This window comes from Ranitomeya imitator, chromosome 5 (genome assembly GCF_032444005.1).
Source record: "Ranitomeya imitator isolate aRanImi1 chromosome 5, aRanImi1.pri, whole genome shotgun sequence".
Classification (NCBI taxonomy): Eukaryota; Metazoa; Chordata; class Amphibia; order Anura; family Dendrobatidae; genus Ranitomeya; species Ranitomeya imitator.
This window is the reverse complement of record NC_091286.1, coordinates 662,526,463-662,598,551: the sequence shown is the minus strand read 5'-3', so window position 1 is coordinate 662,598,551 and position 72,089 is coordinate 662,526,463. Positions and strand designations below refer to the sequence as shown.

At 48.6% G+C, this 72,089-nt stretch overlaps 1 protein-coding gene across 1 annotated transcript; it reads left to right on the top strand.

The window, feature by feature from the left end:
* Positions 1–28,902: 28,902 nt before the first annotated feature.
* On the top strand, positions 28,903–57,158 carry LOC138638709 (cell division cycle 5-like protein). The gene is made up of 16 exons (XM_069728224.1): positions 28,903–29,157; positions 40,491–40,594; positions 40,676–40,837; positions 42,863–42,990; positions 43,438–43,537; positions 43,992–44,210; positions 44,501–44,648; positions 46,853–47,041; positions 47,357–47,505; positions 47,915–48,077; positions 49,997–50,161; positions 50,321–50,401; positions 50,809–51,054; positions 54,004–54,201; positions 54,721–54,933; positions 56,611–57,158. The coding sequence occupies exons 1-16, from the start codon at positions 29,113–29,115 to the stop codon at positions 56,713–56,715; spliced, it is 2,415 nt and encodes an 804-aa protein (XP_069584325.1). The 5' UTR covers positions 28,903–29,112; the 3' UTR covers positions 56,716–57,158.
* Positions 57,159–72,089: the final 14,931 nt, after the last annotated feature.

Below are 72,089 nucleotides of genomic sequence, written 5' to 3'. Positions count from 1 at the left end.
AGGGTCCTCGCCCATCTGTATCAGTCCATCATTGTTAGTTTGTTTACTGTAAGTGATATCTGTAACTTGTATGTAACCCCTTCTCATGTAAAGCACCATGGAATCAATGGTGCTATATAAATAAATAATAATAATAATAATAATAATAATGTGACTATGGGGTTAGTAATGGGGCGTCTTATTGCCTTTATGGCACATTGGCCCCACAGAAGCCTCTCCTCAGTCAAGATATATGAAAGCCTGCATAGAGTTTGCTAAAAAACACATGAAGAACTCCCAGACTATGAGAAATAAGATTCTCAGACGAAGATAGACCTTTTTTTTCAATGTTCTGCCTACCCAGGGTTTTTCTCTGCCACCTAAGTAAAAAAAAAATCCTATGTTTGGTATTGCCGTAATCGTAGTGAACTGAGGAATCATGTTCTCAGATTATTTTTACCATAGAGCGATGTTCAAACAAAATCCAAAGAACAATGGCAGTATTTTATTTTTCTTCACTCTTTTGCACTTGGAATTATTTTCCCTCTTTTCAGTATATTACATGTTAAAGTGATTGTTGTCATTCACGAATATACAGCTCTGACAAAAATTAAGAGACCACTACATCAATTCCCTGTCATGGGCAGCCCAATCTGCGGACCTGAACCCCATTGAAAACCTCTGGAATGTAATCAGGAGGATGATGGATAGTCACAAGCCATCAAACAAAGAAGAACTGCTTACATTTTTGCGCCCGAAGCAGTGTGAAAGACTGGTGGAAAGCATGCCAAGACGCATGAAAGCTGGGATTAAAAATCATGGTTATTCCACAAAATATTGATTTCTGAACTCTTCCTGAGTTAAAACATTAGTATTGTTGTTTCTCAATGATTATGAACTTGTCTTCTTTGCATTATTTAAGGTCAGAAAGCACTATTTTGTTTTTTGTTTTTAATTTTGACCATTTCTCCTTTTCAGAAAAAAAAAATACAAACTTTATTTCTTGGAAATTCGGAGACATCTTGTCAGAAGTTTATAGAATAAAAGAACAATTTACATTTTACTCAAAAATATACCTATAAAGAGAAAAATCAGACAAACTGAACAAGTTGCAGTGGTCTCTTAATTTTTGCCAGAGCTGCAAATCGTCCCAACAACAAACAAGCCTTCATACGGGTCTGTTGATGAAAAAATAAAAAAGTCATGATAGTTGGAAGAAAGGGAGAAAAATACGTAAGTGCAAAAATGAAAATCGGATGCAGCAGAAAAGGAGATAGTAGTAACGTGTTATATGAAAAAGGTAATAAAAATTATTGTCAGCAAAAAAGTAATGATGCCTTTGTGCCACGACACCTTTTATGCCATGGCAGCCACAAAAAAAATAAAGTTTATACTCACCTGACACAAGCGACTGAGTCCTATTCTCCCCCTGCATATCGGAGCGGACAGACAGGGGCAGCACAATGCAGTGACATTACTGCACAGTCGGAGAATGGCGGGAACTGATTCTCTACCATAAGATCTACTTGTATCAGAGACATGTTGTCGTCCATACAGTACAAAAAGGTGCATACCCACAGATCCAGATCTGTAACATTAGTAGCGCCAGTGCTATTTTTTTGGGGTGGGTGTGGCACCCCAGGAGCTCGGGTACCACAGCAGTGCTGCCTTCTTCTCGGGGAGGGTAGTGCTATGCCTGGAGACAAGTGAGATTCCCTTTGGAAGGTTATTACACACACAACACCTTCCAAATCCAGGCCAGGAGGGGGAGCTCAAAACCCTGTTTTAGGGCAGCTTCCCTGAATAAAGATCCTGGTTTGGAGCAGTCAGTTCAGTTTGTACAGACAGTCTGTGAGCGAGGATAGACAGGAGAGGAGCAGAGGAGAGATTCAGGGCTCAAGGAGGCTGAAAATAGGCCTCCGAGGAGTCAGTGCGCAGAGACCGGGTACCGGGAGCCCGAGGATAGAGTGGAACTACAGGACACTCAGCAGAACCGGAGGGCATAGGATCATACAGACATTGTCCCAGGGCAGGAAAAAGAACTGAATTTGGACCTTGTTTGGAACACTTCAGGCAGCAAGGGACTTTAACAAGTGCAGAGTGGAAGGCTCCTTACCTGACTTGCCAAGGGGATTCTGCTTGTTTCCGGGCTGCCTGGACTCCTATGTACCTGTTGCCAGTGTCCTGGACTGTGGCCTGCCAACTACTGTAAACCAGGTAAAGACTTACAACTTGTCTCCTTTACTGGCAACCGTCATCACCACCATACACCTTAGGACCCCTGGGGACCCCTCTTCACCTGTGGGAAGTGTGCCATCAGTGCTGCAATAACATCCCCCAGAGGACCCCTTTAACGCAGCGTCGGTCCCACTATTGACCAAACACCACAGGTGGCATCACAACAGCCTCATAAACACTTTTCCCTTAAAAAAACGTCCTCTTTATTGGGCGCCCAGGGCCGCGGACTGGATCGCAGCCACTGTGACTTCCCCTTTAATACCGGACCTGGTACCGAGTACCCCGCTGCCCTGGTGGGCGACTCATGGGCAAGGGTGGATTTTGCCCACTCCTCCCTCAGTAATGTGCCACCATGAATAGGGTACTAGTAACAAGAGCATCATCCTCTATAACTTTACACATGTACAAGACCGTCATTGTCCCTCATTGTCCCGATCGGCAACGTGACAGATGTAATAGAGAGCCTCAACCAGCATCTGCTACCCATCAAGGAAGCAGAGACATCTCCAAAATTACCAAATAAACGAGGAAGACTGCTAATTATTTTGTTTATTTGTCTTTATCATTATAGAAAGAAATCTTCCCGAGGAACATTGGAGAGCGGTAAATGACGAACGTTGAGCAGATGTGGATATGAGGGGTTTGTGCTGTTACTGCAGCAATTACCATAATTGGAATGATTAGTGAATATTTGTCCCCCGTCCACACACGGGGCTGCGTTATGATGGTAGTTTTACAGTCCGGGAGTGCTGATCCGACTATGTTATGTGCTATGGTAACATCATGGTGGAAGAATATCTGTCCGACATTGTGAATGGTACGTTCAGAGAATTTGCCGAACGACAATTGCCAAACTACCAAATACACAGATTGACGATCTCTTCATAGATATTCTCTGAAATCCATAAATAAGAGTGTCAGCTGATTCTGACGGTTAGTGCCCGCTCCCGGCACTTTAACTCCTGAAATGCTGCAATCGAATGAGATCGCAGCATTCCGGGAGCCGGCAGAGGGCTGACAGCCCCTCTGCCTTAGGATCGCAGACCCCACGATGTGACGCGGGGCCCCGATTGTTGCCATTGTGACCCGATGTCGTCATGATTCAGGTCACCAGACCTAGAAAACTTGCTGATCATGCCCAGTGCATGATGAGCAAATTTGTCTGTCAGTGCAGAGCTGACAGTTTCTACAGCATGGGGATGCTTCTGCATCCCCATGCTATAGAAGCAATCACCCTGCAAAAAATGATAGTCCCATAGTGGGACAAAGTAAAAAAATATAAAAAAGTGATTTTTTTTTTCCGATAATTGTAAAAATATTTTTTTTTAAAAATCAATAATAATAATAACACAAAAATCAAAAGATATTGTACCTCTAAATAAATATTTGAATGAAAAAAAATAAACAATAAAAGTACACATAATGACCTATAAAACTGTCCCACAAGTTAACCCCATTAGTGAACACCATAAAAAAATAAGGCAAAAAACAATGCTTTATCAACATACTGCCACACAAAAAGTGGAATAAAATGGAATAAAAAAGACGGATAAAAATAAATGTGGTACCTCTGAAAACGTCATCTTGTCCTGCAAGGAACAAGCCATCATACAGCTCCATCAATGGAAAAATAAAAAAGTTATAGCTCTCAGAATAAAGCAATGCAAAAATAATTATTTTTTCTATAGAATAGTTTTTATTGTATAGAAGCGCCAACACATAAGAAAACTATATAAATTAGGTGTCGCTGTAATCGTACCGACCCGAAGAAAAAAACTGCCCTATCAATTTTATCATACAGGGAACGGCATGAATTCCCCCCCCCCCAAAAAAAAAAGAAATTTGTTTTTTGTTCATTCTACCTCCTGAAAATCAAAATAGAAAGCGATTAAAAAATGTTATGTGCCCAAAAATGGTACCAATAAAAACTTCAAGTCGTCCCCCCCCAAAAAAAATAAGGTTTCACATGACATGGGCCAAAATATGGTGATGCAAAAACTAGTTTTTGCAATAAAAAGCATCTTTTAGTGTGTGACAGCTGCCAAACATAAAAACCCGATATAGATCTGATATCGCTGTAACCGCACCGACCAGAAGAATAAATTCACCTAATCACTTATACCACTTGAGGAACGGTGTAAAAAATAATTAAAACCAATTCTTCACATGCTGTTGATTTTTTCATTCTGCCTCCTAAAGATTGTCGTAAGGCTCGGCACACATTTATCCTGTGCTTTGCTCTGAGCGCTTACACTGGGGTTTCCGTGTAAATCTCTGAAATATGCCAATCAGACAGAACCCCGGCAGAAGATTCCCCATAATGAGGCAGATGGAGGCACTGTGGACGCTGTCTGACCTGTGATCCGACGGAGTCTTTTTAGGATTGCATAAAAGTGCCATCAGCCACAATTTTGGGCACTTCTGAAAAAAGGATACAGCTGAACAGAGGTCAGAGTCCAGAGTAACTCTGCTGCCTCGTTATAGTGAATGGATCCCTCAGGTGGTTCATCTGAATCACGTCACTCAGAGATTTAGATGGAAACCCCAAAGTAACTGCTCAACGTAGAGCGCCGGATAAATGTGATCCCAAATGTTATGTAAATGTTCCCAATAAAAGCTTCAACTCAATCCACAAAAAAAGCAAGCCCTCACTCAGGTCTGTCATCTGTTAATGGAAATAAAGGGGGCTTCCACTGGCTTTACTGGTAGCACAAAGGCTCTGAAAAAGCAAAATGGCTCCTCACCTGCCAAAAGAAATGCAGCGAACTCTGTGCTCCCAAATCCAAATGCCCCCTCCCTTCTGAGCCTCCCATTATACCTAAACCACATATTGCATCCACGTTTTGCATTCCTGAGGTAATGAGAGCCCGTTTAACTTACGGGTGCATGCCTCCAGAAGCATGGGTTGGGCATAACGTACTGGTGACTGCAACGTACTGGTCACTACAACGGCAATTTGCAATTTTCACTTGGCAACATTCATTGCTGCTTGTTTCTGGAACATACACATGGAGTCAAAATAGTCACTACACCTGTAGATAAATTCCCCAAGGGATATAGTTTCCAAAATGGGATCACTTGAAAGGGGATTCTGCTCTTCTAGCAATTAGGGGTTCTCTATATAGAGTCTGCAAACTGTTCTAGGAAAATCTGCACTCCAGGAGGCAAATAGAGCTTCATTCCTCCCGAGTCTCTCCTTATGGCTAAGCAGTACTATACAGCCACATGTGAGGTATTGCCACGTTCAGTAGAAAATGTGGGACAAATTTTGGTGCTATTTTTACCCACTTCTTGTGTGAAAATGTAAAATCTGGGACTAAAACAAAATTTGGGAGGTAAAAATATTTGTAATTTTGTCTTCATTGCGCAATGGTATAAAATTCTGTGACACACCCATGGTGTCAATATGATCACTGCACCCCTAGATGAATTCATTGAGAGGTGTAGTTTGCAAAATTGGGTCACTTATGGGGGTTCTGCTGTTCTGGCACCTCATGAGCTGTCGCAATGGGTCATAGCACCTGCAAACCGCAACAGTAAAATCTGGCGCTCCTTGACTTCTGAGCTTTGCGCTGTGCCTGAAAAAATTTCCCAATTATATGTAGAGTATTGGCGCACTCAGGAAACAATGGACCTCAGTTTGTTGAAAAAAGAATTCCTATTAGTCCTTAGAAAAATTAAAAACTTGGGGCTAAAACAACATTTTAGTGGTAAAAATGTAATTTATTCTTTCTTCAACGCTCAGTGATATAAAACTCTGTGAGTCACGTGTGGTGTCGATATGATCACTGCACCCCTAGACGAATTCATTGTGTAATTGTGTAGTTTGCAAAACTGGGTCACATATTTGGGGTTTATGTTGTTCTGTCACCTCAGGGGCTCTGCTAATGTGACATGGCACCCTCAAACCATTCCAGCAAAATCTGAACTCTAATATGGCGCCTCTTCCCTTCTGAGCTTTGCACTGAGACTCAAAAGTAGTATTCACCAACATATGGGGGATCAGTGCACTCAGGAGAAATTGCACAACAAATTGTATGGTGCAATTTATCCTGTTACGCTTATGAAAATGCAAACTTTGGGGCTAAAATAACATTGCAAAATGTTCTACATTTTTATTTTTTGTAAGTCAAGATGGGGTGCAGAGTGTACATTAATGTGAAAAAAACGAACTATTTTGAATTTACCAAGTGGCTGCAATGAAACAAAGAGTGAAAAATTTGAAAGGGTCTGAATACTTTCCATACCCACTGTACATTCAAAAAGTCAAATGACGCTCCTTCACTTCTGAGCTCTGCCGTGCACCCAAACAATAGTTTTCGCCCTCATATTGGGTATCGGTGTGCTCAGGAGAAATTGCCCAACAAATTGTATGGTGCAATTTATCCTGCTACTCTTATGAAAATGCAATATTTTGGGCTAAAAACATATTTGTGGGGAATTTTTTTTGTATTTTTTTTTTTTGCGGCTCAATGTTATAAACTTCTGTGAAGCACCTGAGGGTTAAATGTGCTCATCACACATCTAGATCAGATCCCTGAGGGTCTAGTTTCCAAAATGGTGTCATTTATAGGGTATTTTCACGGTTTAGGCACATCAGAGGCTCTCCAAATGTGACATTGTGTCCGCTAATTGTTCCAACAAATTGTGCATTCAAAAAGTCAAATGGCGCTCCTTCCCTTCCGAGCTCTGCCATGCGCCCAGTGATTTTCTCCTTCATATGGGATATCGGCATGCTCAGGAGAAATTACACAACAAATTCTGGAGTCCGTTTTTTCCCATTCCCCTGTCATGATAAAAAAAATTTGGATCTGAAGTGAAAAAAAAGTTAAATGTTCATTTTTTTCCACATTCCAAAAATTCATGTGAAGCACCTGAAGGATTAATTTCTTGAATGTGGTTTTAAGCACCTTGAGGGGTGCAGTTTTTAGAATGGTTTGTAGAGAATCTGGAAAGCTAGCACTCAATCAATATAGTTCACGGTGCCAGTGAACGGGACACTAAATCCCACAAGTCATAAAGTCAAAGTAATCACTGCACTCGTATAGTTTCAAGTTGCATATATCAAAAGTTTATTTGGCTTGGGTCAGTAGATAAATGCTTGGCGAATTTAACGTTTCGGCCAGCCCGTGGCCTTGCTCACAAAATCGCCTAATGGAAATCTGTTGTTTAAAGTAAGGATACCGTATGGCTGATGAGTCAGATAGGAGGACCCAAATGTGTAACCAAACTGATGTGGTATAAACGCTTGCCCGTGCACTACAGCTGTAATTCCAGCCGGAGGGTAAACAATTGCTGTCGTATATATACACTCAGGAGTACAGATCAGGCTGTGTAGATCATGTGCCTTCTGGACTATCCCAGGAAAAGCCGGGGAAGATAGTGCTGTCTCACATATGGAATCAGGGGCACAGATCAGGTGGTATAATCCCTGTATGGTTTGGTATGTCCCAGATGAAGTCAATGGTAATATCAATCTGTTCTCCTCGTTCCTGTGTGCAGAGCAAGCGTTGGTGGCCAGGTGGAGGGTGCCGACACAGACCTGTGTCAAGGCAGTGGGTTTTTTCGAATGGTGTCATGATGTAAAGTAGACATGTGGGGAATGTTATTTAATAAGTATTTTTGTGTGACATATCTCTGTGATTTAAGGACATGAAAATTAAAAGTTGGAAAATTGCGAAATTTTCTAAATTTTTGCCAAATTTCTGTTTTTATAAACGGAAGTCATATCAATGAAATTTTAACAATAACATGAAGTCCAATATGTCCTGAAAAACAGTCTCAGAATCATCAAGATCCGCTGAAGCATTCCAGCGTTATTACTTCATAAAGGGACAGTGGTTGGAATTGTAAAAATTGGCCTGGTCATTAATGTGCCAATCACCCTCGGGGGTAAAGGGGTTAATTTGCATTTTATTGCATGAAATATGTATTTGATATAATTGAAAAACAGAACTCCTCAGGCAAGCAATTCCAGATTCTCACTGCCCTAACAGTAAAGAATCCTCTTCTATGTTGTGAGAAAACCTTCTCTCTTCCAGACGCAGAGAATGCCCCCTTGTGCCCGTCACCTTCCCTGGTATAAACAGATCCTTGGAGAGATATTTGTATTGTCCCCTTATATACTTATACATGGTTATTAGATTGCCCCTCAGTCATCTTTTTTCTAGACTAAATAATCCTAATTTTGCTAATCTCTCTGGGTACTATAGTTCCCCCATCCCCTTTATTAATTTTGTTGCCCTCCTTTGTACTCGCTCTAGTTCCATTATATCCTCCCTGAGCAGCGGTGCCCAAAACTGGACACAGTACTCAATGTGCGGTCTAACTAGGGATTTGTACAGAGGCAGTATAATGCTCTCATCTTGTGTATCCAGACCTCTTTTAATGCACCCCATGATCATGTTTGCCTTGGCAGCTGCTGCCTGGCACAGGCTGCTCCAAAGTAAGTTTATCATTAACTAGGATCCCCAAGTCCTTCTCCCTGTCAGATTTACCCAGTGGTTTCCCATTCAGTGTGTAATGGTGATATTGATTCCTTTTTCCCATGTGTATAACCTTACATTTATCATTGTTAAACCTCATCTGCCACCTTTCAGCCCAAGTTTCCAACTTATCCAGATCCATCTGTAGCAGAAAACTATCTTCTCTTGTATTAACTGCTTTACATAGTTTTGTATCATCTGCAAATATCGATATTTTACTGTGTAAACCTTCTACCAGATCGTTAATAAATATGTTGAAGAGAAAAGGTCCCAACATCAACCCCTGTGGTACCCCACTGGTCACAATGACAAAGTTAGAGAATATCTATCTATATAATTGTCTAAAGGTAACTTCCGTCTGTTTGTCTGTCTGGCTGGCCGCGAATTGGCCCCTCCCTACTCCCCTCCAGTCAGTGCCAGTGTGTCGCCCCATCCCAGATCAACTTTTTTACTATTGATGCTGCCTATGCAGCATCAATATTAAAAAGATATAATGTTAAAAATAATAAAAAAATAAAAAATCATGCTATTCTCACCTTCCGTCGCCTCCGCAGCTTTCCCGCTCCTCGTGATGCGGCCGCCAGTTTCCGTTCCCAGAGATGCATTGCGAAATTACCCAGATGACTTAGTGGTCTCATGAGACCTCTACGTCATCTGGGTAATTTCGCAATGCATCTCTGGGAACAGAAACTGCCGGCCGCATAGCGAGGAGCGGGACAGCTTTGGTGGACGACGGAGGGTGAGTATATAACTACTTTTTATTTTAATTCTTTTTTTCACAGGGATATGGTGCCCACACTGCTGAATACTGTGTGTGCTGTGTTATATACTGCATGGGCTGTGTTATATACTGCGTGGGCTGTGCTATATATTATCTGGGCTGTGTTATATACTACATGGGCTGTGTTATATACTACGTGGGCTGTGTTATATACTGCCTGGCTGCTATATACTGCGTGGGCTGTGTTATAGACTACGTGGGCTGTGTTATATACTACGTGGCTGCGCTATATACTACGTGGGCTGTGTTATATACAACGTGGCTGCGATATACTACATCGCTGTGCTATATGCTACGTGGCTGTGCTATATACTACGTGACTACTATATACTACGTGGCTGTGTTATATACTACGTGGCTGCTACAGTATATATTACGTGGGCTGTGCTATGTACTATGTGGGCTGTGCTATATACTACGTGGCTGTGCTATATATTACATGGCTGCTATATACTACATGACTGCTATATACTACATGACTGCTATATAATACGTGGCTGTCTGTGTTGTGTGCTGCTATATATTACGCCGCTGTGTTATATACTACGTAGGCTGTGCTATAAACTACGTGGCTGTGCAATATAGTACGTGGCTGCTATACATTATGTGGCTGCTATATACTACGTGGCTGCTATATATTACGTAGCTGTGTTATATACTACATCGCTGTGTTATATACTACCTGCCTGTGCAATATACTACGTGCCTGTGCAAAATACTACGTGGCTGTGCAATATACTACGTGGCTGTGCTATCTACTACGCGGGCTGTGTTATATACTACATCGCTGTGTTATATACTACGTGGCTGTGCTATATACTATGCAGCCGGCTGCGACCAATCAGCGATATTGCCGCGGGATTTAAACACCGCTTCGGTGGTTAGTCGTGCCCGGCCAACCACGACCAGTCAGCGAAATGCGGTCTGGCCGCGAATTGGTGCGGAATTTCAACCACGCTTCGCTGATCAGTGATATTGGTGCAGATTGTAACCCCCACTCACAGCGCGACGTGCATACATATTCTAGAATACCCGATGCTTTAGAATCGGGCCACCATCTAGTGCCATTTATAACCACCCTCTGCTTTCTATCGCCAGTTACTTACCCATTTACACATTCTTATTTTGTGTACCAACCTCTTGTGTAGCACGATATGAGACGCTTTGGAAAAATCAAGATTTACCACGTCCAATGACTCACCGTGGTCCTGCCTATAGCTTACCTCTTCATAAAAACTGATTAGATTGGTTTGACAGGAGCGATTTCTCATAAACCCATGCTGATATGGAGTTAAACAGTTATTCTCATTGAAATAATCCAGAATAACATCCCTCAGAAACCCTTCAAATATTTTACCAACAATAGAGGTTAGACTTACTGGCCTATAATTTCCAGGTTCACTTTTAGAGCCCTTTTTGAATATTGGTACCGCATTTGCTATGCGCCAATCCTGCGGAACAGACCCTGTCGCTATAGAGTCCCTAAAAATAAGAAATAATGGTTTATCTATTACATTACTTAGTTCTCTTAGTACTCGTGGGTGTATGCCATCCGGACCCGGAGATTTATCTATTTTAATCTTATTTAGCCGGTTTCGCACCTCTTCTTGGGTTAGATTGGTGACCCTTAATATAGGGTTTTCATTGTTTCTTGGGATTTCACCTAGCATTTCATTTTCCACCGTGAATACCGTGGAGAAGAAGGTGTTTAATATGTTAGCTTTTTCCTCGTCATCTACAACCATTCTTTCCTCACTATTTTATAATGGGCCTACATTTTCAGTTTTTATTCTTTTACTATTGATATAGTTGAAGAACAGTTTGGGATTAGTTTTACTCTCCTTAGCAATGTGCTTCTCTGTTTCCTTTTTGGCAGCTTTAATTAGTTTTTTAGATAAAGTATTTTTCTCCCTATAGTTTTTTAGAGCTTCAATGGTGCCATCCTGCTTTAGTAGTGCAAATGCTTTCTTTTTACTATTAATTGCCTGTCTTACTTCTTTGTTTAGCCACATTGGGTTTTTCCTATTTCTAGTCCTTTTATTCCCACAAGGTATAAACTGCTTACACTGCCTATTTAGGATGTTCTTAAACATTTCCCATTTATTATCTGTATTCTTATTTCTGAGGATATTGTCCCAGTCTACCAGATTAAGGGCATCTCTAAGCTGGCCAAACTTTGCCTTCCTAAAGTTCAGTGTTTTTGTGACTCCCTGACAAGTCCCCCTAGTGAAAGACAGGTGAAACTGCACAATATTGTGGTCGCTATTTCCTAGATGCCCGACCACCTGCAGATTTGTTATTCTGTCAGGTCTATTAGATAGTATTAGGTCTAAAAGTGCTGCTCCTCTGGTTGGATTCTGCACCAATTGTGAAACATAATTTTTCTTTGTTATTACCTGTTGCCTTTATGGGTTTCACAGGTTTCTGTTTCCCAGTTAATATCCGGGTAGTTAAAGTCCCCCATAACCAGGACCTCATTATTATTATTATTATTATTATTTATTTATAATGCATTATGGGTTGCAGCTTCATCTATCTGCCTTAGTAGTAGACTTTTCATGATTTCTGTTATATTTGGGGGTTTGTAACAGACCCCAATGAGAATTTTGTTACTATTTTTCCCTCCATGAATTTTGACCCATATGGTCTCGACATCCTCATTCCCTTCGCTAATATCCTCCCTTAAAGTGGACTTTAGACAACATTTTACATAAAGACAAACCCCTTGTTAGGACTGGCGGAACGCACCGAGGTTCTCTCTTGGGGTCATTCGTCCAGAGTGGGTGGGCACTTTGGGACAAAGAGGACATCTGAGCTGCTGGTGAGAATATATTGGTGGCCACATATGGTCCGTGACGTCGGAGACTATATTCGGGCGTGTGTCTCCTGCGCCAAAAATAAGGCTTCTCGACAACGGCCAGCTGGGTTACTCTATCCTTTGCTGGTGGCAGACAGGCCCTGGGAGATGGTCGGGATGGACTTTGTGGTGGGTTTGCTTAAGTCTCGTGGCTGTACCATCATTTGGGTTATCACCGATCATTTCTCTTAAATGGTGCACTTGGTGCCGCTTCCACGGCTACATTCTGCATGGGCCTTGGCAGCGTTGTTTATAAAACACGTCTTCCGCTTACACGGTATGCCGGACAAAATTGTCAGTGACCGGGGTCCCCAGTTTGCGTCTCGGTTCTGGAGAGAACTTTGTCATCTTCTCAGCATTGAGTTAAATCTCTCTTCCGCATATCATCCCGAGACGAATGGGTTGGTAGAGAGGGCCAACCAGACCTTGGTCACATATCTGCGACATTTTGTCTCAGCCAGGCAGGATGACTGGGCATCTTTGCTATCGTGGGCGGAGTTTGCGCTGATCAACGCTGTAGCCGACTCCACTGGACAGACTCCATTCCTCCTTAACTATGGTCAGCATCCGCGGATTCCTGTGCCCATGCCTTCCGCTGACTCCAGGGTGGCAGACTGGGCTGTGAAGGCACGGGACATTTGGGACCGCACTCAGGATGCCATTCGGGCCTCCAAGGAGAAAATGAGGTCCTCCGCCGATGCTCATCGGTGCCCCGCTCCGACCTTTGCTCCTGGCGATTTAGTTTGGCTCTCTGCCCATAACATTAGGCTGCATGTTGAGTCCACTAAGTTTGCACCTCGCTACTTGGGTCCTTTCAAGGTCCTCAAACAGGTTAACCCTGTGGTCTACCGTTTAGCCCTTCCGCCACGCCTGGGTATCACCGACACCTTTCATGTGTCCCTCTTGAAACCTGTATACATGTCCCGGCTTTCCGAGTCATCTGCTGGGACATCGGGTTCGTCTACGGATGATTACGAGGTGAATGCTATTTTGGGGTGCAAGGTGGTACGTGGTAAAAAGTTTTATTTGGTGGACTGGAAGGGTTATGGCCCTGAGGATAGGTCCTGGGAGCCTGCCGAGCACATTCGGGCTCCGCAGCTCATGACTGCCTTCGAGCGTAGTGAGGTCCAAGGAGGGGGGGCCTTTGGGGGGTAATGTTAGGGGTCGAGTTCCCGCCTCTGCACAGGGAGAATCTCTGCCCATCTCCGCTGCGGTCTCCCAATCTTCTTCTGCCACAGTGAAGCCTGCTCAACGGAGACGTCGGTCCCAGCGTCTTGCTCAGTTTCACTCTGTGCAAAGGGTTTCTGCTGCTTTTCCTGCTTCTGCCATTGAAGTCAGTGCTGGGCAGCGGCGAGCAGACGCTTTTGGGACTAAGTCTTGCTTTTCCCCTTCTGACTTCTGATTGGCCTGCAGTCTGACACATGGGTATGACGCGCTTAGATGCGCTTAGACATGCGTATTCAAGATTTTAGAACGCAGAGTAGCGTGAATATTGTCCTCCATGAACGGCATGTCTCTCTGGGGGTAAGCCAAAATATATAAATAATTAAATATGTAAATGGACACTAGTCATGTCGCGAGCATCTAACTATAAGCACATGAGCACAGGACACTGTTGGCACATATGCACTTTATGGAAATTGTAATTTATATGAAACTATATTGCACTTTAATTGGCCATGATTAAGGGATGTTAAAATATGTATATATACATGCACTAAGGAGATACACTCACTGCTCGAGAAAGGCTCATTTGGAGCTGAAATGTTGCCCAGACATGTGGGTCTAAATAAATCCTGCATATTACTCAAAAGGAAAATGGAGTGCTGCCTGCTTTTTTGAATTCTATGGACAACCAGTGGACGGGCTGTTGGAGGCCTTTGAACCTGAAGATAAGTAAAGGATTTGTGCTGTTCCAATTTTTTTTTTCTAATATGTCTGGTTAATTAAGATACAATGCTGTGTCTCCACATTCCCTTCATATGCTTTGTTTTTTTTTCTCCTCATTTCTCTGATCAGGCGTTATTGCTCCTCTTCATGTACAGAAGTTCTTTATCTGTTTTTATTCAAACCTCTTCATCATGACCAAGAGCAAAAGCTTGGTTTCGCCAATTATGGACCTGTACCTTTGAACAAATAGATGGACATTCTTATCTTACTCAGAGAACCTTGAAAGTCTGAAGATCAACCTGGATACACTTACTACCATAAAGTGGATTGACAGCTAATTAACCCCTTCCCGACCTGTGACACAGCGTATGCGTCATGAAAGTCGGTGCCAATCCGACCTGTGACGCATATGCTGTGTCACAGAAAGATCGCGTCCCTGCAGATCGGGTGAAAGGGTTAACTCCCATTTCACCCGATCTGCAGGGACAGGGGGAGTGGTAGTTTAGCCCAGGGGGGGTGGCTTCACCCCCTCGTGGCTACGATCGCTCTGATTGGCTGTTGAAAGTGAAACTGCCAATCAGAGCGATTTGTAATATTTCACCTAAAAAAATGGTGAAATATTACAATCCAGCCATGGCCGATGCTGCAATATCATCGGCCATGGCTGGAAATACTAATGTGCCCCCACCCCACCCCACCGATCGCCCCCCCAGCCCCCCGATCTGTGGCCCGCTCCCCTCCGTCCTGTGCTCCGCTCCCCCGTCCTCCTGTCCGCTCCCCCCGTGCTCCAATCACACCCCCCCGTGCTCCAATCAAACCCCCCCGCACTCCGATCCCCCCCCGTGCTCCGAACCACCCCCCCCTGCACACCGATCCACCCCCCCTGCACACCGATCCACCCGCCCGCACACCGATCACTCTCCCCCATGCTCCGATCCCTCCCCCCCGTGCTCCGACGCCCCCCCGTGCCCTGATCTCCCCCCCCTGAGCCCTGATCTCCCCCCCTTATACTTACCGATCCTGGCGGGGTCCGTCCGTCTTCTTCCCCGAGCGCCGCCATGTTCCAAAATGGCGGGCGCATGCGCAGTGCGCCCGCCGAATCTGCCGGCCGGCAGATTCGTTCCAATGTGAATTTTGATCACTGTGATATAATCTATCACAGTGGTCAAAATAAAAAAACAGTAAATGACCCCCCCCATTTGTCCCCCATAGATAGGGACAATAATAAAATAAAGAATTTTTTTTTTTTTTCACTAAGGTTGGAGTTAGAACTAGGGTTAGGGTTAGGGTTAGGGGTAGGGTTAGGGGTAGGGTTAGGGTTAGGGGTAGGGTTAGGGTTAGGGGTAGGGTTAGGGGTAGGGGTAGGGTTAGGGGTAGGGGTAGGGTTAGGGGTAGGGTTAGGGTTTCGGTATGTGCACACGTATTCTGGTCCTCTGCGGATTTTTCCGCAGCGGATTTAATAAATCCGCAGTGCTAAACCGCTGCGGATTTATGGCAGATTTACCGCGGTTTTTCTGCGCATTTCACTGCGGTTTTACAACTGCGATTTTCTATTGGAGCAGTTGTAAAACCGCTGTGGAATCCGCAGAAAGAAGTGACATGCTGCGGAATGTAAACCGCTGCGTTTCCGTGCAGTTTTTCCGCAGCATGTGTACAGCGATTTTTGTTTCCCATAGGTTTACATTGAAATGTAAACTCATGGGAAACTGCTGCGGATCCGCAGCGTTTTCCGAAGCGTGTGCACATACCTTTAGAATTAGGCTATGTGCACACGGTGCGGATTTGGCTGCGGATCCGCAGCGGATTGGCCGCTGCGGATCCGCAGCAGTGTTCCATCAGGTTTACAGTACCATGTAAACCTATGGAAAACCAAATCCGCTGTGCCCATGGTGCGGAAAATACCGCACGGAAACGCTGCGTTGTATTTTCCGCAGCATGTCAATTCTTTGTGCGGATTCCGCAGCGTTTTACACCTATTCCTCAATAGGAATCCGCAGGTGAAATCCGCAGTAAATCCGCAGGTAAAACGCAGTGCCTTTTACCCGCGGATTTTTCAAAAATGGTGCGGAAAAATCTCACACGAATCCGCAACGTGGGTACATAGCCTTAGGGTTAGTGTTGGGTTGGAATTAGGGTTGTGGTTAGGGTTAGGGGTGTGTTGGGGTTAGGGTTGTGGTTAGGGGTGTGTTGCGGTTAGGGTTGTGGTTAGGGTTACGGCTACAGTTGGGATAAGGGTTAGGGGTGTGTTGGCGTTAGAATTGAGGGGTTTCCACTGTTTAGGCACATCAGGGGGTCTCCAAACGCAACATGGCGCCACCATTGATTCCAGCCAATCTTTTATTCAAAAAGTCAAATGGTGCTCCTTCCCTTCCGAGCCCCGACGTGTGCCCAAACAGTGGTTTACCCCCACATATGGGGTATCAGTGTACTCAGGACAAACTGGGCAACAATTACTGGGGTCCAATTTCTCCTGTTACCCTTGAGAAAATAAAAAATTGCTTGCTAAAACATCATTTTTGAGGAAAGTAAAATGATTTTTTATTTTCACGGCTCTGCGTTGTAAACGTCTGTGAAGCACTTGGGGGTTCAAAGTGCTCACCACATATCTAGATAAGTTCCTTGGGGGGTCTAGTTTCCAAAATGGGGTCACTTGTGGGGGGTTTCTACTGTTTAGGCACACCAGGGGCTCTGCAAACGCAACGTGACGCCCGCAGACCATTTCATCAAAGTCTGCATTTCAAAACGTCACTACTTGACTTCCGAGCCCCGACATGTGCCCAAACAGTGGTTTACCCCCACATATGGGGTATCAGCGTACTCAGGACAAACTGGGCAACAATTACTGGGGTCCAATTTCTCCTGTTACCCTTGAGAAAATAAAAAATTGCTTGCTAAAACATCATTTTTGAGGAAAGAAAAATGATTTTTTATTTTCACGGCTCTGCGTTGTAAACGTCTGTGAAGCACTTGGGGGTTCAAAGTGCTCACCACATATCTAGATAAGTTCCTTGGGGGGTCTAGTTTCCAAAATGGGGTCACTTGTGGGGGGTTTCTACTGTTTAGGCACACCAGGGGCTCTGCAAACGCAACGTGACGCCCGCAGACCATTCCATCAAAGTCTGCATTTCAAAAGTCACTACTTCCCTTCTGAGCCCCGACGTGTGCCCAAACAGTGGTTTACCCCCACATATGGGGTATCAGCGTACTCAGGAGAAACTGGACAACAACTTTTGGGGTCCAATTTCTCCTGTAACCCTTGGGAAAATAAAAAATTCTGGGCTAAAAAATTATTTTTGAGGAAAGAAAACGTATTTATTATTTTCACTGCTCTGTGTTATAAACTTCTGTGAAGCACTTGGGGGTTCAAAGTGCTCACCTCACATCTAGATAAGTTCCTTTCGGGGTCTAGTTTCTAAAATGGGGTCACTTGTGGGGGGTTTCTACTGTTTAGCCACATCAGGGGCTCTGCAAACGCAACGTAACGCCCGCAGAGCATTCCATCAAAGTCTGCATTTCAAAATGTCACTACTTGACTTCCGAGCCCCGACATGTGCCCAAACTGTGGTTTACCCCCACATATGGGGTATCAGCGTACTCAGGAGAAACTGTACAACAACTTTTGGGGTCAAATTTCTCCTGTTACCCTTGGGAAAATAATAAATTGCAGGCTAAAAAATCATTTTAGAGAAAATAAAATTTTTATTTTATTTTCATGGCTCTGCGTTATAAACTTCTGTGAAGCACTTGGAAGTTCAAAGTCCTCACCACACATCTAGATTAGTTCCTTTGGGGGTCTAGTTTCCAAAATGGGGTCATATGTGGGGGATCTCCAATGTTTAGGCACACAGGGGCTCTCCAAACGTGACATGGTGTCCGCTAATGATTGGAGCTAATTTTCCATTTAAAAAGCCAATTGGCGTGCCTTCCCTTCCGAGCCCTGCCGTGCGCCCAAACAGTGGTTTACCCCCACATATGGGGTATCAGCGTACTCAGGACAAACTGGACAACAACATTTGCGGTCCAATTTCTCCTATTACCCTTGGCAAAATAGGAAATTCCAGGCTAAAAATCATTTTTGAGGAAAGAAAAATTATTTTTTATTTTCATGGCTCTGCATTATAAACTTCTGTGAAGCACCTGGGGGTTTAAAGTGCTCAATATGCATCTAGATAAGTTCCTTGGGGGGTCTAGTTTCCAAAATGGGGTCACTTGTGGGGGAGCTCCAATGCATAGGCACACAGGGGCTCTCTAAACGCGACATGGTGTCCGCTAACAATTGGAGCTAATTTTCCATTCAAAAAGTCAAATGGCGCGCCTTCCCTTCCGAGCCCTGCCGTGTGCCCAAACAGTGGTTTACCCCCACATATGAGGTATCGGCGTACTCGGGAGAAATTGCCCAACAAATTTTAGGATTCATTTTATCCTATTGCCCATGTGAAAATGAAAAACTGAGGCGAAAAGAATTTTTTTGTGAAAAAAAAAGTACTTTTTCATTTTTACAGATCAATTTGTGAAGCACCTGAGGGTTTAAAGTGCTCAATATGCATCTAGATAAGTTCCTTGGGGGGTCTAGTTTCCAAAATGGGGTCATTTGTGGGGGAGCTCCAATGTTTAGGCACACGGGGGCTCTCCAAACACGACATGGTGTCCGCTAACGATGGAGATAATTTTTCATTCAAAAAGTCAAATGGCGCTCCTTCCCTTCCAAACCTTACCATGTGCCCAAACAGTGGTTTACCCCCACATGTGAGGTATCGGTGTACTCATGAGAAATTGCCCAACAAATTTTAGGATCCATTTTATCCTGTTGCCCATGTGAAAATGAAAAAAATTGAGGCTAAAAGAATTTTTTTGTGAAAAAAAAGTACTTTTTCATTTTTACGGATCAATTTGTGAAGCCCCCGGGGGTTCAAAGTTCTCACTATGCATCTAGATAAGTTCCTTGGGGCGTCTAGTTTCCAAAATGGGGTCACGTGTGGGGGAGCTCCAATTTTTAGGCACACGGGGGCTCTCCAAACATGACATGGTGTCCGCTAAAGAGTGGAGCCAATTTTTCATTCAAAAAGTCAAATGGCGCTCCTTCCCTTCCAAGCCCTGCCGTGCGCCCAAACAGTGGTTTACCCCCACATATGAGGTATCAGCGTACTCAGGACAAATTGGACAAAAACTTTCATGGTTCAGTTTCTCCTTTTACCATTGGGAAAATAAAAAAAATGTTGCTAAAAGATAATTTTTGTGACTAAAAAGTTAAATGTTCATTTTTTCCTTCCATGTTGCTTCTGCTGCTGTGAAGCACCTGAAGGGTTAAAAAACTTCTTGAATGTGGTTTTGAGCACCTTGAGGGGTGCATTTTTTAGAATGGTGTCACTTTTGGGTATTTTCAGCCATATAGACCCCTCAAACTGACTTCAAATGTGAGGTGGTCCCTAAAAAAAATGGTTTTGTAAATTTCGTTGTAAAAATGAGAAATCGCTGGTCAAATTTTAACTCTTATAACTTCCTAGCAAAAAAAAATGTTGTTTCCAAAATTGTGCTGGTGTAAAGTAGACATGTGGGAAATGTTATTTATTAACTATTTTGTGTCACATAACTCTCTGGTTTAACAGAATAAAAATTCAAAATGTGAAAATTGCGAAATTTTCAAAATTTTCGCCAAATTTCCGTTTTTATCACAAATAAACGCAGAATTTATTGACCTAAATTTACCACTAACATGAAGCCCAATATGTCACGAAAAAACAATCTCAGAACCGCTAGGATCCGTTGAAGCGTTCCTGAGTTATTACCTAATAAAAGGACACTGGTCAGAATTGCAAAAAACAGCCAGGTCATTAAGGTCAAAATAGGCTGGGTCATGAAGGGGTTAAAGTCCTTTTTGTTCCCTGCACAATGTCTCATTTTTCTAGGGATGCTGTTCATCAAGGTTCAGGAAAAAGTTTTCCTTCCAGAGGACAGGATGTCTGCTTTCCAAACCAGCATCTGTTCCCTCAGACATACCTCCCAAATTTCCCATATGCTTCTGCATCATAAGCTAGATGTACATTGTAGATTGTAAGCTCTCACGGGCAGGGTCGTCTTATTTTGCTTTAATTATTGTATTGTTAACATTGTTACTTATGACTGTTGTGTTTGAAACTGTTAAACTGTAAAGCGCTGCGGAATATGTTAGCGCTATATAAAGATTATTATTATTATTGGATGGTGATGTTCATCAACACCCTTTGCTGAACTCCATATTAGGACCTTGCAGAATGGCGTCCTCTCTAGTTGCGACAAGACTATTTTCTCCCCAAATCGCCTTATCATTCTGCCTCCCTGTGTCAGTTTGGCAATGCCACCGCTGTGGCATTGCATCATCCACAATGCAAAATGCTGGATCATCCAGACCTACTTTCCCATGGTCCCATCTTCCACCTATTTCGAGATCGCTCACTTTAATGTCATGGCTGTTGTATCCACAGTCATGAAGTCTTCTGCTTTTTCCAATCATTCTATGTTTAGAGCATAGATACCCTCCTTGTCAATTTCCTTTCTTCATTTTTGGAAGGCATTTTTTGTTGTTGGTGTGTCTCCAAAGATGTTGCCCCAATACCCATTTCTCTTATGGGTCTTCTTGGTTTCATGCTGCCAGGTCATAAGTCTGGAATGGCTTCATGGAAGGGACAGGTTTCTTCTCTGCCTTCTCCTTTTCATAAGCATCTGGCTTCCAGTGCCCTTACCAGGTCTTACCTTCTGGGTGAGACTCACTCAGTTCCTCTTTTCCAGTCCCTTTTCAATGCCTGGTATAATGACACACCATTTTTTCTTAATTATGCCAGACTTAAATTCAGTAGGCCCAAAGAAATAGGCTATTGTCTGAATGTTGACTAGTGAATTTGAGCTAATTTCTTTGTTTTGTCAAGAAACATGGACTATTGTCATATTGTTTGAACGGTGACTAGTGATGAGCGAGTGTGCTCGTTACTCGGGTTTTCCGAGCATGCTCGGGTGGTCTCCAAGTATTTATAGCGTGCTTGGAGATTAGGTTTGTGTCTCCCCAGCTGCATGATTTGCAGCTGCTTGACAGCCTGAATACATGTGGGAATTCCCTGACAAACAAGCAACCCCCATATGTATTCAGGCTGTCAAGCAGCTGCAAATCATGGAGCTGCCGCTACACCAACCTAATCTCTGAGCACGCCAAAATTCTCGACATGCTCAGAAAACCTGAGTAATGAGCACACTTGCTCATCACTAATGGTGACACTTGACTTGATGTATATGGAACTTATTGTCTATTATCTCTGGAGGACAGGAACGCAGGGTCATGGAACAATAGATGTTTATTAATATGTTGATTACACATTATACCAGGCTAGCTAGATTGTTGACCTGCAAAACAGAAAAGGACAAACTAGGCAGATTGATTAAATGCTCAAAGAATGAGAGTTAAACTCATCCCACCTCCCCCTTGACCAGTGGCTGATGATCTGGGCCACAGATATAGGCATAACAAGGTAGGTCTATCATTCTGCAAGTAGAATAAGAGAGACATTACAGAACCACAGCTAGGAATATTCTACAGGATGTCAGCTTAGGGGACCACTGCCCCAGATGGAAGAACATAGATCTGCTCTATTGACCATCGCTGAACCCTCAGAGACATCTTGAAAAATCCAGGTTGGGACAATCAGGTCACCTGGCCACATACCTCACTATCCTCGGTCAGCTTTCTAAGTTTGTTGTTACCTCCTCTCTATGCAGGGCCGTATTTAGAGTTTCTGCTGCCCTAGGCACTTTTAGTGCTGCCTCCCCCTTTGGTGAGTATAACACTATCGGCAGTGACTTTGGCAAAAATCGCTGATGTGAAAGTCGCCTTTTGCAGCAGATCCGACAGTTTTTCCGCATCTGCCGCGTAATGGATCACTTAGGGCAACACTGCGTTCGGCCTCATTCATTCCCTATGGGACTTACAGACATGTGCGGCACTTGCGGTTTTGCCGCCATCCGGCAAATGCGGTACTTGCAGCAATGAGAAAAAACACTACTAGCAGTGTTTTATGTATCATCGTAAGTGCAAAACCGCAATTGCCGCACATATTCGCAAGTAGCCATCACTACCTGTCCCTGCACCTTGCTAGCTCATCCCTATCCAACCCTCCCTGACCTAAAACTACACTATAAAGCTTCAGAAAAGCAATTTATTAACTGCCATATTCCTATGATAATGAGGGCTCTAGGCTACGGCGTAGACTGGGACGGGCAGTCTCCGGGTCTCCATCCTCTCTGTGCACACCCTCAGTCCCTGCCTCACTGCCTGTGCACAGACCTCCCTCCACCGGACCCGGTAATCGCCGCTCGCAGTAGCATACCGGCAGAGGTGTATCTAGGGTTTCTGGCACCCGGGGAAAGAATTCATTTTGGTGCCCCCCCTCCGCCAAGGACATATGTGATTTGCACACTCAGTCATGTGCCCACGAGCTCCTCTCCCTAATGCTCTCAATGTTCAGTGAAAAACTAAGAGAAGCAGAAGAGAAGCTCGTTGTCACAGGACCATAAGAGTATGTGTCCACGTTCAGGATTGCATCAGGATTTGGTCAGGATTTTTCATCAGTATTTGTAAGCCAAAACCAGGAGTGGAACAATTAGGGTCTGTTTCCACGTGCAGGAAACGCTGCGTGTCTGACGCTGCATAGAGCCGCAACGTCAAACACGCAGCGTCCAGATGTTACAGCATAGTGGAGGGGATTTAATGAAATCCCGTCTCCACTATGCGTGGTAACACGCACGCGGTGGCCCTGCGACTCCGGACATGCTGCGCGTCTTTTCAGATCGCAGCATGTCCGTATATCTTGCGGCGACGCTGCGGCGCCGCAAGATATAGCACAGGGCGCTATGGTGGGGTGCGATGATGCCGGATGTGTGCTGTGAACACATCCGGCATCATCGCGTCCCAGAAAGGGGGCGGGGCTTACCGCAGAGCGGCTAAGCCGCTCCGGCGATACCGCCGGCCATCCTGAAAGTGGACACATAGCCTTAGAGGAAAACTATAATAGAAACATATGCACCACTTCTGTATTTATCACCCACTCCTGGTTTTGGCTACAAATACTGATGTAAAATACTGACCAAATCCTGATGCAATCCTGAACGTGGACACATACTCTAAGTCTGAAAATCGCATATGAGTGACGTGTCCATGTGACGACTACTGGAACTTGCAGAGCTGAATCCTGACATCGCAGCTTCTGAATTCTCACAACGCATGCACTGCACACTTTTAGGATTCTCCCTTGCCGGTGGACAGTCATGTCAGCACAAGTATGTGATTTGTATACTTCTGACCACATTCCGACTAGATGTGCCCGGCCTCGCTCAGTTCATTTTCATTGACGGAGGTCACGCATGTCTAGTCAGCACATGATCGCATTAATGTAAATCCCCAGCATGAGAGAATCCTGACAGCGTGCAGTGTGCACTGTGAGAATTCAGAAGTCTGCAGTCACAAAGAATGACTGCAGACTCATCACAAGCCTGGACATCCCCTTTAAAAGGGACTCTGTCACCTGAATTTGGAGGGAACAATTTTCAGCCATAGGGGCGGGGTTTTCGGGTGTTTGATTCACCCTTTCCTTACCCGCTGGCTGCATGCTGGCTGCAATATTGGATTGAAGCTCATTCTCTGTCCTCCATAGTTCACGCCTGCACAAGGCAAGATTGCAGATTGTGCAGGTACAGTATGTACTACGGAGGACAGAGAATGAGCTTCAATCCAATATTGCAGCCAGCATGCAGCCAGCGGGTAAGGAAAGGGTGAATCAAACACCCGAAAACCCCACCCCTATGGCTGAAAATTTTTCCCTCCAAATTCAGGTGACAGTGTCCCTTTAAATCTCCTAGCATATATAAAAACATGAGAGTTAGCATCACAAATAACATTTACATCCAGGTACCTGATAGATGACGTCGCCTCTGGAGCCGTTCTCCTTTTCTTCATCTTGTCCAGATCCCATGATGAGTTTTTTCTCATCCACAGCCGTCTCTGCAGACTTCCATCTTCGCCGCTCTTTTGCAGAAAGTCTCCACATGACGCCCTTAAAGATACAAGTGTCATTATAATGCTCCCAAATAAAAAATTGCCCCTCACTATATTGTCTGCACAAAGTATGACCCCCACACTGTCCCTCTTATGGTACATGCTCTTCACACTGACCTCTCCTTTCTATACCGGTCCCCTCTTCACACTGTCCTCTCACACTGTGTCCCCCTTATAGGGCCCAGTATTTATACTCCATATTTATACTCCATCCTCCCACACTGCGTTCATGCCTCCCCCATCCTCCCACCCTGCGTTCATGGCTCCCCCATCCTTCTCCCCTGCAAGCATGGCTCCCCCATCCTCCCACTCTGCGTTCATGGCTCCCCATCCTTCTCCCCTGCGTTCATGGCTCCCCCATCCTTCTCCCATGCGTTCATGGCTCCCCCATCCTCCCACTCTGCGTTCATGGCTCCCCATCCTTCTCCCCTGCGTTCATGGCTCCCCCATCCTTCTCCCCTGCGTTCATGGCTCCCCCATCCTCCCACCCTGCGTTCATGGCTCCCCCATCCTCCCACTCTGCGTTCATGGCTCCCCATCCTTCTCCCCTGCGTTCATGGCTCCCCCATCCTTCTCCCCTGCGTTCATGGCTCCCCCATCCTCCCACCCTGCGTTCATGGCTCCCCCATCCTCCCACCCTGCGTTCATGGCTCCCCATCCTTCTCCCCTGCGTTCATGGCTCCCCCATCCTTCTCCCCTGCGTTCATGGCTCCCCCATCCTCCCACTCTGCGTTCATGGCTCCCCCATCCTCCCACTCTGCGTTCATGGCTCCCCATCCTTCTCCCCTGCGTTCATGGCTCCCCCATCCTTCTCCCCTGCGTTCATGGCTCCCCCATCCTCCCACCCTGCGTTCACGGCTCCCCCATCCTTCTCCCCTGCGTTCACGGCTCCCCCATCCTTCTCCCCTGCGTTCACGGCTCCCCATCCTTCTCCCCTGCGTGCACGGCTCCCCATCCTTCTCCCCTGCGTGCACGGCTCCCCATCCTTCTCCCCTGCGTTCACGGCTCCCCATCCTTCTCCCCTGCGTTCACGGCTCCCCATCCTTCTCCCCTGTGTGCACGGCTCCCCATCCTTCTCCCCTGTATGCACGGCTCCCCATCCTTCTCCCCTGTGTGCACGGCTCCCCATCCTTCTCCCCTGTGTGCACGGCTCCCCATCCTTCTCCCCTGTATGCACGGCTCCCCATCCTTCTCCCCTGTGTGCACGGCTCCCCATCCTTCTCCCCTGTGTGCACGGCTCCCCATCCTTCTCCCCTGTATGCACGGCTCCCCATCCTTCTCCCCTGTGTGCACGGCTCCCCATCCTTCTCCCCTGTATGCACGGCTCCCCATCCTTCTCCCCTGTATGCACGGCTCCCCATCCTTCTCCCCTGTATGCACGGCTCCCCATCCTTCTCCCCTGTATGCACGGCTCCCCATCCTTCTCCCCTGTATGCACGGCTCCCCATCCTTCTCCCCTGTGTGCACGGCTCCCCATCCTTCTCCCCTGTATGCACGGCTCCCCATCCTTCTCCCCTGTATGCACGGCTCCCCATCCTTCTCCCCTGTATGCACGGCTCCCCATCCTTCTCCCCTGTATGCACGGCTCCCCATCCTTCTCCCCTGTATGCACGGCTCCCCATCCTTCTCCCCTGTGTGCACGGTTCCCATCCTTCTCCCCTGTATGCACGGCTCCCCATCCTTCTCCCCTGTGTGCACGGCTCCCCATCCTTCTCCCCTGTATGCACGGCTCCCCATCCTTCTCCCCTGTGTGCACGGCTCCCCATCCTTCTCCCCTGTGTGCACGGCTCCCCATCTTTCTCCCCTGTGTGCACGGCTCCCCATCCTTCTCCCCTGTGTGCACGGCTCCCCATCCTTCTCCCCTGTGTGCACGGCTCCCCATCCTTCTCCCCTGTGTGCACGGCTCCCCATCCTTCTCCCCTGTGTGCACGGCTCCCCATCCTTCTCCCCTGTATGCACGGCTCCCCATCCTTCTCCCCTGTATGCACGGCTCCCCATCCTTCTCCCCTGTATGCACGGCTCCCCATCCTTCTCCCCTGTATGCACGGCTCCCCATCCTTCTCCCCTGTATGCACGGCTCCCCATCCTTCTCCCCTGTATGCACGGCTCCCCATCCTTCCCCCCTGTGTGCACGGCACCCCACTTTTTTTCCCTGTCATACTTACCTCTCACCGGCACGCAGCACAGAACTTCCTGGCATCTCAGCGTCTTCCTTCCTGTCTTCAGAGGTCACATGGTAGCGCTAATTAAGGGTGATGAATATGCGCATATTCATCACCCTTAATGATCGGTACCATGTGACCGCTGAAGACAGGACGCGCTGCAGGCGCTGAGACGCAGTTGCAGCCACCGCTGGAGGAAGGTGAGTATTACGTCTTCAGGGAGGGAGGGAGGGGGGGCGGGAAGGAGGGAGGAGGGGGGGGGCGGGAAGGAGGGAGGGAGGAGGGGGGCGGAAACTTGACCCCGGAGTTTTATAAAAAAAAAAAAAAAAAAAGAAAAAACCTAGCTCAAGGGCGCCCCCCCGCATCCCGCCGCCCTAGGCACGTGCCCTCAAGTGCCTAGTGGCAAATACGGCCCTGTCTCTATGGCTGCCCACCAAAAGCGGGGTGCCAGTAGTCAGGGTAGTCGGCCCTGGAAGCCCTTGAATCGCAGCTAATCCCGGCGAGTCATCGGAAGAGTGAGACTAATTTTGCACCATCTTGGACATTTTGCTTGGACTGCTATATGTTATTGTCTGTTTTGTAATTCAATATAGTATTTCCACACTGTTTTACCCTCACCCTGTGTTGTCTGACTAGTACTATGCACGCGGGAAAAGAGAGTAGGTGTTCACTGGGAAGAGCCCTGGTCCATGGGGTCTCAGGCCAGCGGACGAGAGCACCCACTAACACCCCATGTCTCCACACATGGGTTCTCATCCTGGCTATTGATGCCTTTCAGTGCTCTTTCTTTGAACTTATCAGGGAGATCTCCCTGTTCATGATCTACTGATAGGTTGCATTCCCAGCAGTGGTGCTGGCATCTCTGGACACATATAATCACCATGCGGGCCAGCGTTTGACACGTATGCCCTAAGGTAACTATGGTTCTACCTTCCTTCTATCCTTCTCTCTCCGATCTATTTGTGATGTTTACACAAGTTGGACATTTCAGTGATGGCCTCATTTAGATGTTCAGGGTCTGTCTGACCTTCTGAAAGATCTTGTCGAGGTCTCTACATCTCTAAGGCATCCATCACTTGCTGGATATGTTCTGCCATTCCGGAAGTGTATACGGCTAAGGACAGAGTGCCTCCACCGCAAGTTAAAGCTTACTCCACCCAGGCGGTGAAGACCTCCGGGACCATTCGACATCAAGCTTCTTTCCTGCAGCTTCGTAAGACTGTAACTTGTTCCTCTGTCTACAAGTTCACACCTTTGAGTCAGGTAACCTGAGTCTGGGTAGAAAGGTTCTTCGAGAGGCAGTTGACCAGGTTACGGCCTGAGGGACCTTACGGTCCCTTTATCTTGGTTGCTCTGGCATTCTCTAGGACTGCTTTGGCATCTCCTATGGTTTCCTGTGTCCCTCCAATAAAGCGAGCGGGGAAAGAGGTTTTCTGGAACTTTCCATGAAATCTCAATCTCGTAGCCTTCAGTGTTGGACCCAGCACCCGCCCTTATGGCCCTACGGGATCTTTTATTTCCATTGTGGCCTAGGGCTTCCATAATGGGTGGTATGACCGTGCCCTGTCCTGCCAATGACCCGTCCAGACCGGCGTGTAAATGTCAAAAATCACAATATTTAAGCGCAAGTGTTCAGTTGTGCACAAAAAACACAACTTATTAAAGTCTGATTGCCGTATGTGGAGTCGGGAAGGAATTTTTTTCCCCAAGGTGGAGCTTACTCTTTGCCACATGGGTTTTTTTTGCCTTCCTCTGGATCAACATGTTAGGGCATGTTAGGTTAGGCTATGGGTTGAACTAGATGGACTTGTAGTCTTCCTTCAACCTTAATAACTATGTAAGGGTACGTTCACACTAGCGTTGCGCCGCCCTGCGTCGGCGACGCAACGCACGACGCATCGAAAAACGCGCGCAAACGCGCGCAAAAACGCGCGCGTTTTGCGACGCGTGCGTCGTTTTTGACCAAAATCGGACGCACAGAAAATGCAACTTGTAGCGTTTTCGTGCGTCCGACGCCAGCGTCGGAAACAACGCACGTGGCGAAAAACGCAACCAAAAAGACGCACGCGTCCCCTATGTTAAACATAGGGGCGCGTCGCCGCTGCGTCGCCGCTGCGTCGCCGACGCAACAGCGGCGCAACGCTAATGTGAACTTAGACTAACTATGTTTCCGGCAGATCTCTGACACCTGCAGCAGCTTAGTGAATCGCCTTCTTTGTCTTTGTTTTTCTCCCACAAATTTTAGCGGCAAAACTCAGAAACCTCATAAAAAGTTGCACATTTGTATATTTAAAAAAGGTTCACTACTGAAAACTCCTCCAGAACCCGTACAGCAGGCACAAAAATAATGGACTAATGTGACATCTGATTAAAAAATGGCGCAAAGGGTAGAGAGAATAAGGCGCAAATACAAAAGCTAAGGAGCAAATGACTCCAGAAGGGCGGAGAGACGCCATGTTGGATCGGGGCCGCTGCTCCCTGCACTGACAGTTGCGGCCGCCGGCAGCAGAGGGCGCTGTGCGGATCACTCTCCGCTCATTCTGCGCGCCGCTCGCTTCCTCCCCCGGACACAGCGCGTCTCTGCCAACCACCCGGTGCGGACAGATTCCCGGACGCTCCAGTGACAGAGCCCGGACACCGCAGCCATGCCGCGCATCATGATAAAGGGAGGCGTGTGGCGGAACACGGAGGTGAGGAGGGCGGGCGCTGCGGGCACACGGCCGGGGAGGCCTCCGTACTGAGGGGCGCTGCGGGCACACGGCCGGGGGAGGCCTCCGTACTGAGGGGCGCTGCGGGCACACGGCCGGGGGAGGCCTCCGTACTGAGGGGCGCTGCGGGCTCCGGACAGCCGGGAATAGGTCGCACACAGCTGCTGCAGAGTGAGGACATGCTGGGACTAGTAGTGCTTCCTCTGGTGTGAGGACATGCTGGGACTAGTAGTTCTTCCTCTGGTGCGAGAGCATGCTGGGACGGTGCATACTAAAACCCTATGTGCCAAATTTACCTATGCCTATGGTACATATTTTAGTCGTATTCATCTATACCTCTGCCTATTTTAGATTTTTTTTTTACCGTTTCAATTTCTTAATTTAGTTTTCCTTTCCACTTTACTCCATTTGAAGCAGAGTAACCAATTTATTTACATATGTATTTATTTGACATAAAGTTGCAATACATGAATGTAGGGGTTACATTTTTTGGAAACGGAATAACGGTTTTGAGCTCCGTTTTTTTTATTGGAATATGTTCATATTAGTACAACAACGTTATCTTCCAAGTTTCATTAGGATCTTTTTAGGGATTCAGTCTTTATGCGCCATATTCTGCCATACCTATGCCTATGGTAGTTTTTTTCTAAAGTTGAATTTTTTGAATCTATTTTTCCTTTCCACTTCACTCTATTTAAAGGGAACCTGTCACCCCGTTTTTTGAGATTGAGATATAAATACTGTTAAATAGGGCCTGCGCTGTGCGTTACTATAGTGTATGTAGTGTACCCTGATTCCCCATGTATGCCGAGAAATACATTACCAAAGTCGGCGTTTTCGCCTGTCAATCAGGCTGGTCTGGTCAGGTGGGCGTGTTCACAGCGTTCTTTTCTTCCCCAGGTTTCCGTTGGTGGCGTAGTGGTGTGCGCATGTCCAAGGTCCGGATTCCCTGTGCCCACGTGAAGACACAGCGCGCGATCTGCGCTGTCATTCCTTTCATCGGTGCGGGCGGCCATCTTCCTGGGGCCGCGCGTGCGCAGATGTAGTGCTCTGCTGCACGGGGCTTCAGGAAAATGGCCGCGGGATGCCGCGCGTGCGCAGAAGAGATCGCGGCGGCCATTTTCCCAAAGCCGAGTTTGCATCTCGGCTTTGGGAAAATGGCCGCCGCGATCTCTTCTGCGCACGCGCGGCATCCCGCGGCCATTTTCCTGAAGCCCCGTGCAGCAGAGCACTACATCTGCGCACGCGCGGCCCCAGGAAGATGGCCGCCCGCACCGATGAAAGGAATGACAGCGCAGATCGCGCGCTGTGTCTTCACGTGGGCACAGGGAATCCGGACCTTGGACATGCGCACACCACTACGCCACCAACGGAAACCTGGGGAAGAAAAGAACGCTGTGAACACGCCCACCTGACCAGACCAGCCTGATTGACAGGCGAAAACGCCGACTTTGGTAATGTATTTCTCGGCATACATGGGGAATCAGGGTACACTACATACACTATAGTAACGCACAGCGCAGGCCCTATTTAACAGTATTTATATCTCAATCTCAAAAAACGGGGTGACAGGTTCCCTTTAAAAATAAATTAGCTGAGGTTAAACTTTAATTGCGTTTTCAACAAGGCAAACCCATACATTTCTATATAGTAACTTTACATTTGAAATAAACACTGAATCCCTAAGAAGATCTTGATGAAACTTTGAAAATAAGTTTGTCATTAATATGAACTTTTTCCAGCAAGAAAAACAGAGCTTAAAAATGTAATTCTGTTTTCAACAATGTTAATTCATACATTCCTATATAATAACTTTACATTTCAAATAAACAGTGAATCCCTAAGTAGATCTTTATCGAAAATTTTTGCCTTAAGGTACCTTCACACATAACGATATCGTTAAGGATATCGTTGCAACGTCACACTTTTTGTGACTTAGCAACGATCCCGCTAACGATCTCATTATTGTGTGACAGCGACCAACGATCAGGCCCCTGCTGGGAGATCGTTGGTCGTTGGGGAATGATCAGGACCTTTTTTTGGTCGCTGATCACCCACTGTCATCGTTGGATCAGCGTGTGTGACGCCGATCCAGCGATGTGTTCACCTGTAACCAGGGTAAATATCGGGTTACTAAGCGCAGGGCCGCTATGGGGGCCAGAAAATACATCGGGTATTCTAGAATATGCATGTCCACGTAGTATATTGCCCAGTCACGTAGTATATTGCCCAGTCACGTAGTATATTGCCCAGTCACGTAGTATATTGCCCAGTCACGTAGTATATTGCCCAGTCACGTAGTATATTGCCCAGTCATGTAGTATATTACACAGCCCACGTAGTATATTGCCCAGCCACGTAGTATATTGCCCAGCCACGTAGTATATTGCCCAGCCACGTAGTATATTGCCCAGTCATGTAGTATATTGCCCAGCCACATAGTATATTGCCCAGTCATGTAGTATATTGCCCAGCCACGTAGTATATTGCCCAGTCATGTAGTATATTGCCCAGCCACGTAGTATATTGCCCAGCCACGTAGTATATTGCCCAGCCACGTAGTATATTGCCCAGTCATGTAGTATATTACACAGCCCACGTAGTATATTGCCCAGCCACGTAGTATATTGTCCAGCCACGTACTATGTTGCCCAGCCACATAGCATATTGCCCAGTGACGTAGTATATTGCCCAGTGACGTAGTATATTGCCCAGCCACGTAGTATATTGCCCAGCCACGTAGTATATTGCCCAGCCACGTAGTATATTGCCCAGCCACGTAGTATATTGCCCAGCCACGTAGTATATTGCCCAGTCATGTAGTATATTACACAGCCCACGTAGTATATTGTCCAGCCACGTACTATGTTGCCCAGCCACATAGCATATTGCCCAGTGACGTAGTATATTGCCCAGTGACGTAGTATATTGCCCAGCCACGTAGTATATTGCCCAGCCACGTAGTATATTGCCCAGTCATGTAGTATATTACACAGCCCACGTAGTATATTGCCCAGCCACATAGTATATTGTCCAGCCACGTACTATGTTGCCCAGCCACATAGCATATTGCCCAGTGACGTAGTATATTGCCCAGTGACGTAGTATATTGCCCAGTCACGTAGTATATTGCCCAGCCACGTAGTATATTGCCCAGCCACGTAGTATATTGCCCAGTCATGTAGTATATTACACAGCCCACGTAGTATATTGCCCAGCCACGTAGTATATTGTCCAGCCACGTACTATGTTGCCCAGCCACATAGTATATTGCCCAGTGACGTAGTATATTGCCCAGTGACGTAGTATATTGCCCAGTCACGTAGCATATTGCCCAGTGACGTAGTATATTGCACAGCGACGTAGTATACAGCACAGAGCCATGTAGTATATTGCCCAGCTACGTAGTATATTGCCCAGCTACGTAGTATATTGCCCAGCTAGGTTTGTCACATTTTAAAAAATAAAAAATAAATATATACTCACCTTTCTGAGGGTCCCTTGTAGTCCACGTCAGCTTCCGGTCCCAGGGTTGGTATGAGCGCAGGACCTGTGATGACGTTGCGGTCACATGACTGTGACGTCATGGCAGGTCCTTCTCCCATACCATCTTACAGATGTGCCTTTTCTGGGGTGGCTGGGGGCAGATGTTTTTAGCCACGGGGGGCCAATAACCATGGACACTCTCCAGGCTATTAATATCTGCCCTCAGTCACTGGCTTTACCATTCTGGCGGAGAAAATTGCGCGGGAGCCCACGCCAATTTTTTCCGCGATTTAACCGTTTAATTTAATAGAGCGCCCAAATTTTGCACATACACACTACTAACATTAGTAGTGTGGAATATGCTAAAAAAAAGGGATATGAGATGGTTTACTGTATGTAAACCATGTCTCATATCATGTCGGGTTTGGGAAGGAGAAATGAAAAGCCGGTAACTGAATTACCGGCTTTAAAGCTATCTCGTGCTGGATGAAATATTAATATATATACATATATATGTCTCACTGACATATATATATATATATATATATATATATATATATATATATATATATATATATATATATATATTTGTCCAAGGGTCACTTCGGTCTGTCTGTCCTTCTGTCACGGTTATTCATTCGCTGATTGGTCTCGCCAGCTGCCTGTCATGGCCGCCGCAACCAATCAGCGACGGGCACAGTCCAGGAGAAAATAACCGCTCCTTACTCCCCGCAGTCAGTGCCTGTCGCCCGCATACTCCCCTCCGGTCACCGCTAACACAGGGTTAATGCTGGCGGTAACGGACCGCGTTATGCCGCGGGTAACGCACTCCGTTACCGCCGCTATTAAGCCTGTGTGTCCCCAACTTTTTACTATTGACGCTGCCTATGCGGCATCAATAGTAAAACATGTAATGTTAAAAATAATAATAATAAAAAAAACTGCTATACTCACCCTCCGTAGTCGCTCGCGCCGGCCGCCTTCTTCCGTTGCAGGTTCCGGTGGCAAAGGTGGTATGGGAGAAGGACCTGCTATGACGTCATGGTCATGTGACTGCGACGTCATCACAGGCCCTGCGCTCATACCACTGCTGGGACCCAAAGCTGCCGTGGACTACAAGGGGCCCTCAGAAAGGTGAGTATATATTTATTTTTTAAAATGTGACAAACCTGGCTGGGCAATATACTACGTAGCTGGGCAATATACTACGTGACTGGCCAATATACTACTGTACATGGCTCTGTGCTGTATAGTACGTCGTTGTGCAATATACTACGTAGCTGGGCAATATAGTACGTGGCTGGGCAATATACTATGTGGGCTGGGCAATATAGTACATGGGCTGGGCAATATAGTACGTGGCTGGGCAATATAGTACGTGGCTGGGCAATATAGTACGTGGCTGGGCAATATAGTACGTGGCTGGGCAATATAGTACGTGGCTGGGCAATATAGTACGTGGCTGGGCAATATAGTACGTGGCTGGGCAATATAGTACGTGGCTGGGCAATATAGTACGTGGCTGGGCAATATAGTACGTGGCTGGGCAATATAGTACGTGGCTGGGCAATATACTACGTGACTGGCCAATATACTACTGTACATGGCTCTGTGCTGTATAGTACGTCGTTGTGCAATATACTACGTAGCTGGGCAATATAGTACGTGGCTGGGCAATATACTATGTGGGCTGGGCAATATAGTACATGGGCTGGGCAATATAGTACGTGGCTGGGCAATATAGTACGTGGCTGGGCAATATAGTACGTGGCTGGGCAATATAGTACGTGGCTGGGCAATATAGTACGTGGCTGGGCAATATAGTACGTGGCTGGGCAATATAGTACGTGGCTGGGCAATATAGTACGTGGCTGGGCAATATAGTACGTGGCTGGGCAATATAGTACGTGGCTGGGCAATATAGTACGTGGCTGGGCAATATACTACGTGGACATGCATATTCTAGAATACCCGATGCGTTAGAATCGGGCCACCATCGTGTGCGTGTGTGTGTGTGTATGTATATATATATATATATATATATATATAACACAGTATATACCTATTCTATGTGTACACATTTATTCTACCTATTCTACTGTAAGCTGTCAGTGTGATTTTACTGTACACCGCACTGAATTGCCGGCTTTTCTCTCTAACACCGCTGCGTATTTCTGGCAAGTCACACTGCTGGTCCGTGTGTAATCCGTATTTTTCTGGCCCCCATAGACTTTCATTGGTGTATTTTTTGCGCAATACGGTGACACATGCAGCATGCTGCGATTTTCTACGGCCGTAGAAGACCGTATAATACGGATCAGTAAAATACGGCAGATAGGAGCTGGGCCATAGAGAAGCATTGTACCGTGTGCAATCCGTATTTTCTGCACCTCTCATACGTCCGTAAAACACGCTAGTGTGAGGTCGGCCTAAGGCAAAAATTTTCGCTAAAGATCTACTTAGGGATTCACTGTTTATTTGAAATGTAAAGTTATTATATAGGAATGTATGAATTAACATTGTTGAAAACAGAATTACATTTTTAAGCTCTGTTTTTCTTGCTGGAAAAAGTTCATATTAATGACAAACTTATTTTCAAAGTTTCATCAAGATCTTCTTAGGGATTCAGTGTTTATTTCAAATGTAAAGTTACTATATAGAAATGTATGGGTTTGCCTTGTTGAAAACGCAATTAAAGTTTAACCTCCGCTAATTTATTTTTAAATAGAGTGAAGTGGAAAGGAAAAATAGTTTCAAAAAATTCAACTTTAGAAAAAAACTACCATAGGCATAGGTATGGCAGAAAATGGCGCATAAAGACGGAATCCCTAAAAAGATCTTAATGAAACTTGGAAAATAACGTTGTTGTACTAATATGAACATATTCCAATAAAAAAAACGGAGCTCAATACCGTTATTCCGTTTCCAACCGTGATAACACACTAGGCATAGGTATGGAAGACTATGGCGCATAAAGACTGAATCCCTAAAAAGATCCTCATGAAACTTGGAAGATAACGTTGTTGTACTAATATGAACATATTCCAATAAAAAAAACGGAGCTCAAAACCGTTTTTCCGTTTCCAACCATGATAACACTGTAGGCAATAGGTATGGAAGAATATGGCGCATAAAGACTGAATCCCTAAAAAGATCCTAATGAAACTTGGAAGATAACGTTGTTGTACTAATATGAGCATATTCCAATAAAAAAAACGGAGCTCAAAACCGTTTTTCCGTTTCCAGCCGTGATAACACATTAGGCATAGGTATGGCAGAATATGGCGCATAAAGACTGAATCCCTAAAAAGATCCTCATGAAACTTGGAAGATAACGTTGTTGTACTAATATGAGCATATTCCAATAAAAAAAACGAAGCTCAAAACCGTTTTTCCGTTTCCAGCCGTGATAACACATTATGCGCCATTTTCTGCCATACCTATGCCTAATGTGTTATCACGGCTGGAAACGGAAAAACGGTTTTGAGCTCCGTTTTTTTTATTGGAATATGTTCACATTAGTACAACAACGTTATCTTCCAAGTTTCATTAAGATCTTTTTAGGGATTCAGTCTTTATGCGCCATTTTCTGCCATACCTATGCCTAAAGACTGAATCCCTAAAAAGATTCTAATGAAACTTGGAAGATAATGTTGTTGTACTAATGTGAACATATTCCAATAAAAAAAACGGAGCTCCAAACCGTTTTTCCGTTTCCAACCATGATAACACACTAGGCATAGGTATGGAAGAATATGGCGCATAAAGACTGAATCCCTAAAAAGATCTTAATGAAACTTGGAAGATAACGTTGTTGTACTAATATGAACATATTCCAATAAAAAAAACGGAGCTCAAAACCGTTTTTCCTTTTCCAGCCGTGATAACACATTAGGCATAGGTATGGCAGAATATGGCGCATAACGACTGAATCCCTAAAAAGATCCTAATGAAACTGGGAAAGTAACACTCTGTCACTAATATGAACTTTTTCCAATAAAAAAAACGGAGCTTAAAACTGTTATTCGTAATTCTTACCAAAGTGATGATGGGAGAGCCTGGTGTTGCAGCTTGACTTCAGTAAGGTACCGACACCCTAAGCGACGCTGCAGCGATATAGAGAACGATCCGACCTAAACTAGATCGCTGCAGCGTCGTCAAACACTGTAACAGCAGAACGATGCAGGAGCGATCCAGTGACGTAACGGCGACTCACTTATCGTTCTCGCTCCATGTAAAACGTTGCTGGCGTTGTTGCTTTTGATGTCAAACACGACGATACACGCCGATCTAGCGACCAAATAAAGTTCTGGACTTCTAGCTCCGACCAGCGATGTCACAGCGGGATCCAGATCGCTGCTGCGTGTCAAACACAACAAGATCGCCATCCAGGACGCTGCAACGTCACAGATATGCCCCAGCTAGCATGTCCACTTACTCTGCATTCTGTGGTTGCTAGGGTACTGGATGTGTGAGAGGAGGGTTTATAAACTATCTCAAGGTAGACAATATTAGGTAGGTTCTCATTGCGTTAGGGCAATCCGTTTAGCGATAAGTGCTAGGGGATTGCGCCAACGCAATGTCTTTTTAGGAGTCGCGTTAAACGTCCCCGCTAGCGCAGATCCCCAATCTGCGAGAGCGGGGAATGGACCTCGGGCGCAAAAGAACGGCACATCGCTAGCGCGTGCCGAAAATGGCACGCACTAGCAATGCGCTTTAACATTGCTGGCAATGGGAGCACTAACGGACACGTTGCACGGCGTTAATTTTGCCATGCAACGCTGTCTGTTAGCGCTCACCCGAAAACGAAATGAGAACCTAGCCTTAATATGATCTCACTCAAAACATCCCCCTCCCTCTCTCAATTCAGGTACACAGAGAAGGGAGTTGTAAGGTAATGTGCACACGTTCAGTATTTTTCGCGTTTTTTTGCTATAAAAACGTGAAAAAAATGCTTACATATGGTTCCCAATCATTTCAATGTAATCCGCAAAACTTGTGCAAATGTTGCGATTTTTTTTTTCCGCGAAAAAAACGAATCGCGGATAAAAAAGCAACATGTTCATTAATTCTGCGTAATTGCTGATTTCCCGCACACTGTAAAAAATCTACCATAGGCATAGACAAATATGACACATAGGGTTTTAGTATTTTCCTGCTGGGACTAGTAGTTCTTCCTCTGGTGCGAGAGCATGCTGGGACTAGTAGTGCTTCCTCTGGTGTGAGGACATGCTGGGACTAGTAGTTCTTCCTCTGGTGCGAGAGCATGCTGGGACTAGTAGTGCTTCCTCTGGTGTGAGGACATGCTGGGACTAGTAGTTCTTCCTCTGGTGCGAGAGCATGCTGGGACTAGTAGTGCTTCCTCTGGTGTGAGGACATGCTGGGACTAGTAGTTCTTCCTCTGGTGCGAGAGCATGCTGGGACTAGTAGTGCTTCCTCTGGTGTGAGGACATGCTGGGACTAGTAGTGCTTCCTCTGGTGTGAGGACATGCTGGGACTAGTAGTGCTTCCTCTGGTGCGAGAGCATTCTGGGACTAGTAGTTCTTCCTCTGGTGTGAGGACATGCTGGGACTAGTAGTGCTTCCTCTGGTGCGAGAGCATGCTGGGACTAGTAGTGCTTCATCTGGTGCGAGAGCATGCTGGGACTAGTAGTTATTCATCTGGTGCGAGAGCATGCTGGGACTAGTAGTTCTTCCTCTGGTGCGAGAGCATGCTGGGACTAGTAGTTCTTCCTCTGGTGTGAGGACATGCTGGGACTAGTAGTTCTTCCTCTGGTGTGAAAGCATGCTGGGACTAGTAGTTCTACCTCTAGCGCGAGCGCATGCTGGGACTAGCAGTTCTTCCTCTGGAGCGAGAGCATGCTGGGACTATTAGTTCTTCCTATGATGCAAGAGCATGCTGGGACTAGTAGTTCTTCCTCGGGTGTGAGAATGTGCTGGGACTAGTAGTGCTTCCTCTAGTGTGAGAGCATGCTGGGACTAGTAGTTCTTCCTCTGGAGCGAGAGCATGCTGGGACTATTAGTTCTTCCTCTGGTGTGAGCGTATGCTGGGACTAGTAGTTCTACCTCTGGCGCGAGCGCATGCTGGGACTAGTAGTTCTTCCTCGGGTGTGAGAGCGTGCTGGGACTATTAGTTCTTCCTCTGGTGTGAGAGCATGCTGGGACTATTAGTTCTTCCTCTGGTGTGAGTGTATGCTGAGACTAGTAGTTCTTCCTCTGGTGCGAGAGCATGCTGGGACTAGTAGTGCTTCCTCTGGTGCGAGAGCATGCTGAGACTAGTAGTGCTTCCTCTGGTGCGAGAGCATGCTGGGACTAGTAGTGCTTCCTCTGGTGTGAGCATGCTGGGACTTGTAGTTCTTCTTTTGGTGCGAGAGCATGCTGGGACTAGTAGTTCTTCCTCTGTTGTGACTTCTATACATGATAAATTCTAAAAAGTCAACCTTATATTGCTGCGGTTCTCTTTTCAGACATTTTGGAATGTGTCTCTGCTGCAGACATGCGTGGGTAATGCTGGAACATGTAGTTCTCCAGAGCTCTACGATATATTAGAAGATCCTCATATAATGCTTCTAAGTCACCAAAGAACTACAAATCCCAGCAAACTCCGCAGCAGCGATTCTCAGCCTGTCCCCTTTCCCAGCAGTGTGGGAGACTGCTCCTCACAGTCCGCCCAGGAGATAATGTCAGAACAACTCTACCGGCGAGGAACGGTGAGACCTCACCTGGGTCACTGGCCGCTCTGTAGAACTACAAGTACAGGAATGCCTGGAGAATTGCAAATGTCAACAGTCCCCGTCTTTTAAATCAGTCTCGTGAGCTGGGACTTGTAGTTCTCCAGTTCCTGCACAGTTTGGCACTTGTAGGGTAATCTTTATTTCAGTTTGTTTCTAGAACTTGCTGTGACTTTTGGTTCTACAGATCAGCTTCTGTTGTTTGTACTGCAGCCATTGGTCTGAAATCTGCCATGACCCATCCGCTGGCCTCAGAGCTTGCTGGGAGTTGTAGTTTGAAAGCATACAGAGAAGTAAATGAATATCGAGTCGCCCCCTACAGTCAGGTTATACAAACTTTCTTTCAGCCTTCGGAATATATCCGCCAACATGGCCGCTGTCGCCACTCACACGTCTTTTCCGGGATGCTGAGCGGTAAACCTATATGTCTTGCATCTTCTACAATCCCCCCCACTACAGATTGGCCATTCGGGGGTCTGGGAAAGCAGAGTTAGAGCAGATTCACACATGAGATTGCAGCAGAACCACATGTACGGACAGTCTGCGCAGTGCCCAAGTCTTTACAACCTGAGAATATAATGGCCGAAATCAGAATTGACGCTACCACTGACCATGGGTATTACATGGTATTGCAGGTCAGCTCTGTTTACTTCATGGGGCTGAGTTGCAGTACCAGATGTGACCCATGGTCAGGAGTGGCGCTGTTCCTGAAAGCAGCCCATGTATTCTTTCTTCACATTTATCATCAGAGAGGTTAGAACAACACTAGAACCTGATGCTGGGTCCCGGCCATGTTTCTTTTTCCTCTCCCTCCTGCCTTTCCTCTGTTGTTCCCCCTGGGAATCCATGAATAAGGAGGCGTCCCTGCACAGACACGTGAATAAGGCTGCTTCTATTCACTGACAGCAGGCAGAGATGCTTAGACATTGCAGGAGATGGTTACTGAGCAGCTGATGTTTCTCGCGGGATGGGATGGACGCTGCCCGTATGGGCGGCTGCAGAGTCGCAGGTTATAGCCCCTTCTACCAGGCGGTGAGGCTGCCCCCCATATTTAATGCCATGCGGTATGTATTTATGCTTCTTTATATTTGTTTGACAGGATGAAATCCTCAAGGCGGCGGTTATGAAATATGGCAAAAACCAGTGGTCTCGTATTGCATCCTTACTGCACAGGAAGTCGGCCAAGCAGTGCAAAGCCCGCTGGTAAGTCTAGGAAAGGCATGCTAGCGTAGAGAGAAGCATTGAAGCTGCCTACTAACAACTGTCCTCCTCCCCGAATAACAGGTATGAGTGGCTGGACCCCAGCATCAAGAAGACAGAATGGTCACGTGAGGAGGAGGAGAAGCTGCTGCACTTGGCCAAACTAATGCCCACCCAGTGGAGGACCATCGCCCCCATCATCGGCAGGACAGCCGCCCAGTGCCTGGAGCACTACGAGTACTTACTGTGAGTATCGCTGAGCAGGCGGGAGTGCGGGGAGCAGGCAGGCGGGAGTGCGGGGAGCAGGCAGGCGGGAGTGCGGGGAGCAGGCAGCCGGGAGCATGGGGAGCTCAAAGGGCCACGGGGATTAGGGGGGAGCATGGTAATTTATTGCGGAGGTATAGATACAACCAGTGTAGCTGATAGCAGCCATATATAGGATTTCCTTGGGCTGCTTAGCCCCTTCTTGGGATCAGGGTTATGGAAGTGGGTTAAAGATTTTAAAAAATAGAATATATATATATTAATTATATCTATAATATAACGCTGGGAGCCTTTATAGACTGCGCAAGCGCAGTCTGGACCCCACAGAGTGACGCTCCCAGGAGATCGCGGTATGCGTAAGCACTGAACGCACACCGCGATCTCCAATGGAGAAGCAGGGACCGCCAGGAGGGTGAGTATGTTATATTTACCTGTCCCTTCCACCGATGCCCGCCGCTCCATCCTCCACATCCTCTGCCTGTGACGTTCACAGTTCAGAGGGCGCGATGACGCGCTTAATGCGCGCCGCCCTCTGACTGAACAGTCACAGCCAGAGGAGCCGGAAGACGGAGCGGCGCGCAGCGCTGGATCAGGGATAGGTGACTATAGCAAGTGCCGGGGTCCTGAGCCAGCGACGACTCCGGCACCTGACCCCCACAGCGCGCCGGTGTCCCCGCCTGCTCAGGCCTCCCAGCACTCGGCGCCCAGCGACGAAAGGTGAGTATGTTATTTTTTTTTTTTTTATTGCATCAGCATACAGGGCATATAATCCTATGGAGCATCTTATGGGGGCCATCAACCATACATACAGGGCATATAATCCTATGGAGCATCTTATGGGGGCCATCAACCATAATGGATCAGCATACAGGGCATATAATCCTATGGAGCATCTTATGGGGGCCATCAACCATAATGGAACAGCATATGAGGCATATACTATGGAGCATCTTATGGGGGCCAACAACCATAATGGAACAGCATATGGGGCATATGGACGGGAGCAGCAAATTACAGAACGGTGGCGCAGGATGGGAGCAGCACATGACAGAATAGGGCAGCACATGACAGAACGTGGGTGCAGGATGGCAGCAGCACATGACAGGATGGGAGCGCAGGATGGAAGCAGCAAATGACAGAATGGAGGCGCAGGATGGGTGCAGCACATGACAGGATGGGGACGCAGGATGGGTGCAGCACATGACAGAACTGGGGTGTAGGATGGGAGCAGTACATGACAGAATGGGAGCACATGACAGGATGAGGGCTCAGGAAGATAGTAGCACATAACAGGATGGGGGTGCATGATGGTAGCAGCACATGACAGGATTGGGGTGGAGTATGGGAGCACCACATGACAGCATTGGCATACAGGATGGGACCACCACATGACAGGATTGGGGTACAGGATGGGAGCATGTGACAGGATGAGTGCTCAGGAAGACAGTAGCACATCACAAGATGGAGGCACACAAAACAGGATGGGGGCTGCACATGACAGGATGGGGGCGCAAGATGGAAGCAACACATACCAGGATGGAGACCATATACCAATATAAATGCTTGCCACCCGGGCGTAGAACGGGTTCAATAGCTAGTGTGTGTATATATATGTGTGTATATATATATATATATATATATATATTTTACACACTCTCTAACCCCAAAGCCTCCCAAGAAAGCAATCAGAACATATGTGCCCCAAAATGTTACCATGCAAAAACAGCCACGCAGATTTTTTCCCCACTCGTTAGTTTGGGTGAAATCAACACCAGATCTACAAACAACAAGTAAGCAAAGAGTGCATGAGACGTCAGGATTCTCATCCACTTCAGGGTTTTGTTTTTTTTGCCAAATCTGCGCAGAAAGAATATTGACAAATCTGCGACGTGTGCACAGGCCCTTACGATGCATTTTGCCTGCACTGATTATTGTAGAGATTTTGTTTTTGTCATTGGGCTTGACACGATTATAATCCTAATAATTATATCGTTCTTCCATCTTCAGAGACAAGGCCGCTCAGAGGGACAATGAAGAGGAGGCGGCAGATGACCCTCGGAAGCTAAAACCTGGAGAAATCGACCCGAATCCCGAGACCAAACCTGCCCGGCCTGACCCTGTGGATATGGATGAAGGTATGTCCGCCGCAGCACTGGGTGACGGGTGCAGTCGCCTCACTACAGCCTCTGTCTGATGAATGTTGTATCGTTTACGGACAACAACAAAAAATAAAATATATTTCTATGAATCTTTAACACTTGGGTCAGGACATGTGATCCAGCATTGTACCAATTATCACAGACATCTGTAACAAGCAATAACGTCCATGAAAATGGATGAGGTGATGGAGAGATAGCAGCCTGAGTCCTAGTGGTTTCACGGGGGACACAGGGACCACCTGCATTCAGCATATTATCCCTTGTTCCCCGGGTCCCATAATGAGAGATTATTTTTTTTTTTTTTTAATATAATGTGACCACCGATCTGTATAAAACTTTCATGCCAAAGTCGTCCGAAGCCTTTAAGTGTCTCCATAATATGCCACTTGCCCATCACCTGAATGGCTGCCATTCCTCTTACAGATGAGCTTGAGATGTTGTCCGAGGCCAGAGCGCGTCTGGCCAACACCCAAGGGAAGAAGGCCAAGAGGAAAGCCCGAGAAAAGCAGCTGGAGGAAGCCAGGTCTGTACAACGTTTCCCAGCAGGTACCGTCCTGGGTTTTACCTTTACATTATGTTGCAGGCGCTGCTGCCAGTCTGTCTCCGGTGCGAGAGCTTATGATTCACGCTGCGCTTTGGAGCAATCGCTTGTTGTGTGCAACTGGAAAGCTCCATTGTGTCCATAGATTACATCTTATAGAATAACACTGTTATTTTATAAAAAAAAAATATATAAAATATTTCCATATCCAAATAATCCTGCGGGGAGTTGTGGATCTCGCACTTCATGGCCCATTGATTGTTTACAGCCATATATTGCTCCAGCCCAGCGGATGTTCAGACGCATTCGTATTATTAGTCTGTGACCTCAGACGTGTACAGGTGCGATATACGTTTTTGCTTTGTGCCCCCCGTTGTGACTGTAAATGATCTCATCTCCGCTGCTTGTTACTGATGATCGTGTTGCCCCCTCTCAGACGTTTGGCCGCTCTTCAGAAGAGGCGAGAGCTGCGAGCAGCCGGCATCGAGATACAGAAGAAGAGGAAAAAGAAGCGCGGGGTGGATTACAACGCTGAGATCCCCTTCGAGAAGAAGCCGGCCCCGGGCTTTTACGACACCTCGGAGGAGAACTATGATGCCCTGAACGCCGACTTCAGAAAACTGCGGCAGCAGGACCTCGACGGGGAGCTCCGATCGTAAGTGATGGCCGCCTGCTCGACTTTATCACACGCAGCCATATTTGTGGTCACACGTAGAATACATGTCTCCACCTTACAGAGGCTTTAAGACGTGAGGATCACCGAAGTAGGGGGTCCGACTTCTGTCCAGGACGGAGAGGCGGAGGTGGACTCTTCTGCCACACAGAATGGCAACTTACTAGAGTGTCTGGAGCAACTCGGGCACTAATGGCTCAGACGTCTGGATAGGCGGCTCGTCTCAAATTATTCCCTTTTATCACAACTTTATTTCATTATTTTCTTTCCAGAGAGAAAGAAGCAAAAGACCGAAAGAAGGACAAGCAGAATATAAAGAGGAAGAAAGAGTCGGACCTGCCGGCAGCGATCCTCCAGACGACCGGCGGCGTGTCTGAGCTGACGAAGAAGAGAAGCAAATTAGTTCTGCCTTCACCTCAGGTGGGAGGGTTAAGCATAGCTATCCTTCCGAAATGCTAGGGGAGGGGGATGACATGGAGGGACATTACGGAATCCCCCGGGAGTCTTAGGGTTTCTGCACGCTCTGGGCACGTAAAGGGGCCGTTCCGCCTTTAGTTTGTGCTTCCGCAGGAAAAGCTGCTGCCTTGGTGTGTTTGTGCAGGAAAGTCAACCATTGGCATTTATATTGGAAGTCGGGCCTCTCGTGGCCCATGTTTTGGCCTAGAAGAATAGAGGAAGATGGCCGCCCGGGCCTGTACATATAAAGTTTATAGAAGTTAAGGTACCGTTACACTAAACTACTTACCAACGATCATGACCAGCGATACGACCTGGCCGTGATAGTTGGTAAGTCGTCGTGTGGTCGCTGGGGAGCTGTCACACAGACAGCTCTCTCCAGCGACCAACAATCCGGGGAACGACTTCGGCATCGTTGAAACTGTCTTCAACGATGCCGAAGTCCCCAGGTAACCAGGGTAAACATCGGGTTACTAAGTGCAGGGCCGCGCTTAGTAACCCGATATTTACCCTGGTTACCATTGTAAAAGTAAAAAAAAAAAACACTACATACTCACATTCCGGTGTCTGTCACGTCCCCCGCCGTCAGCTTCCCTGCATTGACTGTCAGCGCCGGCTGTAAAGCAGAGCGGTGACGTCACCGCTGTGCTCTGCTTTACGGCCGGCGCTGACAGTCAATGCAGGGAAGCTGACGGCGGGGGACGTGACAGACATCGGAATGTGAGTATGTACTGTTTTTTTTTTTTTTTTTTTTTTTACCTTTACAATGGTAACCAGGGTAAATATCGGGTTACTAAGCGCGGCCCTGCGCTTAGTAACCCGATATTTACCCTGGTTACAAGTGAACACATCTCTGGATCGGCGTCACACACGCCGATCCAGCGAAGACAGCGGGAGATCTGCGACCAAAAAAAGGTCCTGATCATTCCCAGTGACCAACGATCTCCCAGCAGGGGCCTGATCGTTGGTCGCTGTCACACATAACGAGATCGTTAGCGGGATCGTTGCTACGTCACAAAAAGCGTGACGTTGCAACGATATCGTTAACGAAATTATGTGTGAAGGTACCTTTACATAATGGTTGTCATGTCCCTTAGGGTACGTTCACATTCGCGTCTTTGGACGCAGCGTCGCGGACGCAACGCTATATATATATATATATATATATATATATATATATATATATATATATATATATATATATATATATATATATATATTTTGTCTTTTCCGTGTCTAGACACCGTCTATACACTTTAATTAAAGAACGCATGCGTCGTACAACACACAACAATGCAAGTACTTGCGTCTTCTGCGTTGCCAATACACTTCAATGGGGTTTTTGACGCATCGACGACGCAAATGCAACGCAAGTGCGACGCGTTTTTAAAAAAAATTTTGGACGCAGAAAAAATGCAACATGTTGCGTTTGCCGCGCCCTGGCAGGTGCGTCAAAATGACGCATGCGTCGCGAAACGCACCAAAACGCATGACAACGCATGCCCATACGTCCCCAATGTTAAAGATAGAGACGCATGACGCATGCGTTGTTTTGCGGCGACGACGCTGCGTCCAAAGACGCGAATGTGAACGTACCCATAGACTTGGACTGCAGCACATGTGCTCTGCATGCACTTTCCTTCTCGCACTTACAAATACATTAAAAAAAGTCAATGGTCAGAATTTCACTTTAGCCATGCGAGCGCCGTGGATGTAGCCGCTACGTGTCTACACATATAACTTATTTGCTGGAAGCCCAGTTTACAATCTACATTTTGCAAAGAAATTCAGTGATATTTTGCCATTGCCGTATACTTCCACTAGGTGGTGCTATCTGCTCAGTACGTTTGCATTGGCTATGACAATGTTGGTGTTGGTTATTCGGCAACTTCTTTTTTTTTTTTTTTTTTAAACCGTTTTAGCAATTAAAAAAGAAAAAATACTACGCAGCGAGGTGCCCTGATGTGAATACGCTTAAAATCCACAACAAAAGTCATAAAACTGTTTTTGTTGTTAAACCTGTAAAAAAAAAAAAAAAAAAAATTGCCGTATAAGAAACCACCTTCAGCACCTTTTGGTTATGGAGATTTCCTGTTACAGACTTCTAATGCCAATAATGCGTTACATCCGGATGTTCATTTTACGATTGGGCCGTTCTCTGTTATTAGATTTCCGATGCAGAGTTAGAAGAAGTTGTGAAGGTCGGACAGGCCAGCGAGATCGCCCGGCAGACAGCCGAGGAGTCCGGGATCACCAACTCTGCATCCAGCACCTTATTATCCGAATATAATGTGGCAAATAACAGCATCACCCTCAGAACGCCCAAAACACCGGCGGCACAGGACCGCATACTGCAGGTAAGGGGCATTATGGTGTATGTCTTACCAGACGATATACACGGGGGAAGGCGGGCGCGGGTGGCATACCCCTGGAGTGGGGCGCTGGGGCCGGACGGTATACCCCCGGAGCGGGGCGCGGGGGCCGGATGGTATACCCCTGGAGTGGGGCGCGGGGGCCGGACGGCATACCCCTGGAGTGGGGCGCGGGGGCCGGATGGTATACCCCTGGAGTGGGGCGCGGGGGCCGGACGGCATACCCCTGGAGTGGGGCGCGGGGGCCGGACGGCATACATTTAAGGCGTTTATAAATGTTTGTATCGTGTGTATTTTCAGGAAGCGCAGAACCTGATGGCACTTACTAACGTGGACACCCCTCTGAAGGGTGGTCTGAATACCCCTCTGCACGAGAGCGACTTCTCCGGTGTGACGCCTCAGAGACAAGTGGTGCAGACTCCTAATACTGTGCTGTCCACCCCATTCAGGTGCGGATTTTAAGGCAATGTCTGTGGTTGTAGTCCTCTCTCTTGAGATTGGCTGCAGCGCTCATGTGAGGGCCATAAATCTATGAGTAAAGCCGCTCTTCTGAGGGAACCGGACCCCGGATTACCAGTTCAGAAACAAATGTCAATATGGTCACGACTGTGATCTGAACATGGGTGGGTTTCTGTTGCTGCTCCCTGGCATACGTATCAATACCAAAGAAATGAACCAGAGCATAAGCATACGTTGGCATACGTGCAGTGTGTAGGAACATGTTCACACTGTGGCCATTTCATAGACAAAACCTAAGAAAAAAACAAACTGAGCACATACCCTATAGAGAGTAAATAGTAATAGAGCTGATGGCACACATGTGTATCTATGTATCATCTTTACCCTTCACTTCTCTAGAACACCATCACAAAGTTCAGAGGGACTCACCCCGCGAGGCGGTATGACTCCCAAACCGGTTATCGGCGCCACACCGGGAAGGACGCCGCTACGTGACAAGCTAAACATCAATCCGGAGGACGGATCAGTGGATTACAATGACCCCACATACATTAAACATTTGGTAAATAGCGGGGATTGTAGATTCTGTGCTGAGATAAAACTGAGGTTTACAACCAACCTGGGCATTAATAGCGGCGGTGTCAGTCTGACATTGCTAAGGTAGCAAGAAGGAATACAGAGCGCACATAGGGTCTTATCCGAGATAAAGGGAATATTCGTGAGAGATAGTATAAATTCACTCACCTATTATGGTTGTGTAAGACACAACCACTGCACTTGGCATTGGCGGCTGCTGCAAGCCCCGATGTGATGATCCTTGGCTAGATGAAGAGAATGGGGCATCACACTGCGCTGCTCGCCTGTCAGGATAATGTACCAGAGAAGTCCAAATAGAAGTAGTAGAGAATAGACTTTATTTCTACGCGTTTCGTGGTGATCACACCACTTCCTCAGGACAGTCTATACACATACACATACAGGGTCTGTTATTTATAGCAAAAGAAGGCACATGGAGACGCCTTTCAAAGGAAGAAAAAAAACACCACACCCAGTGGGTGGGGAATCTGACTTAAAACACATATTCAAACATATATGTACATTATAAAACACACGAAACAATCATAAAATATAATTTAGTAAACCACTTAAAACCATTGCTCATACATGTAAAAATCTAAATACAAAAAAACACATTAAAAAGAATAACTTTTACATTCTGACATTGCTGGGAGAAATGCTACGTTTTTGCAGTTGGTTGGAACCTGACATCAGAACATTGCTTATTAAATCTCACTCCATTTTCTGTCCAGCAATTATGATTCCAATGTAGGTGGTTTTTTTTTTTGTTTGGTTTTCTTTCAGCAAATGTTTTTTGTTTCCTGAAGTAATGGAGTGCCGCGGCGTCCTGGCCTGAGTGATATTTGTGCCGCGTCGTCCTGGCCCGAGTGGTCTGGGCGTTGCGGCGTCCTGGCTCGAGTGGTCTGGGCGTTGCGGCGTCCTGGCTCGAGTGGTCTGGGCGTTGCGGTGTCCTGGCCCGAGTGGTCTGGGCGTTGCGGCGTCCTGGCCCGAGTGGTATTTGTGCCGCGGCGTCCTGGCCCGAGTGGCCTGGGCGTTGCGGTGGTCTGGGCGTTGCGGCGTCCTCGCCCGAGTGGTCTTTGTGCCGCGGCGTCCTGGCCCGAGTGGCCTGGGCGTTGCGGTGGTCTGGGCGTTGCGGCGTCCTCGCCCGAGTGGTCTTTGTGCCGCGGCGTCCTGGCCCGAGTGGCCTGGGCGTTGCGGTGGTCTGGGCGTTGCGGCGTCCTCGCCCGAGTGGCCTGGGCGTTGCGGCGTCCTGGCCCGAGTGGCCGGGGTGTTGCGGCGTCCTGGCCCGAGTGGCCTGGGTGTTGCGGCGTCCTGGCCCGAGTGGCCTGGGCGTTGCGGCGTCCTGGCCCGAGTGGCCTGGGCGTTGCGGCGTCCTGGCCTTCTGTATAGGGTGACCCTATGACTTCGGTGTTACTGGACCAGCACATTGCTGCACGCGGCTCCTTGCTCTCACCTGACAGGTGGATGAGGATAAGGCAGTTTAATAATAATAACCACTAATTATTTCTGGGTATTATCTTAGCGATAATCCGCCCCCACAGGAGTCAAGCATCAGCTTGTATACCTCGTCCTACTGAGACCACCCTACCAGGCGTCCATGTGAATGGGGGGGGGGTGACACGCCGACAGATATAGCATGAAGTCGGCATTGTGGTGGTCTAGTAAGATACCTACATTTATAGAGATCTAAACGGATTATAAAATCTCCTTTGTCTGAATGTTATAGGTAAATCGAAGTTTATAGCGGTGGATGTAAACAATGTCTGAAAAATCTGACTTTACGATTCCTTCAGCTTTCGAGTATTTTGTCTGAGCTCATGAGATTTTCTAAAAGAATTTGTGATAAATATGGAGACGCGGCAGCGTGAGATGGGATCTGATTGTCTGTGATCTGATACGCAGGAAAGGGAGTCTCGGGAGCACCTGCGTCTCGGGCTGATGTCTCTGCCCACCCCGAAAAATGACTTTGAGATCGTCTTACCTGAAAACGCTGAGCGAGAACTGGAGGAGCGCGACCAAGAAGACTCCTTCATAGAAGACGAAGCGGATGTGGAGGCGCGCAAACAGGTACACGTCCGAAGTATCGCAGCGGTCTGCATCACGTCTGGGAGCCACAACTGTCCTCTGCCAGCATGTCCACCGGGGGGCGCTCTCCTTGTACACCTCTGTGGCGGTGGAGCATGTAGAAAAACGCTGATGTTAACATGAAATTCTTTGTATCCTCAGGCAGTGAGAGACGCACAGCGGGCGAAGGAACTGAAGCAGAGGCATAAAGCCGTGCAGAAAGATCTACCCCGACCCTCTGAAGTAAGTCTGCCCCCCAGCCTTTCTCCCCCAGGGGGCATTGATGCATCGGCTTACATAGATGCTGTATACACAACTAGCTTTGTGTGGAGTTTTTTGTCCGGCAGTTGTTGCAGCTTTTAAAAGAATTGTTGCAAGAATCTGCACACCCTTTTTGAGAAGATCCTTCACTGCAATGATTATGGAAGATCTTTGCAAATAATCAAACACATAATATGTTGTTTTGCGTCTGCAGCTCGTACAGTGGTGTCTCCACGGCTAGAGACAAAGCACAAGAAGTTTGTAAACGTTCCCTTTAAATGTAAAGCTATTGTACCTGTAGCCCTCAGGTTCCTGCAGCGAGGGGCCCGCCGCAGGGTCAGGGGGTCTCTGTGATGTCACACGATGCTGAGATCATTCTCCATCTGCAGGTAAATGAGACCATCCTGAGGCCGCCGAATGTGGAGCCGCCGCTCACCGACCTGCAAAAAAGCGAGGAAATGATCAAGAAGGAGATAATCACCATGCTGCACTACGACTCGCTGCACAACCCATGTGGAGACTACACGGGGAGCAAGAAGGGGAAGGCTCCCGGCTCGGCCGCCACCAGCGTGGAACACGTGGGCTACCTGGAGCAGACGCCCTACGATAAGTTCACCGAGGACGAGCTGCGCCATGTAGGTAGCTAGGAGATGGGGTGGCTGGAGATGGTGCGTATGATGGTGGGGCTGGAGATGGTGCGTATGATGGAGGGGGATGGGGCTGGAGATGGTGTGTATGATGGTGGGGCTGGAGATGGTGCGTATGATGGTGGGGGATGGGGATGGAGATGGTGCGTATCATGGTAGGGCTGGAGATGGTGCGTATGATGGAGGGGGATGGGGCTGGAGATGGTGTGTATGATGGTGGGGCTGGAGATGGTGCGTATGATGGTGGGGCTGGAGATGGTGCGTATGATGGTGGGGCTGGAGATGGTGTGTATGATGTGGGGGGGATGGGGCTGGAGATGATGTGTATGATGGAGGGGGGAGGTGATGCGTATGATGGAGGGGGAGGTGATGCGTATGATGGAGGGGGGAGGTGATGCGTATGATGGAGGGGGGAGGTGATGCGTATGATGGAGGAGGGGAGGTGATGCGTATGATGGAGGAGGGAGGTGATGCATATGATGGAGGGCGGAGGTGATGCGTATGATGGAGGGGGGAGGTGATGCGTGTGATGGAGGAGGGAGGTGATGCGTGTGATGGAGGGGGAGGTGATGGAGGGGGAGGTGATGCGTGTGATGGAGGAGGGAGGTGATGCGTGTGATGGAGGAGGGGAGGTGATGCGTGTGATGGAGGGGGAGGTGATGCGTGTGATGGAGGGGGAGGTGATGCGTGTGATGGAGGAGGGAGGTGATGCGTGTGATGGAGGAGGGAGGTGATGCGTGTGATGGAGGGGGGAGGTGATGCGTATGATGGAGGGGGGAGGTGATGCGTATGATGGAGGAGGGGAGGTGATGCGTATGATGGAGGAGGGGAGGTGATGCGTATGATGGAGGAGGGAGGTGATGCGTGTGATGGAGGGGGGAGGTGATGCGTGTGATGGAGGAGGGAGGTGATGCGTATGATGGAGGAGGGAGGTGATGCGTATGATGGAGGGGGGAGGTGATGCGTATGATGGAGGGGGAGGTGATGCGTATGATGGAGGGGGGAGGTGATGCGTATGATGGAGGGGGGAGGTGATGCGTATGATGGAGGGGGGAGGTGATGCGTATGATGGAGGCGGGAGGTGATGCGTATGATGGAGGGGGGAGGTGATGCGTATGATGGAGGGGGGAGGTGATGCGTATGATGGAGGAGGGAGGTGATGCGTATGATGGAGGGGGAGGTGATGCGTATGATGGAGGGGGGAGGTGATGCGTATGATGGAGGGGGGAGGTGATGCGTATGATGGAGGGGGGAGGTGATGCGTGTGATGGAGGGGGGAGGTGATGCGTGTGATGGAGGAGGGAGGTGATGCGTGTGATGGAGGAGGGAGGTGATGCGTATGATGGAGGGGGAGGTGATGTGTATGATGGAGAGGGAGGTGATGCGTATGATGGAGGGGGAGGTGATGCGTATGATGGAGGGGGAGGTGATGCGTATGATGGAGGAGGGAGGTGATGCGTATGATGGAGGGGGAGGTGATGCGTATGATGGATGGAGGGGGAGGTGATGCGTATGATGGATGGAGGGGGAGGTGATGCGTATGATGGAGGAGGGAGGTGATGCGTATGATGGAGGGGGAGGTGATGCGTATGATGGAGGGGGAGGTGATGCGTATGATGGAGGAGGGAGGTGATGCGTATGATGGAGGGGGAGGTGATGCGTATGATGGATGGAGGGGGAGGTGATGCGTATGATGGATGGAGGGGGAGGTGATGCGTATGATGGAGGAGGGAGGTGATGCGTATGATGGAGGGGGAGGTGATGCGTATGATGGAGGGGGAGGTGATGCGTATGATGGAGGAGGGAGGTGATGCGTATGATGGAGGGGGAGGTGATGCGTATGATGGATGGAGGGGGAGGTGATGCGTATGATGGATGGAGGGGGAGGTGATGCGTATGATGGAGGAGGGAGGTGATGCGTATGATGGAGGGGGAGGTGATGCGTATGATGGAGGGGGAGGTGATGCGTATGATGGAGGAGGGAGGTGATGCGTATGATGGAGGGGGAGGTGATGCGTATGATGGATGGAGGGGGAGGTGATGCGTATGATGGAGGGGGAGGTGATGCGTGTGATGGAGGAGGGAGGTGATGCGTGTGATGGAGGGGGGAGGTGATGCGTATGATGGAGGGGGGAGGTGATGCGTGTGATGGAGGAGGGAGGTGATGCGTGTGATGGAGGGGGGAGGTGATGCGTATGATGGAGGGGGAGGTGATGTGTATGATGGAGAGGGAGGTGATGCGTATGATGGAGGGGGAGGTGATGCGTATGATGGAGGGGGAGGTGATGCGTATGATGGAGGGGGAGGTGATGCGTATGATGGAGGGGGAGGTGATGCGTATGATGGAGGAGGGAGGTGATGCGTATGATGGAGGGGGAGGTGATGCGTATGATGGATGGAGGGGGAGGTGATGCGTATGATGGATGGAGGGGGAGGTGATGCGTATGATGGAGGAGGGAGGTGATGCGTATGATGGAGGGGGAGGTGATGCGTATGATGGAGGGGGAGGTGATGCGTATGATGGAGGAGGGAGGTGATGCGTATGATGGAGGGGGAGGTGATGCGTATGATGGAGGGGGAGGTGATGCGTATGATGGAGGAGGGAGGTGATGCGTATGATGGAGGGGGAGGTGATGCGTATGATGGATGGAGGGGGAGGTGATGCGTATGATGGAGGAGGGAGGTGATGCGTATGATGGATGGAGGGGGAGGTGATGCGTATGATGGAGGGGGGGAGGTCATCCTAATCCTGATAGCAGAAGGTATAACCCAGATGGTACAGTTGTATCCACAATAGCAGCGGAAGTCTGTCCTGCTCTGTATTGGGGGCCTTGTCCTTACTACGTTCATCTGTGTGAGCTGAGTAGCAGACGTCCTGGGCAGTGGGGATGTTCCTGGGCAGTGGAATAACCTAGGTATTCGTGTGTCATCGCTCAGGCGGAGGAGCTCCTGCAGCAGGAGATGGAGGTGGTGAAGCAAGGCATGGGCCATGGAGACCTGTCCCTGGACGCCTACAACCAGGTGTGGGAGGAATGCTACAGTCAGGTGCTCTACCTGTCCGGACAAGGGCGCTACACCCGAGCCAACCTGGCCAGCAAGAAGGACAGAATCGAGTCTCTGGAGAAGCGGCTGGAGGTGAGTGTGTCCGAGCGGCCGCAGGCTCCGGCGCTCACCACTAGATGGCAGTGATGTTCTGCAGACTGCAGTAATGGCAGTACTTTTAATCTTGGCAGTTTCTTAGACATTTCACCTCCTCTGTTACTTATCAGCTCGTGATGGCAATGTGGAGAGCTCCTGAAGTCACTAGGCCAGAATCATGTCACATATTCATCACACGGCCTTACAGGGAAGGTGCGTCACACTGTGAACGTCCTATAGGATGCCATCCACAAGATGTGCCATTAATATGCCCCTAGGACCAGCTAAGACCCCCATTTCACACCACTGAATTTAGAAGCCGCTGAGCAGGAACCGCTCTCGTCACTAACAAACAAAAGAGGGGAACAAATCACAAATAGAAAATACATGAATATACCTGCTAGGGGTGGAGACAACGCGCTGTGCTTACCATGCAGGGGTCCGATGGTTGGAGTGGGGTCTGATCACAGGTGATGGAACCGCTAGAACATTCTCTTGTTTGTTTTTATTCGGTAGGTAAACAGAGGTCATATGACTGCGGAAGCCAAAAGAGCCGCAAAGATGGAGAAGAAGCTGAAGATCCTGCTGGGCGGCTACCAGTCCCGAGCCATGGGGCTCATTAAACAGCTGAATGAAGTGTGGGATCAGTACGAACAGGCCAGCCTGGAGCTGAAGACGTTCGAGGAGCTGAAAAAGCACGAGGACATGGCCATTCCCAGGAGGATAGCGGTAAGCATGTCACTACTGTCACCTCACTGGGCAAACACCTAAGGACAAGAGGAGGGATGTACAGACACATATACCCATCCACTAATAATAACTGATCCTGAGTTACATCCTGTATTATACTCCAGAGCTGCACTCACTATTCTGCTGGTGCAGTCACTGTGTACATACATTACATTACTGATCCTGAGTTACATCCTGTATTATACCCCAGAGCTGCATTCACTATTCTGCTGGTGCAGTCACTGTGTACATACATTACATTACTGATCCTGAGTTCCATCCTGTATTATACCCCAGAGCTGTGCTCCCTATTCTGCTGGTGCAGTCACTGTGTACATACATTACATTACTGATCCTGAGTTACATCCTGTATTCTATTCCAGAGCTGCACTCACTATTCTGCTGGTGCAGTCACTGTGTACATACATTACATTACTGATCCTGAGTTACATCCTGTATTATACTCCAGAGCTGCACTCATTATTCTGCTGGTGCAGTCACTGTGTACATACATTACATTACTGATCCTGAGTTACATCCTGTATTATACCCCAGAGCTGCACTCACTATTCTGCTGGTGCAGTCACTGTGTACATACATTACATTACTGATCCTGAGTTCCATCCTGTATTATACCCCAGAGCTGTGCTCCCTATTCTGCTGGTGCAGTCACTGTGTACATACGTTACATTACTGATCCTGAGTTACATCCTGTATTTTCTCCAGTTTAGTGATTGCTGCTCTGGAGTTTATCACCAGTTATAATTCGCAGTGAGATTTTCTCTGAGATAAGTGGGGTACAGATTGTCGGAGGGTTGTCTCTTGGTCTGTGCAGTCTGGTCCTGTCCGTGGCCCCCGTGCTGTTAGTACATGGTGCCAGCAGTGCTCACATCTGTGCCCTCTGTAGTCTCCGATCTGAGTTTTGGAAACGTTTTCTCTGCCCAGGAATTTATATCTGTTAAAAAGCAGCTGGTCTTCTGGGAGAGTCCTGGCAGCCATTATCTGATCATCGCCCAGACATCCCGATCCTCCCTGCTGTCAGCCATCACTAAGCCCTCACCCACACTGTGATCCCTCTGGCCTGGTAATCTCCATACTGCTGGCTGCCCAGTTGCAGATAATGAGTAACATGAGTGTCATTTCTCACCATCCTTCTTCTGCAAACTGGAAGGAAAAGAAATAGAATCCGTGGAGTCTGCAAGTAGGATTATTGCTTTTACCTAAGCAGTTGGATGTCATGGCCACTTTAGACCACGGCATCTTAGGGGTTATTGTCAGTGACTGGAGCTAGCTCCGATCCGGCAGGGGTGTCTGTTGGATGTTACAGCTGATACCTACCGTAGATTCGGGTCCTGATTCAGAAAAGTGCTGAAGATCTCATCCTAGGTTTGTCTTTTTGTTGGCATGGTTTAAGTGGTCGAGTGGTTCCCGGCAGTTTTGTTTAAATCTTACAGGGGACCTCCGTTGTAAAAAAAAATTTTTTCCCGCAAAGCCCCATCGGTGACTACTCGGTCCGGGGCCTAGTTTCCTGGTCTGTGTATGTCCATAGCAGTAGGGAGAGCTCCTGCAGCCAGATGCCTTACAGAAAACTGCTCATCTGCTGGTGGCACAAGGAATCGTATATTTTTCCATACCATATCCAATTCATTATTTCTTCGTTTTTTATTTTCTCCTTAGTTTCTCAAAGAAGACGTGCAGAGACAGGAGGAAAGAGAACGGGAGCTTCAGCAGCGATTTGCAGAACTTCTTCTAGAGAAGGAAGAATTGGTACCCAAATACTGAAGCCAAGGCTGCCGCTTGCCACGTGTGCATGTGCTCATCCAGCCGCCTGTGATCACTACCGCTCCGCTCCTCCGTGTGCCGGCCGTTGTCCTTCTGTTGTGAGACGAGCTTAATAATAAACCCGAAGTCCTTTCTGTGTGCGGAACGAGGCGCGTCTGGTTTTATAGACGAGGAAACGTTGAGAACAATGGCGGATAATTTTATTTTGTGATACTGAGAACTCTTTACTTTCCCCCATGGATCCATTTGGCGGTGTAAGGTCTCCATGTCAGCGGGAGACTTCATTTTCACCAGCTTGTATATGTTTTTGTTTTGTTTTTTTACCAATCTTGGCAAATTACTCATTCCATTGAATGTAGGTAGCAGCGATGTTGTGTCATTCTGTATCATGGAGGTTGACATTGCTTGCAGATTATTGGTGTACAATAAATAAAGTCTGACAACGTTGTGTCCTTCACTGACTGAACACACGACAATATAGTGAAATAATTCAATGACTGGAAGGTCTAAATGTTCCAGTTGCTGTCGGCAGTTGGGAACCATTATGGACCGAGCACGTGCACAGCTCCGCTTTTGCAGCAAGCCGATCAAGTCTAGACGATCTTCTGTGAGTTTTATGCAATGTTCGTCTGAAGGGAACTCCATGAATGAAAGATTCACTGTGAAAATGTAAATTCTGGGATTCGTTTAGGAAACCAAAGTCAATGAATGACTTGAGGGCCGGATTCTAAATTTGAATAAACTATCTGGAAGACTCAATTGGTTTCTAGTCTTGGGAACGTAAGGTCCGGTCAATTGGATCGAGAGAGTCATCTTTACAGGATCTGTCTCGGCACTCTGGCTACATGACGCCATCCTTCACAAGGAGGAACCCACAATTTCATCATCAGTTTGGACAATGGCCCTGTGGATTTCGTCACTATCCAATTTGTCAGGGTCATGGCTCTGTTGGTATCTCACGGAGGTTTCTGCAACTCTTTAAGGATGTTTTTATGCCAGACAATCACGGAGTCACTAACAGGAACTTGGTAGATGATGACTATTTCACGTTTGTCACGTATGAACCTGCTCTCATCTGTGAAGAGACTGGGGCACCGATGGTGGACCTTCCAATTCTGGTGATTCCAATCGAGCCATGTGATGGTGGACTGTGAAAAGGACCAATTACAGGAGATCGGTCCCTTATGTCACCGGCACGGAGCTGGTTTCTGTCAGTTTGTCAAAGACTTACAGGTGGTCATTTTCTAGGGTTCTGGCAGATGCCGACCCTTCTGCTGGGTTGTTGACCTTCCACAGCTTGTCCGACTCTACTCTTAACAGTCCGTTTCTTGGTGTCTGCTCCATGTCCTTGAGCTGGTGCTAGGAGGCTCAACAACCCTCCATTCAATGGCACATATTGATGAGCCATCTTGGAGGATCTGGACTACCGATGCAACCGAAATGGGTTGCAGGTGCCATCTTCCTTACCAGTAGTGACAAGGTTATCAATAGTGTTGAGCGATACCTTCCGATATCGGAAAGTATCGGATAGGATCGGCCGATATTCAAAAAATATCGGATATCGCCGATACCGATACCCGATCCCAATGCAAGTCAATGGGACCAAAATATCGGAATTAAAATAAACCCTTTCTTGCCTTGTAGGTTCATTCTACATGAAGGAAAACAACTAAGAATAATGCCGGATGTATTTGGGGAGGTGGCGGAGACATTAAAGTCATAGAGGTTTATCCCAATCAAATAGAATAGCATGTTTTTTGTTTTTTTTTAAGACGTTCGGAGTGACAAAGATATTGACTATGTACATTTTTTTTTTTTTTATTTTGTCAGATATTGATGTTTCACTATTCCACGCCCTTCCCCTTCTTTTTTTTCTTTTTTTTTTTTTTCCCACACTTTCATCTTCATCATCATCAGCATCTTTGACATCAACTTCTTCTTCACCTTATTCATCTTCTTCTTCATCCTTTACCTTTTTTTTTTTTTTTTTGATTACATTCTTCATATTCATTTTATTCAACTATTATTATTCTTCCTATTCTACATATTCTTTTTATTCCACTGTTATTATTCTTCCTATTCTACTTCTTCATCATATTCTCATTTGTGACAGGCATTCCCGTAGTTGTTATCTATAAAAGTTGGAAGATTACACCTTCCGTTCTGCCAGTCACAAAAGTTACATTTGTCCGCGTTCAGTTTGGCCTGCAGCATCAGGCTTTATCCAGCGGCACCACGAGGAGGAACGGACTCACCCCCATACACTGCTTAGTCTTCTTCTGCATATAATTTAGATAATATCTTTTGCTCTGATATTAAGTCTTATGCTAAATGTTCTTCTGCTCTTTGTTCTGCAGCCTCTTGTTCTTCTGCTTCTCGGTCTTCCATGTCGTCGTCTCCAGGGTCGTCGTCTCCAGTGTCGTCATCTCCGCCGTCGTCATCGGGGTGGTCTTCCGGGTCGTCGTCGTCATCGGGGTGGTCTTCCGGGTCGTCGACTTTAGGGTCTTCAACTTGGAAATGTAGCAGAAGGTACAAGAAGGCTGAGAAAATGCCAAGAACCAGCTGATGGAACTGGAACTCGGATGGCTACCCGAAGGTTCAAGAGCCTATGGAACTACCGAGGACCAGCTGACGTTACTGGAACCCGGTTACTAAGCAGGAGGTACCCGTGCTAAAAAGCACTACCAAGGACCGCCTGACGTTGGCGGAACTCGGATACCCAGAAGGAGGCACCTAAGCCAAAGGCTCTGACCGGAACCAGCTGACGGTACTGGAACCAGGATGGGGAGCAGAAGGTACAAGAGCAAAAGACACTGCCGAGAACCAGCTGACGGTGCTGGAACCAGGTGGTGGACCTGAAGGTCCACAGGAGAGGAGAGAAAAGCTAGGCCGCGAGGCAGCCGCAGTTACCGAACCCCAACAGTCTTACAGGGGGAGCTGGGCCTACTGGCACTACAGAACCAGCCTTGACTACCAGTTCACGCAGCCCACATAGGAAGCTCCTAAACTGGAGTCACCCTGGAGTTGGCTAACCCGACCGCAACACGACGGGGCAAGCATAGGCGTCTCAGCGAGTTTGACACAACCCGGAAACAGCTGACGGTGCTGAAACCAGGTTTGGCACGAGGGAGTACCTGTGACAAAAACACTGCCGAGAACCAGCTGGCGGTGCTGGAACCCAGATGCGTTGCCCCAGTGTGCAAGAGCCAATGGCACGACCGAGGACCAGCTGACGGTGCTGGAACCCGGTTACTAAGCTGTAGGTGCCCGCGCTTAAAAGCACTACCAAGGACCGCCTGACGTTGGCGGAACTCGGATACCCAGGAGGAGGCACCTAAGCCAAAGGCTCGGCCTGGAACCAGCTGACGGTGCTGGAACCAGGTGGTGGACCCGAAGGCCCACAGGAGAGGAGAGAACAGCTAGGCCGCGAGGCAGCCGCAGTTACCGAACCCCAACAGTCCTACAGGGGGAGCTGGGCCTACTGGCACTACAGAACCAGCCTTGACTACCAATTCACGCAGCCCACATAGGAAGCTCCTAAACCGGAGGCACCCTGGAGTTGGCTAACCCGACCGCACCACGACGGGGCAAGCATAGGCGTCTCAGTGAGCTTGACACAACCCGGAAACAGCTGACGGTGATGAAACCAGGCTTGGCATGAGGGAGTACCTGTGTCAAGAACACTGCCGAGAACCAGCTGGCGGTGCTGGAACCCAGATGCGTTGCCCCAGTGTGCAAGAGCCAATGGCACGACCGAGGACCAGCTGGCGGTGCTGGAACCCGGTTACTAAGCTGTAGGTGCCCGCGCTTAAAAGCACTACCAAGGACCGCCTGACGTTGGCGGAACTCGGATACCCAGGAGGAGGCACCTAAGCCAAAGGCTCGGCCTGGAACCAGCTGACGGTGCTGGAACCAGGTGGTGGACCCGAAGGCCCACAGGAGAGGAGAGAACAGCTAGGCCGCGAGGCAGCCGCAGTTACCGAACCCCAACAGTCCTACAGGGGGAGCTGGGCCTACTGGCACTACAGAACCAGCCTTGACTACCAGTTCACGCAGCCCACATAGGAAGCTCCTAAACTGGAGGCTCCCTGGAGTTGGCTAACCCGACCGCACCACGACGGGGCAAGCATAGGCGTCTCAGTGAGCTTGACACAACCCAGAAACAGCTGACGGTGCTGAAACCAGGCTTGGCACGAGGGAGTACCTGTGTCAAGAACACTGCCGAGAACCAGCTGGCGGTGCTGGATCCCAGATGCGTTGCCCCAGTGTGCAAGAGCCAATGGCACGACCGAGGACCAGCTGGCGGTGCTGGAACCCGGTTACTAAGCTGTAGGTGCCCGCGCTTAAAAGCACTACCAAGGACCACCTGACGTTGGCGGAACTCGGATACCCAGGAGGAGGCACCTAAGCCAAAGGCTCGGCCTGGAACCAGCTGACTGTGCTGGAACCAGGTGGTGGACCCGAAGGCCCACAGGAGAGGAGAGAACAGCTAGGCCGCGAGGCAGCCGCAGTTACCGAATCCCAACAGTCCTACAGGGGGAGCTGGGCCTACTGGCACTACAGAACCAGCCTTGACTACCAATTCACACAGCCCACATAGGAAGCTCCTAAACTGGAGGCACCCTGGAGTTGGCTAACCCGACCGCACCACGACGGGGCAAGCATAGGCGTCTCAGTGAGCTTGACACAACCCGGAAACAGCTGACGGTGCTGAAACCAGGCTTGGCACGAGGGAGTACCTGTGTCAAGAACACTGCCGAGAACCAGCTGGCGGTGCTGGAACCCAGATGCGTTGCCCCAGTGTGCAAGAGCCAATGGCACGACCGAGGACCAGCTGGCGGTGCTGGAACCCGGTTACTAAGCTGTAGGTGCCCGCGCTTAAAAGCACTACCAAGGACCGCCTGACGTTGGCGGAACTCGGATACCCAGGAGGAGGCACCTAAGCCAAAGGCTCGGCCTGGAACCAGCTGACGGTGCTGGAACCAGGTGGTGGACCCCAAGGCCCACAGGAGAGGAGAGAACAGCTAGGCCGCGAGACAGCCGCAGTTACCGAACCCCAACAGTCCTACAGGGGGAGCTGGGCCTACTGGCACTACAGAACCAGCCTTGACTACCAGTTCACGCAGCCCACATAGGAAGCTCCTAAACTGGAGGCACCCTGGAGTTGGCTAACCCGACCGCACCACGACGGGGCAAGCATAGGCGTCTCAGTGAGCTTGACACAACCCGGAAACAGCTGACGGTGCTGAAACCAGGCTTGGCACGAGGGAGTACCTGTGTCAAGAACACTGCCGAGAACCAGCTGGCGGTGCTGGAACCCAGATGCGTTGCCCTAGTGTGCAAGAGCCAATGGCACGACCGAGGACCAGCTGGCGGTGCTGAAACCCGGTTACTAAGCTGTAGGTGCCCGCGCTTAAAAGCACTACCAAGGACCGCCTGACGTTGGCGGAACTCGGATACCCAGGAGGAGGCACCTAAGCCAAAGGCTCGGCCTGGAACCAGCTGACGGTGCTGGAACCAGGTGGTGGACCCCAAGGCCCACAGGAGAGGAGAGAACAGCTAGGCCGCGAGGCAGCCGCAGTTACCGAACCCCAACAGTCCTACAGGGGGAGCTGGGCCTACTGGCACTACAGAACCAGCCTTGACTACCAGTTCACGCAGCCCACATAGGAAGCTCCTAAACTGGAGGCACCCTGGAGTTGGCTAACCCGACCGCAACATGACGGGGCAAGCATAGGCGTCTCAGCGAGTTTGACACAACCCGGAAACAGCTGACGGTGCTGAAACCAGGTTTGGCACGAGGGAGTACCTGTGACAAAAACACTGCCGAGAACCAGCTGGCGGTGCTGGAACCCAGATGCGTTGCCTATTAAAGATTGTCTTCCTAGAGCCCCAACTAGCGGTGCTGGAGCAAAGGGTAAGCAGGGGGAGCAGAGTGTAGGCCGAAGCCTGCACTGGAGGCAGCTTTGTGTCAGCGTTGCGTTTGCAGGACACTTTGCCGGCTACACAGAGTGGGAACAGCTGGCGTTGCTGAACCCCACTAACACAATGGCGGGTGTGTTTCTCTGTGCAGCTAGCACTTGCGGGCAAAAACTTGCGATGTTAGAGCCCGTGGTGAAGCAGGAGGAGGAGGAGAGGAGCAGAGTGTAGGCCGAAGCCTAGTTGAACCAATTTCAAAGGAAACCTTTAACCCCCCCTCAGGTGTTACAAAATACAAGAGACACACCATGTGCAGTATTAATGCTGCACAAGTGAAAGGTTGCTCTATTAATTTGTCTACTTGCACACGCTGAATGAAAGACGTACACAATTTAGCCCATTCTACAGTCAAACTGTAGTGGATGCGTGACTTGGCTTTTTAAGGAGACGCAGCACAGGTGTCCCAAATAACGCCTTGGTGCTTGGCGCAGCTTCTTGAGCGTTGTTATTTGCTGTACAGGAGTCTGCACTCTTGTGTTATCCCTTGGCAATGCCCTGTTAGAGCTGCCCGTCTTATGACCTCATTTCATGTTGGCCGGTGCGGTTAACGATGGCCATAAATCCCAGACCCACAGTGCCTTTTCATAAAGTCACACTGCGGTGCTGGGATTCGTGGCCTTGAGCAGTAAATATTTTGGCCGCTCACACACGTCCTTACACCTGCTTCAGACTGGGCGGCCTCTGCTGATCCCTTCTCGCATGCCGCGGCCATGAGGCTGCACAGTCTGAAGAAGGCGGAAGGAGATGAGTTAAGACAGGCGAAGATATGCACTGCTCGTGCCCATCAATCACACCCTCGCAGTCAAAATAAGTAAGACAACGAGGAGCATTGTTTCAGGCAGGGCGGACGCACAGGCGCAACAAGCCAACCAATGATGTCAGAAGACGGGCAGCGCTACCAAGGGGGGTGCTGCGTATCATTAGAAAGGAAAGTCACACCTCAGGGACAGTGGAATGGTCTCTAATGAGACACATTTTGTACGTGTTGAGTTCCACGTGGGCAAGGAGAAAAAGTCAGCCACCTTGTACAAATGCAGCAGTACTGCTGTACAAGGTGGCTGTTATACATAGAAACACCTGGGGGGGTGGGGCCAGGTTCCCTTTAATTTCAGTTCATGTGCCTGCGTGGCGTTTGCAGGTCACGTTGCCGGCTACACAGCAGGGGAACAGCTGGCGGTGCTGAACCCCACTAACACATTGGCTGGTGTTTTTCTCTGTGCAGCTAGCACTTCCGGGCAGAAACTGGAGGTGTTTGAGCCCAGGGTCAGCAGGAGGAGGAGAGGAGCAGAGTGTAGGCCGAAGCCTGCACTGGTGGCAGCTTTTGGTCAGTTGTGCCAGCGTGGCTTGTGCTGGACACGATGCCGGCTACACAGCGGGGGAACAGCTGGCGGTGCTGAACCCCACTGACACAATGGTGGGTGTTTTTCTCTGTGCAGCTAGCATGTCCGGGCAGAAACTGGCGGTGTTTGAGCCCAGGGTCAGCAGGAGGAGGAGAGGAGCAGAGTGTAGGCCGAAGCCTGCACTGGTGGCAGCTTTTGGTCGGTTGTGCCAGCGTGGCTTGTGCTGGACACGATGCCGGCTACACAGCAGGGGAACAGCTGGCGGTGCTGAACCCCACTAACACATTGGCTGGTGTTTTTCTCTGTGCAGCTAGCACTTCCAGGCTACAACTGGTGGTGTTATAGCCCAGGGTCAGCAGGAGGAGGAGAGGAGCAGAGTGTAGGCCGAAGCCTAGTTGAACCAATTTCAAAGGTAAACTTTAACCCCCCCTCAGGTGTTGCAAGGTACAAGAGCCACACCTTGAACTGCATTAATGATGCACAAATCAAAGGTTGCTCTCTTAATTTTGCTCCTTGCACACGCTGAATAAAACACGTACACCATTTAGCCCATTATACTGTCAAACAGTAGTGGAGGCGTGACTTGTCTTTTTAAGGAGATGCAGCACAGGTGTACAAATTTACACCTAGGTGCTGGGCGCAGATTCCTTACCGTTGTTATTTGCAGTACAGGAAACTGCGCTCTTGTGTTATCCCTTGGCAATACCCTGTTAGTGCAGGCCGTCTCATGACCTCATTTCATGTTGGCCGGTGCGGTTAACGATGGCCATAAATCCCAGACCCACAGTGCCTTTTCCTAAAGTCACACTGCGGTGCTGGGATTCGTGGCCTTGTGCAGTAAATATGTTCGCCGCTCACACATGTCCTTACACCTGCTTCAGACTGGGCGGCCTCAGCTGATCCCTTATGGCATGCCGCGGCCATGAGGCCGCCCAGTCAGAAGAAGGCGGAAGGAGGGGAGTGAAGACAGGGGAACATATGCACTGCTCGTGCCCATCAATCACACCCTCGCAGTCAAAATATATGAGACAACGAGGGGCGTTGTGTCGGGCAGGGCGGACGCACAGGCACAGCCAGCCAACCAATGATGTCAGAAGACGGGCAGCGCTACCAAGGGGGGTGCTGCGTATCATTAGAAAGGAAAGTCACACCTCAGGGACAGTGGAATGGTCTCTAATGAGACACATTTTGTACGTGTTGAGTTCCACGTGGGCAAGGAGAAAAAGTCAGCCACCTTGTACAAATGCAGCAGTACTGCTGTACAAGGTGGCTGTTATACATAGAAACACCTGGGGGGGTGGGGCCAGGTTCCCTTTAATTTCAGTTCATGTGCCTGCGTGGCGTTTGCAGGTCACGTTGCCGGCTACACAGCAGGGGAACAGCTGGCGGTGCTGAACCCCACTAACACATTGGCTGGTGTTTTTCTCTGTGCAGCTAGCACTTCCGGGCAGAAACTGGAGGTGTTTGAGCCCAGGGTCAGCAGGAGGAGGAGAGGAGCAGAGTGTAGGCCGAAGCCTGCACTGGTGGCAGCTTTTGGTCAGTTGTGCCAGCGTGGCTTGTGCTGGACACGATGCCGGCTACACAGCGGGGGAACAGCTGGCGGTGCTGAACCCCACTGACACAATGGTGGGTGTTTTTCTCTGTGCAGCTAGCATGTCCGGGCAGAAACTGGCGGTGTTTGAGCCCAGGGTCAGCAGGAGGAGGAGAGGAGCAGAGTGTAGGCCGAAGCCTGCACTGGTGGCAGCTTTTGGTCGGTTGTGCCAGCGTGGCTTGTGCTGGACACGATGCCGGCTACACAGCAGGGGAACAGCTGGCGGTGCTGAACCCCACTAACACATTGGCTGGTGTTTTTCTCTGTGCAGCTAGCACTTCCAGGCTACAACTGGCGGTGTTATAGCCCAGGGTCAGCAGGAGGAGGAGAGGAGCAGAGTGTAGGCCGAAGCCTAGTTGAACCAATTTCAAAGGTAAACTTTAACCCCCCCTCAGGTGTTGCAAGGTACAAGAGCCACACCTTGAACTGCATTAATGATGCACAAGTCAAAGGTTGCTCTCTTAATTTTGCTCCTTGCACACGCTGAATAAAACACGTACACTATTTAGCCCATTATACTGTCAAACAGTAGTGGAGGCGTGACTTGTCTTTTTAAGGAGATGCAGCACAGGTGTACAAATTTACACCTAGGTGCTGGGCGCAGATTCCTTACCGTTGTTATTTGCAGTACAGGAAACTGCGCTCTTGTGTTATCCCTTGGCAATACCCTGTTAGTGCAGGCCGTCTCATGACCTCATTTCATGTTGGCCGGTGCGGTTAACGATGGCCATAAATCCCAGACCCACAGTGCCTTTTCCTAAAGTCACACTGCGGTGCTGGGATTCGTGGCCTTGTGCAGTAAATATGTTCGCCGCTCACACATGTCCTTACACCTGCTTCAGACTGGGCGGCCTCAGCTGATCCCTTATCGCATGCCGCGGCCATGAGGCCGCACAGTCAGAAGAAGGCGGAAGGAGGGGAGTGAAGACAGGGGAACATATGCACTGCTCGTGCCCATCAATCACACCCTCGCAGTCAAAATATATGAGACAACGAGGGGCGTTGTGTCGGGCAGGGCGGACGCACAGGCACAGCCAGCCAACCAATGATGTCAGAAGATGGGCAGCGCTACCAAGGGGGGTGCTGCGTATCATTAGAAAGGAAAGTCACACCTCAGGGACAGTGGAATGGTCTCTAATGAGACACATTTTGTACGTGTTGAGTTCCACGTGGGCAAGGAGAAAAAGTCAGCCACCTTGTGCAAATGCAGCAGTACTGCTGTACAAGGTGGCTGTTATACATAGAAACACCTGGGGGGGTGGGGCCAGGTTCCCTTTAATTTCAGTTCATGTGCCTGCGTGGCGTTTGCAGGTCACGTTGCCGGCTACACAGCAGGGGAACAGCTGGCGGTGCTGAACCCCACTAACACATTGGCTGGTGTTTTTCTCTGTGCAGCTAGCACTTCCGGGCAGAAACTGGAGGTGTTTGAGCCCAGGGTCAGCAGGAGGAGGAGAGGAGCAGAGTGTAGGCCGAAGCCTGCACTGGTGGCAGCTTTTGGTCGGTTGTGCCAGCGTGGCTTGTGCTGGACACGATGCCGGCTACACAGCAGGGGAACAGCTGGCGGTGCTGAACCCCACTGACACAATGGTGGGTGTTTTTCTCTGTGCAGCTAGCATGTCCGGGCAGAAACTGGCGGTGTTTGAGCCCAGGGTCAGCAGGAGGAGGAGAGGAGCAGAGTGTAGGCCGAAGCCTGCACTGGTGGCAGCTTTTGGTCGGTTGTGCCAGCGTGGCTTGTGCTGGACACGATGCCGGCTACACAGCAGGGGAACAGCTGGCGGTGCTGAACCCCACTAACACATTGGCTGGTGTTTTTCTCTGTGCAGCTAGCACTTCCAGGCTACAACTGGCGGTGTTGTAGCCCAGGGTCAGCAGGAGGAGGAGAGGAGCAGAGTGTAGGCCGAAGCCTAGTTGAACCAATTTCAAAGGTAACCTTTAACCCCCCCTCAGGTGTTGCAAGGTACAAGAGCCACACCTTGAACTGCATTAATGATGCACAAGTCAAAGGTTGCTCTATTAATTTTGCTCCTTGCACACGCTGAATAAAACACGTACACTATTTAGCCCATTATACTGTCAAACAGTAGTGGAGGCGTGACTTGTCTTTTTAAGGAGACGCAGCACAGGTGTACAAATTTACACCTAGGTGCTGGGCGCAGATTCCTTACCGTTGTTATTTGCAGTACAGGAAACTGCGCTCTTGTGTTATCCCTTGGCAATACCCTGTTAGTGCAGGCCGTCTCATGACCTCATTTCATGTTGGCCGGTGCGGTTAACGATGGCCATAAATCCCAGACCCACAGTGCCTTTTCCTAAAGTCACACTGCGGTGCTGGGATTCGTGGCCTTGTGCAGTAAATATGTTCGCCGCTCACACATGTCCTTACACCTGCTTCAGACTGGGCGGCCTCAGCTGATCCCTTATCGCATGCCGCGGCCATGAGGCCGCACAGTCAGAAGAAGGCGGAAGGAGGGGAATGAAGACAGGGGAACATATGCACTGCTCGTGCCCATCAATCACACCCTCGCAGTCAAAATATATGAGACAACGAGGGGCGTTGTGTCGGGCAGGGCGGACGCACAGGCACAGCCAGCCAACCAATGATGTCAGAAGACGGGCAGCGCTAACAATGGGGGTGCTGCGTGTCATTAGAAAGGAAAGTCACACCTCAGGGACAGTGGAATGGTCTCTAATGAGACACATTTTGTACGTGTTGAGTTCCACGTGGGCAAGGAGAAAAAGTCAGCCACCTTGTACAAATGCAGCAGTACTGCTGTGTAAGGTGGCTGTTATACATAGAAACACCTGGGGGGGTGGGGCCAGGTTCCCTTTATTTTCAGTTCATGTGCCTGCGTGGCGTTTGCAGGTCACGTTGCAAGCTACACAGCAGGGGAACAGCTGGCGGTGCTGAACCCCACTAACACATTGGCTGGTGTTTTTCTCTGTGCAGCTAGCACTTCCGGGCAGAAACTGGAGGTGTTTGAGCCCAGGGTCAGCAGGAGGAGGAGAGGAGCAGAGTGTAGGCCGAAGCCTGCACTGGTGGCAGCTTTTGGTCAGTTGTGCCAGCGTGGCTTGTCCTGGACACGATGCCGACTACACAGCAGGGGAACAGCTGGCGGTGCTGAACCCCACTAACACATTGACTGGTGTTTTTCTCTGTGCAGCTAGCAGTTTTGGGCAAAAACTAGCGGTGTTTGAGGCCAGGGTCAGCAGGAGAGGAGCAGAGTGTAGGCCGAAGCCTAGTTGAACCAATTTCAAAGGTTACCTTTAACCCCCCCTCAGGTGTTGCAAGGTACAAGAGCCACACCTTGTGCAGCATTAATGCTGCACAAGTAAAAGGTTGCTCTATTTAATTTGCTCCTTGCACACGCTGAATAAAACACGTACACTATTTAGCCCACTATACTGTCAAACAGTAGTGGAGGCGTGACTTGTCTTTTTAAGGAGATGCAGCACAGGTGTACAAATTTACACCTAGCTGCTGGGCGCAGATTCCTGAGCGTTGTTATTTGCTGTACAGGAGTCTGCGCTATTGTGATCCCTTGGTCATGCGCTGTGAGCGCTTCCTGTCTTCTGACCTCATTTCATGTCGGCCGTTGCGGTTAGCGATGGACATGAATCCCAGACCCACAGTGTGTTTTCAAAAAATCACACTGCGTGGCTGGGATTCGTGGCCTTGTGCAGTAAATATGTTTGACACTCACACATGTCCTTACACCAGCTTCAGACTGGGCGGCCTCATCTGATCCCTTATCGCCTGCCGCGGCCATGAGGACACCCAGTCTGAAGAAGGCGGAAGGAGATGAGTGAACACAGGCAAACATATGCACTGCACATGCCCATCATTCACACCCTCGCTGTCCAAAAAAATAAGACACCGAGGGGCGTTGTTTCGAGCAGGGCAGACGCACAGGCGCAGCCAGCTAACCAATGATGTCAAAAGACGGGCAGCGCTAACAAGGGTCGTGCTGCGTATCATTAGAAAGGAAAATCACACCTCAGGGACAGTGGAATGGTCTCAATGAGACACATTTTGTACGTGTTGAGTTCCACGTGGGCAAGGAGAAAAAGTCAGCCACCTTGTACAAATGCAGCAGTACTGCTGTACAAGGTGGCTGTTATACATAGAAACACCTGGGGGTGGGGGGCAGGCTCCCTTCAATTTCAGTTCATGTGCCTGCGTGGCGTTTGCAGGTCACGTTGCAAGCTACACAGCAGGGGAACAGCTGGCGTTGCTGAACCCCACTGACACATTGACTGGTGTTTTTCTCTGTGCAGCTCGCATGTCCGGGCAAAAACTGGCGGTGTTAGAGCCCAGGGTCAGCAGGAAGAGGAGAGGAGCAATGTGTAGGCCGAAGCCTGCACTGGTGGCAGCTTTTGGTCGGTTGTGCCAGCGTGGCTTGTGCTGGACACGATGCAAGCTACACAGCAGGGGAACAGCTGGCGTTGCTGAACCCCACTGACACATTGACTGGTGTTTTTCTCTGTGCAGCTCGCATGTCTGGGCAAAAACTGGCGGTGTTAGAGCCCAGGGTCAGCAGGAGGAGGAGAGGAGCAATGTGTAGGCCGAAGCCTGCACTGGTGGCAGCTTTTGGTCGGTTGTGCCAGCGTGGCTTGTGCTGGACACGATGCAAGCTACACAGCAGGGGAACAGCTGGCGTTGCTGAACCCCACTGACACATTGACTGGTGTTTTTCTCTGTGCAGATCGCATGTCCGGGCAAAAACTGGCGGTGTTAGAGCCCAGGGTCAGCAGGAGGAGGAGAGGAGCAGAGTGTAGGCCGAAGCCTAGTTGAACCAATTTCAAAGGTTACCTTTAACCCCCCCTCAGGTGTTGCAAGGTACAAGAGCCACACCTTGTGCAGCATTAATGCTGCACAAGTAAAAGGTTGCTCTATTTAGTTTGCTCCTTGCACACGCTGAATAAAACACGTACACTATTTAGCCCATTATACTGTCAAACAGTTGTGGAGGCGTGACTTGTCTTTTTAAGGAGACGCAGCACAGGTGTCAAAATTTGCACCTAGGTACTGGGCGCAGATTCCTGAGCGTTGTTATTTGCTGTACAGGAGTCTGCGCTATTGTGATCCCTTGGCCATGCGCTGTGAGCGCTTCCTGTCTTCTGACCTCATTTCATGTCGGCCGTTGCGGTTAGCGATGGACATGAATCCCAGACCCACAGTGTGTTTTCAAAAAATCACACTGCGTGGCTGGGATTCGTGGCCTTGTGCAGTAAATAGGTTTGCCGCTCACACATGTCCTTACACCTGCTTCAGACTGGGCGGCCTCAGCTGATCCCTTATCGCCTACCACGGCCAGGAGGCCGCACAGTCTGAAGAAGGCGGAAAGAGATGAGTTAAGACAGGCGAACATATGCACTGCTCGTGCCCATAAACCACACCCTCGCTGACAAAATAAATATGACAACGAGGGGCGTTGTTTCTAGCAGGGCGGATGCACAGGCGCAGCCAGCTAACCATGATGACAAAAGACGGGAAACGCTACCAAGGGGGGTGCTGCGTATCATTTGAAAGGAAAGTCACACCTCAGGGACAGTGGAATGGTCTCAATGAGACACATTTTGTACGTGTTGAGTTCCACGTGGGCAAGGAGAAAAAGTCAGCCACCTTGTACAAATGCAGCAGTACTGCTGTACTAGGTGGCTGTTATACATAGAAACACCTGGGGGGGTGGGGCCAGGTTCCCTCTAATTTCAGTTCATGTGCCTGCGTGGCGTTTGCAGGTCACGTTGCCGGCTACACAGCAGGGGAACAGCTGGCGGTGCTGAACCCCACTAACACATTGGCTGGTGTTTTTCTCTGTGCAGCTAGCACTTCCGGGCAAAAACTAGCGGTGTTTGAGCCCAGGGTCAGCAGGAGGAGGAGAGGAGCAGAGTGTAGGCCGAAGCCTGCACTGGTGGCAGCTTTTGTTCTGTTGTGCCAGCGTGGCTTGTGCTGGACACGTTGCCGACTACACAGCAGGGGAACAGCTGGCGGTGCTGAACCCCACTGACACATCAGCTAGTGTTTTTCTGTGTAGACAACACTTCCAGGTGGCAACTGACAGTGTTGAAACCCAGGGAATCAAAGAGGAGCAGAGTGTAGGCCGAAGCCTGCAGTGGAGCAAGTTGAAAGGGAACCTTTAACCCCCCCCCCCCCAGGCATTTGTTGCTGAAAGAGCCATCTTGTACAGCAGTAATACTGCACATGGAAAATGGTGGCTCCGAAAATTATGCTCCTTGCAAACGCTGAAGTACACACTCATATAATGTGTCCCCTCACACCGTCAAACCATCCCGGAAGTGGGACTTTCCTTTGTAATGTGACACAGCACAGCCGTCATTCCAACCCCCTTGGTGCCGGGCGCCACCTCCTCAACGTTGTTTGGTTCTGTCACGGAGCCCGCGCTGTAATGTTATCCCTTGGCCATGCACAGTTAGCGGTGCCCGTCTTCTGACATCATGTAGGT

Excerpts from the sequence above, each read along its gene's own strand:
- LOC138638709 (XM_069728224.1), top strand. The coding sequence starts at position 29,113 with ATGCCGCGCATCATGATAAAGGGAGGCGTGTGGCGGAACACGGAG. Across the intron at positions 29,158-40,490 it reads GCGTGTGGCGGAACACGGAG|GATGAAATCCTCAAGGCGGC; the intron begins GTGAGGAGGGCG and ends TTTGTTTGACAG. Across the intron at positions 44,211-44,500 it reads CTCGACGGGGAGCTCCGATC|AGAGAAAGAAGCAAAAGACC; the intron begins GTAAGTGATGGC and ends TTTTCTTTCCAG.